This window comes from Centropristis striata, chromosome 10 (assembly GCF_030273125.1).
Source record: "Centropristis striata isolate RG_2023a ecotype Rhode Island chromosome 10, C.striata_1.0, whole genome shotgun sequence".
NCBI classification, from domain to species: Eukaryota; Metazoa; Chordata; class Actinopteri; order Perciformes; family Serranidae; genus Centropristis; species Centropristis striata.
Genome location: NC_081526.1, coordinates 30,588,912 through 30,654,198, shown reverse-complemented (window position 1 = coordinate 30,654,198; position 65,287 = coordinate 30,588,912). Strand labels below are relative to the sequence as shown.

Below are 65,287 nucleotides of genomic sequence, written 5' to 3'. Positions count from 1 at the left end.
TGCGCATACATTTTTGGGCAAGATAAATCCTCACCAGGTGGCAAATAGAGAACTGACAGCCTCTGTTGCTCATTTGCTAGACGCCAGAAGCAATATTTGAGCACAATCATTTTTCTTTGAGTCTGAAAACATGGCATAATAAATTACATTCAGCGTGTGTATGCATTCAATATGTCATTTGGTGGAAGAATATCATATATAAATGAACATCATAAACTGTATTACAGTATTGCATGGCGGAGAGATTGATTGGCATATTACCGCATGCGCACCCATCAACAAAGTCATTCACACTGATTCATTGTTAATTTGGTTCATTTTGGAGGTGAGAACAATGTCACAGAAGCACAGCAGCAAACTGGAATTACATTTTACTTGAAATGTCTGTGTTATAATAATTGGATCTGGTTTTCTTTGAAGAGCACTGTGGTATATCTGAGACAGCAACCTGCAGTTGTGCAAATTACAGCAAAGAGTAAAGAATGGACGGATGGACGGACGGACAGACAGACAGATAGATACTTTATTTATCCCAAGGGAAATTCAAGCATCCAGTAGCAGCATTCAAACATTCATTGATACATTGAACATACACTATACATACATTAACATTAAACTTAACCTACAAATAATTAACCCTTTATCGGGCAAAGAACTATATTTGGTAACTTCAGGTAACATTTTGAGAAAAAAGTTGCAAATTTACTTGATTAAAGTGGCAAATCTACAAGAAAATTTAAGAGATTTAAAGTGGCAAATCTGCACGAAAAAAGGCCACAGATTTACGAGAAAAAATTGGGAAAAAAGCAACTTTTTTCTCCCAGATTCACCACTTTAAATCTCATTAATCTGCACATTTTTTTCTCGTAGACTTGCCACTTTCATCTATACTTTTTTCTCAAAATATTATTCTCAAATGTGTTTTTTACACATTCTGTAATATCCTCCAATATTCTCTAGGCTTGAAATTTGGAATTTGCAAGTATTTCAATGAGTGCCCTATTAAGGGTTAAGCTATGATAAATCTGAATTTAAATTAAAATGTTGGCTAAAATTTTAAACATTTGCAGAGAGTTTGGACTTTAACTGGGAAATTAAACATTTCAGGGATTTCAATAATGTGCAGATAAATTAAACATTTGCAAAGATGACTAGGAAAGAATAGTGCAAAACAGGATAAAATTGTCCATTGTCTATTGTCTGTTATACAGTCTGAAGGCCAGCGGGAAGAAATAGTTTTTCAGTCTATTGGTGGAGCTGGATTGGGACAGAAGTCTACCACTGAACACTAGCTTATCATTGTTAGAAAAATGAACTGGAGTCATTAGTTCTGAAGGACACATGGAACAGAGAATCCCTTTAATCACAACGATAGTTGATAAGTCATGTTGTCTTGTGTGTTGGAGTTTGGAACAGTAAAACTTGTCACTGCCGATTGGTTCGGGGGTTCAAAAAGTTAAATAACATTGCAAACATTTCTAAAATGATAACTGACTGAGCACCAAAAACAATCAAATGGATCCCCCAGGGAGAACCAGCTACATAAGTTTGCTTCACTGGTGATTGTCAGATGTGAGGTTAGGAGCTTGCGGTCCAATGGGACATTTTCTAGATAATTGAGGTTTTCAGAATTATGTGCCTGTCTGCATTTTTCCCATTCAGTGAGAGATTTTGTTCATAATTGTCTTGTATAGCCAGACCTATCTCCACAGCTCTGCCAGTGCCAGAAAATCATCTGGCTGCATTCGTTATCATTTTGGAATAAGGGGAAAAATGCTTTGGTTTGTTTATTTCTTTAAACCAAACGTAATCGTCTTGGGCGGTGCTAAGCCAAGGACATAGTGAAGTCGATGGAATACCCTCTGAAATAGGCCAATGGCAGGCTTATCCCAACGGTTTACATTTGGCGAGACAGACTAGTTCATTAATATATACTTTAACAAGAAACAATTTTGTTGATTTAGCAGAAAAAAGTATGCAAAATTGTTTACTTCATCTATTTCACATGATCCAGCCCTGGCACCAAACCCCAAAACTGAAAAAAATGTATCTTCTTGTAGGAGACAGGTTTGTGTTTTGAATGTGTATAACATGCAGTTAATTTAATTACCTTTAACAATCATCTCTATATACAGATATCTACATATTAATGAATCTGCAGGCAACAGGACAACATTTATTTTTTTTTGGAATCGTTCTGGTTATTGTCCCAGTAATTGGTGTCAGATCAAGAGGAGCTTCCAGGTTGTTTCACCAATAACTCATCAGCAACAGATTTAATCGTGACTCAGCCGGCTCCCACACAGGTGAATCAACTTCAAAGTCGCCTCTTCCCACTCTTCTGTATTTAAAATTAGACATGAAGACATCAATGTGTTTTAATAAGCAGACCTTTAACACCTAAGCCCTGGTGAGTCCATGCAGCACACAGTCTTCTCGTCCCCACACTAAGCAGCGGCCTTTACTCACTGTCCGACTCTTGATTTCTGAATGTAGGTCGACACGTAGCTAGTTTGCTGACATGTGAATAAAGTGCCTTTTTGCAGAAGCTAGCTGCTTCCCCACACCTCCAGCTGCTTCAAATAGTCGATAAAGGTTGAGCAATTTTCTCTCTCATGGTTTTATTCTTTCTTTCTCCCAGGGACCCAATAATGTCACTATGGTGATAAGACTTTGCATCTGCATCATCAAGCAAATTATCTGGTCTCAACTTCACACATCTCACTGTAACCACGCACAAGAGCGCCATAAACTGGCTCTCCCTTTCATTGTGAAAAAGCTTGTTTGGGTGTCAAGAACTTAATTTTAAAAAGGCTCATTCTGACAGAAAAAGAAACAGGGCCTATGTGGTGTCTACATTTTACAGGTATACTAAAACAGCCATGGTTTGTCTTCCTTAGTCCCACATACTGGTAGCTACACTGCAAAAAAAGCCAACTTGTATTTTTTGGCCTAAAACAGTGATTTAAGTTGGTATAACTTGGAAATATAAATTATTGATATTTAGGGCAATAATGCAAATTAGCACAACAAAGGAAGCCAGTTGTGTGCTCAAAAACAAGTTGGTGAGTTGTTGTTGCTTATATCTTTAAGTTGGGGTTCACAACAAGGGACAATAGTTCTGCTAACTCATATTTATTTGTTGTGAAACTAACTAATGCTAGCGGCTAACTGATGCTAGCGGCTAACTGATGCTAGCGGCGCTGCTTGTTACAACTACAAGAGTAGCCATTAGCGTATCAATGCTAACTCAAAATTGTGGCAACATTAGCTGACATTTCATAGCGGCGTTACAATCGTGCCAATTCAGCACATTGCAGAAGTTAGCAGAAGTAAGGATTAAAAGTTATTACAATGTAAAATTATAAATTAGTACAACTTACAGTTGAGTTGACAAAAATTTGAATTCAGTCAATATGAATTTGAGCAAACTCAAAAACAAAACTTAGAATATATAGCTTAATTGTCCAACTTAAAATTTTATCGAAGTTTGTTGCCTTGAAATTTTGAGTTCATCCAACTTTTCTTTTTTTGCAGTGTACATCTCACCACCTCCAGCCCCTTCCCCAACCTAATTTGGCAAGGGCTGCTCATTGTTCCAACATCGTTGGTCCGATGCAAAGATATATGAGTCTGATTTCAGTCAGAAATAGGGTTTGGTTGATGGACGTGATTTAAAAGCCCCCACCTTCCAGTGGCCTGAAAATGAACAAATCTGATTTACTTAATTGTGCACATACTGACTTTTTAAAATGTAACTGCTGAATCTGAAATTGTAACACACAGCTCGTTATGGAAAGAGAAGTAATCACATTACAATAACATAGGGTTGGGCGATATGACGGTATATGTGTCCAAAGGTATTTGGCGATTCCTTTTCTAGCACATTGATTATTCTTGGGTGATCAGTTATGAAGCAATATTGTGCTCTCATGCAATCTGGTAATTCTTGTGGGGTTTTGCAATCTCGCAAATCCAGCGACTTGCAAGTAACTTGACTTGGACAAACATGATGTTAACATGATGCCTCCCACTGCTCTGTAATTACAATTTCACTCTAACACTTGAATTGATTGTTCTCATGAACCATAAAGCGTCTATTTCTATTCAGAAGGATTTTAGTCTTGCTGTTTTGAGCCTTTTGCCTTTTAACTGAAGTGTTGGCTCGTGTGAGGTAGTTGGTTTTAATTGAAGAAAAAATAAGAAAATAATCAATTTCTTTCCATTTCAACCATCTCTAACAGAACAGTTACTCTATCATGACATATACCATTACTGTGATTTAAAATCTTATAGTGATAGAAGATTTTTGACCCCTACAGTAACACTGACTGTTACAGTGAAGTACCTCCGCACACTGCAGAGTAACACTGCAGAAAGGTGCTTCTGTCCTCAGGGAGATGTTCAGTTATGCAGCAGGGATGATTTGGGACAACCAAAGCAACACGCCATGCAAACAATTAGTGCCCTTCATATTGTGAGGAGGTTTGTATAATTTCCACATACCCCTCAAGTCATCTGGGAAATGCAGAGTGCTTTCAATAAAACGGAGTAATGTCGGCACACACATGCAGATCACAGCTTCACTGACAGTGAGGGCTCTTCTGCCAATTGTATAATGTATAACAACATCAATTTTTAAGTAGTATTGCTTCTGCTTACAGGATGTTGGATGTGTAGGCCAGATGGCCAAGATCCAGGTGCTACGCTGTAATCCTGTGGTCTAAAACAGCTATGTGAGAGGAAATTTGCCACTGGGGTGTTTTTTTTCCTCGAGATAGTATTCTAACAGCACTGGCCTCTCACACCGTTCCCGAGACCACAGACAGAGACACAAATACATTACAGAGCAGACCTTTGGATTCATTAGGTCTGGTTCCTCGATCACCCTATATGGTTGTTTTGGTGTATATATACAGGATCGCCCATAAAATTGGAATCTTTTTTTTCCAGACAAAATCCTATGTTAACCTTAATGACCCATTTCTGTCTCTAACATACATTACAGTGCTTGTTCTCTGTCAATAATAAATCGCATTGTCACAATCATTTCATGGAAAAGAGGTAAAAAATATTCCAACTTAGGCCTCTGTATCATCAAACTTTATTTATATAGTGCTTTTCATACATAAAAATGCAATACAAAGTGCTTTACAAAATATATATAATAAGAATAAGAATAAGAAGAATAAAAACAAACAATAAAAATGACAAAATCCACCCCTCCCTCCCCCACATACACATCTGTAAGTATACATACACAAACATGCACTGGAGCTAAAAACTAAAAGACTAAAAGACAACAGGACAGGATAAAAGCTAAAAGACTAAAAGACAACAGGACAGGATAAAAGCTAAAAGACTAAAAGATAACAGGACAGACTAAAAGACAACAGGACAGGATAAAAACTTAAAGACTAAAGGACAACAGGACAGGATAAAAACTAAAAGACTAAAAGACAACAGGACAGGATAAAAGCTAAAAGACTAAAAGACAACAGGACAGGATAAAAACTTAAAGACTAAAGGACAACAGGACAGGATAAAACTGTATTGACAAAGATGATGTAACCATGTTTAATGTATCTACTGAAGGGATAAACTGCTTCTTTGGTCATATGAAAAGGCCAGTATAATTGGTTTATATTATTTAAACCATCTATAAATACATCTTTAAACATGTTAATTGTTCGTCACAGCTAGACAACTTGCCATGGAGAGAGATCTTAGAGTCAGCTTGTACACAGAAGCAGAAACCTGTCACACTAGTAAAAAAATAGATTTCTGTTCAGTGTTCTAGGTGCTCTTATAAAGGTTTTATGGTTTTACATGACATGTCTTCACATTGCAGTTTGCCTGATAAGATAATGTATTCTACAGATGCTTTTCATGCATATTTATAGATGTTCCAGGCTTGTTCAACTATATTTATCAGTGATACTTTAACTTTCTATATAATTATCGGTATGGTGCTTCTGTACTTCTGTACTTTTAGAAGTAAAAAAAACAAACGATATCCACCAGCTGCAAAACAACTGGTTAACTGGTTGACTGCAGTATATAATAAAAAAGATGATGAATGACCAGTTGCGTTGTAAAAGTCCATAGAAATCTGAGAATTTTATTGGGTTCTCAGTAGAGATGTTAATAATTTACTAACTAGCTAACCGACAACAAGAATTTTGACTGATTAGCAGTTAGCTTCTGAGCTAAAACAGTAAGTCTCTCACAAGCCGCGTTCCCGAGATATCCCGGTATATTATACCGTATATGACATTGTTAACTGCTTGTGTCCAGTATTGACTGTTTATCATCAGTCCAGTTCAACGCTCCCTCAGGGTTAAGAGCATCTTTATTATGTACATTAAATGTGGGAGAGGAAAGGTTGACTAGAAATGTCACAATTGCTGAGAAACAGTTAGGTTTAAGCACCAAAACCACTTTCCGTAGGTTAGAAAAGGGTTCGGCTTAAAATACACATTTGTACAAAACTACCAACAATGGGACATAAACACCAGTCTCCTGGTTGAGAGACTGTTGGTTTGGGCCGATTCCAAAAAAAGTTGGGACATTGCTTGAAACATAAATAAAACAGAATGTGATAATTTGCTACTCCTTTTGGACATTTATTAAATTAAAAACTGTTCAGTACAGTATATTGTATGTTCAAAGTAATACATTTTTTGTGTGATTAAGATCACACATTCTGTTTGTTATTTAAGAATTTCAATTTTTTTAGAAATCAGGGGTTGGACATTTCGTTAAATTCCGACAAGAATTTTGTGGGATAGCTACGAATTGCAGTACATTATTTTCCATGGAAAAAACATACAAACTGAACAGCCTGACTATTGGGATTATGGGATAAAAAAGTATATATATTTATACGTATGTAGTAGTAAAAGTAGTTACCTGTATGTCACCTGCATCAGTAAAGTTTGTTTGTGCCTCATAACGCTGATGAATACCAACTAAGTTTGGCAATCCTTCACCTTTCAGACACGGCGGTGAAGACGGGTTAGGAAAGGACTAGGGCACACTGTCTGCTGTCTGCACAGAATTAAAATGTCAGACTATGCTGCTGAGTCTGTGACCTCTTGACCGTGTATGCAAATCATGTGAGGTTGACAGTGAAGAAGGAGTAGGGCTCCTGGGAGGAAATAAAGCTGTTATTCCCCCTCAGGTGGCAAAATGCAGGATTAAGTCCTGGATGGGCTTTTCAACATGATAAGCATTTTTGACATTGGAGCAATGTAAAGGCTTGAGGCATGCATTGCACTTTATTTTATCCCTGTTACGATTAAATGTTTAATGTTTGACTTGAAGTGGGTTATGATGACTGTGTTCTGCATGCCAGTTTCCCATCTTATACAAAATTAGGTATCCATTGTGGTTAATAGTGTTGAGCTTTTTTCTTCATTTTCATGGCAACATTTTAAATGTGTTAATTTAGTGAGAAAATAATCTGTGTAAATGAACAACAGTGTAGCCTTCATACATTTTTAACCTTTTCTTATTTCTTTTGAACATTTCTAAGCATATGCTCCCTTTCAGATATGTCTTGTGACTATAATAAAGTCCTTTTGGGTTTTTATTTAGCTCAGACTCATTTGTGAAGCACTATTTGTTGCAACATGTTCATTTTCCTGAATCCAAGAGTCAAGTACACATGCATAAATGGACAACAAAACAAAATCAATGCGCTGAACAAAGTCATTGATATCCAAATAAAGACAGCCAATACTGCTTTTGATTGACATCCCAGGTTTGTTAGTGAATGCCAATGGATTTTCTTTGTCCTGCCCTTTTCTTCCCTCCTCTAAGAAGTGCCATTGACTTGATGGCTAATGAATTTGCCTTGTGTCATTTTGCACGACAGCTGTCACTCTCCAACTTGGCACCATCGTCCGCATCAGGGGAGGGAAAAACGGGAGCCAGATCGATTGACGTTAATTATGCGGATGTAACGAGGGACGCTGCACACTGGTCTGTGTCTCCTCCAAAGGAGTCGATAAAGGTCAAGCAATTAGATTTTCCCCCTACTTTTTTTTTTCTTCCAGGGTTTCTATAATGTCACTATGGTGATGGACTCTGCATCACCAGACAAATTATCTAGTTTCAGCCTCACACGTCTCACGCCAACCATACATTTGTGCTATAAATAAGCATATAAATAATAAAACTAACAAGTGCATTGTAAATTGGCAAAAGGTGGTGGCAACATGACTGTCACATGTAACGGAAAAACTGGTTAAGATGACAAGAATGTAATTATTTCCTTTATCATTTTGACAGGAACAAATTATGTTATTATGGTACTATTATGTTATTATTCTATTACATCTCACTTAAAGGTTCTGTGCACAGTATTCAGAACAACAATATAGCAGTTAACTGTTAATATATGCTGACACTGTCATGGAAAAATTATTAGACCATCGTTTTCTTCAATTTCTTGTTTATTTTAATGCCTGGTACAACTAAAGGTACATTGGTTTGGATTATGATAACAACAAAATAGCCCATGAGAGTTTAATTTAAGAGCTGTAATCTCGACATTTTCCATGGTTTTCATGATAACAATCAAAATCATTATCAAGAAAACCATGGAAAATGGCTAGATATCAGCAAACTCTTACAAGCTAATTTTGTTGTTATCATTATCTTTAAAATCTGATTACTTTAAGGAAATAATTTCTTATCCCTTTCTTATGCCTGGCTGAGCCTTGTCATTACTGTACCATTAGTCTACAGGGAAGTGATGAACAAACATGTTTTTCTGTGCTTGTTTAGAGCAAAAAACATGAGGAGGTTAGCCCTCTGTTAGTTAGTTAGTAACCTCTGTCCCACAGGTGTTGCTGCTGTCGTAGCTGAAAGTCTTCGTGTGGCTCTGGTTCATATGAGCTTCACAGTTCTGGTCTTTGAGGTGTGAGACAGAATAGTCGATGTCTTTGTCCTCCAGCAGACATCCAGCCAGAGGAAGAGAAGCAGACTGATGGCTCACCTGACCTCCCAACAGGATAAACAAGTAAAAATATCACCATTTCAATAAGGATTTATTAGCAGCTGCACTGTAAAAAAAGATAAACAATAGCTACTCAATAAAATTGAGGCAACAGATCGCACGCAGTAATTTTAATTAAATCTAACTACATTACAAGTTCAGTTAATAACAACTTAAAAGGAAGTGCCTGTCAATTAAAAATGGACTACCAGTAATCCTATTGTGTTGGATTCATTCAAAATTCTCTTGATTTAGAATTACATACACATAAAGATTATATTTAATGTGATCAAAATAAGTAGATTCCATCTCAAACATTTTTATATTAAAGTTACTTAAACAACTGCCTCAACATCAAGGACGCGTTTATATTTAATACATTTTATCAAATATATTAAGTAAAATAAAATGACTACAGAATAAATGTATTACAGTGTGGTGTTTTTCATAAGTAGTAGGTCGTTTTGCTGATATTATCGTTGTAACAAAATATAATTAATTTGATTCTGAGATAATATTAAGGCACACATGCATCCAGTTTTTAATTAAACACTAACCGGTGGAGAAAAATATGTTTTTCTGGTTAAGTGACATGAGACTGAAGAGGAACGATACAGCTGTGCCTCTGCCAGATGTTTGCATGACTGAAAATCAATTTGCATTTTAGAAGTTTATTAGTATGTGATTTTTTTAAACTTACATTTTCTTTGTTCTTTGAAAAATAAATCAAGCAGAACTGTGCAACAGATGAATAAATTCAAAGATATCACATTCAAAAGGTCATGTTATGGTTCGTTGGGAACTGGACTCAAATGCTGGACACAGAGAAGTCAGGTGCTTTCTAAAAACAATTTATTTACAAACTGAAAAATACTCCACAAAGGCAGAAACAAAAAAATGCGGTCCTGAATGGGTGAGGAAAACAAGGCAGTTAGAAACACGCATGAAAATACACTGAACTAGTCTTTTAGTGAGTGGTCGGAATTCTACTGACGTGGAACAAGTGGCGCTGGATCACAGGAGCCACAGGACTTAGGGAGAATGGCTCATGGAGGAGGAGGAGGCATGCACAAACACACTCCCACACAGACACACCCACAGACAATCATACATGAGGGAAAAGGGACTGAGGCAAAACCATAGACTGTATATAAATAATGGACATAGTCACCGTGACGTCACCCATTGGTTTTTGGACTGCCAGTTGGAAGCCTCGAGTTCAGCGTTATACTCGTCGCCATCTTGTTTCCGATACGCGGAGCAGACCATATTTGGACTGTGGAGGAGCGAGAGGGATCTGATCACTGACTACAGCCTCTCTACACCTCAACCTGACTGAGAGAAGCCGCTGCTAATTCATGTTAGCATTAACTGGAGCATTAACTGGGATGTTAGTTTTGGCTAGCAATAAAACAAAAACAAAATGTATCTTTCTTACCTCAGAAAACTGAGCAGCGACTCCTTGGAGTGTCTGTTAGTCCAACCAAACGCTGAACAAGACATTTTACTGAACAACAGTTTCAACAGTTTTCACTCATTAAGTGAAAATACAGTGTGAAAGGGTCAAAGTTATGAGACCAAATCGGTAAACGTCCTCTTTTCTATCTATATAACGTTATATATAACTTTATTGACACGTTACCGTGGATACGCATTGCTCTGCTTCTCTCCTGGTGACGGATCGCCTTGTCAGTGACCTGTCAATCAAAGCTAGAAATGCCCCAAATCATACGATTCTTTATCTTCTATTTTCTTCTAAATGGCGCCATTATTACAACTATTGACATCAAATTGTCTTGAAGATGATTTTTTACTAGCGAGTGAGACCATATTGTTGTCCTGAAAAAAATTTCTGAGGTAATAAATCAAATGAGAAGTTTTCAAATTTTGCACTGAAATGAATGGGCAGATTTTTTTGCAGCCAAACTTAGCACCCCCTACTGGAATTTTCGGTGAATTGCAGGCTTAATGCACTTCCTGGTTGGCCTCCATGCTCAGACACGGAGATTGCTGCCTGGGCAAAACAGGCGGGAGATTACCGGACAGGCTGGAATCCCAACAGGACACAGTTTCATTTGGCCTTTGATCACCAAAATCTCAGTTCATCCTTGAGTCAGACTAGATGTTTGAAGACATTTTTTTAAACACATTCCTGAGATATTGCTTTCATGTGAATAGGACAGAGGGAGCAACTGAATACAAAATTAAAATCATCTTCCTGATTTGAAACCATCAAATGTACAAAACTTCAAATAACTGTTATTCACAAATGTTGAAATGCTGTTATTCTGCAGTTTTGTACTTTTTACCTTTCTCAGAAATGCATTGAACTTGAATGCTCTGAAATCACTACCCTGTAAGCTTCACTTAAGAAAATGTTGCTTTCTGGGAATTTCTACATGCACGGCTGTAAAGATTTTGTTTGTGTGGCTCAATAAAACATTTATTATTTAAAAGTTACTCTAAAAAAATGTTGAACAGACACTGGTTACTACCCCCGCAAGTGCAGGAAATGTGCCAGATTGCAGGATGAGAGAGGGCATGTGAACACACACATCATCTTTAATTATCTCTCCATATGATAGGGCTGGTGATAAAAAATAATACATTTGACAGATAGTTCCTAATTGCTTTTCAGATAAAGTTTTTAATATAAAATTTGATCTATTAAAATATGTATTGTTTGATTAAAACTGTATATTTACACCTACACATCTCTACTGAGTGGACATCATAAAACTAATAATTAAAATAACATGATTTGATAATAACAAGGAAACATCTGGCACCAAAAAGATGCAAAATTCTAATGAGTACAACTTTGTACTTAGATTTTCATTTAATTGGTGGAAAGATTCTTACTTAATTAAATGTACTAATACCGCACCGAAAATATTGCTCAGGTGGAATATGCTACTCAAAATACTCAAAATATAAAATATTTCCATTAAATTTTCTATCAAATGACTCATTATTTTAGCTGTATTGTACTAAATTATACTATTGAGTAGTTCAATCTATATCAAACCATGTTTATTAAATACAGTATTTTCCAAGTTCTTAATGTGTTTTGTATGGTAAAAACACAAGGATGTTAATTTTTAAGTAAAGTATCATAAGCTTTTGAATAAATGTAGATGGGTAAAAAAGCACAATATTACAGATGAGGGGAAGAAAATTCTCAAGTAAGGTGACCTTGTTACATTCCAACACTGGTGAAAAAAAAAAAAGCAACTGTACACGAAAACAAAATAAAAAAATAAAAAAAACATATTTTCTTGTTTAAAGAAAATATGGCAACACACATCTTTAATACATGAACACAAAGTCACTCCTGGCATCTAATGAGTATAGGTGATTGATCAATCAAAGAGGATATACACTGTTCCTTTCAGATGGATTGTGGCAAACTCTTCCGCCTCGTTCCAGGTACATTTTTACACCTGGCCCTCTCAGTCATATAATCAAGAAGGACTAATCTTTGTGGCGTCGCTCCCAAAAAAAGTTATGAAGATATCAATCAAACAAAGGCTTCACACTCCCACACACTCCTGAGAAAAGCTCTGATCATCCAAAAACAAGTGAATTTACCTGAGTGCAGCATGGGGGTGCAGACACGTTTATATTAGGCGCAGTAAATTTATTTCAGTCTAAATGGGACAAACAAATGCCACATTTCTACAACCTTTTATACTGTTTGAGGTTTGACTGGTGCTCTTTTAATTCTGTCATCTCATTGCACCCTCTTCTCATAATAAAGACATCACAGTATTGATCTGTGTGTCACCTAGTGCAGGCCTTTGTGCGCACACACACACACACACACAATGCAGAGAACAGGGAAAGGAGAGAAAGGACAAATAACACTTGGCAGTCCGCTTACTTGTTGCTACCAATTACTTTGTATTAAAGGGAATCATAGTCTGCTCTCGGACATGGAGCTTGCGTCATCTGCACTGCAAAAAAAGAAAAGTTGGGTGAACTCAAAATTTCAAGGTAACAAACTTCGATAAAATTTTAAGTTGGACAATTAAACTAAATATTTTAAGTTTTGTTTTTGAGTTTTGCTCAACTCTGAATTCAGATTTTTGTCAACTCAACTGTAAGTTGTACTAACTTATAATTGTACATTGTAATAACTTGTAATCCTTACTTCTGCTAACTTCTGCAATGTGCTGAATTGGTACGATTGTAACGCTGCTATGAAATGTCAGCTAATGTTGCGACCACGATTTTGAGTTAGCATTGATACGCTAATGGCTACTCTTGTAGCTGTAACATGCAGCGCGGCTAGCATCAGTTATTCCACATTATATTATGTTTTTTTTTTTTTAAATGTCTTGTTACTTAAAATTTATCATGTTTTTTATTTTAACCCTAAAACAGGCAGGAGTAGAAAATAAGTTGCAAAAAATAATTTAGTGTTATCACTTATGTCTTTAGGCCCTAAGAAAAATATTTCCACATTCAATATATATATATATGCAATATTTGGATTTTATGAGTTGTATCTCCCAGGATACGTTGCCCAATAAAGGTATACACAGAGCCCAAATGATAAACATATTAATGTTTAATTTGATGAAGATCTTTTATACATTGTTTTATTCTTTGGTCATTTACATTACACACAGCACTTTTAAAGTTGATTTTATTCATTTTTACCAATCCAATTTAGTAATCTCATAAAAAAGTGACACAAAAACGGAACATTTCATAATGAACATATTGAACATTTTGTGCACTGAAGATTACATAAAAACAAAACAACACAGCAATTTCATTTTCTCAAATGATGCATACACAACTGAACACTGGAGAAAGCTTCGTGGGTCCAGGTTTTCCATAGCGGTGGGAACTCTATGAACAATACTCCTTATTTCCTGTCTATATTTCATTTTTTATGGAACACTTGGAAGCAGTTGCGTGGGTTTTTCCCGGTGACAATGCATAGACGAACACCACATTTTGTGCAGTAGATTGTTGTCTGTCCTTCTGGGCAAAGCCTGCACCTTCCCTTGTCTGTGAAGGCTGGGAAGTGATCCACTTGATCAAGGCGGACATCAGCCATGGGTCTTTGGGTTGTTGGCCTTTGTATGCATCTGGTGGGGCTGTGCACATTCTCCTCCCCTCCCTTGGAAGGCCTTCCCTTCTTCTTTCCACTGTGGATAAGGGCATCTGCAACCTCCAGCCTGAATTCCTTGAGCTTTTTGTGCTTTTGCACACCGATGCTTTTGGCATCTCGACGATACAGCAGCCATCCATTGTTGATGGCTATATCAGCCATTTGCCAAAAGAGGCCCAGGTACCACCGGTGGGACCTTGCAGGGGTGCGGTACAAGGCCACCATCATGTCAGCGAGGTCAACTCCTCCCATGTGGACATTGTACTGTGACACAATGTTTGGACAGGGAACAGCAACTCTTCTTCTCTCCTCTCTGGAGAAACGCCGGACTTCCTTGAGCGGGCTGATTGCAGCACAGGAACTAGCTAAGGTGACAGCTTTGTTGTCAGACCATTTTACAACAGCCACTTCTGCCTCATTATCCACCCTGTAGTCAAAGCTTCCCCTTCCTTGCCTCAGCAGAGCACGGTCATCCTCAAGTGTGCACCCTTTAAGCCTGTTCTTGCGTATGGTTCCCAGACTTCGCAAACCAAGGGACTCCTTCAGATGCACAATGAGTGGTAGGGAGGTAAAAAAATTGTCAAAGTAGACAACACACTCTGATTGGTTCTTAATTGTCTTGCAAAGTTGAATCACAACATTGGCTCCAACTCCAAGTTCTTTGGCTGGACCCTGGTCTGTGCCAAATGTGCTCTTTCCTGTGTATGTCAGGAAGTCATACACTATGCCAGAAACGCCTGCTCGAACAAAGATCTTGAAGCCCCAATGGTGAGGTTTGCTCGGGAGATACTGTCGGAGAGACCCAGCCTTTGTTCCTTTGTAAGGGACCATCATCTCATCTATTGAGAACTTGTTCTCACTCTCAATTTCCAGACACTTCTTTCTTACGTGCTCCAGCACTGGTGTCACTTTGCAGAGCCGATCTTGGCTTGGTTCTGATGTCTGATTGTCTTGGAAGTGGATGAATCGTGAGAGGCATTTAAACCTTTTTACTGACATCACATTGGCTATTTTGGCATAACGTGTGTCTTCTGCCCAATAATCATCCATGGATGGCATTCTCACCACTCCCATGATTAGCTTAATGCCAACAAATGACTTAATCTCATCCACAGTAGTGTTAATGCTGCCTCCAATTAATTGACAGCTATAGAGATTTGTTTGTTCAGCAATAAGTTGGAACAGATCATCATCAAAAAATTGGGCAAAGTAGCTACGTGGAGAAGACAGCTCATCAGGTGCGCTGAATACACTGGCAGCTGCTGTTGACTGGTGCTCAAACCGTTTCTTACGCCAGCTGTAAAAAACAAACAAAAATATATACAAAAATACATAACTGTGCTTTGTTATTTGTACAAAATGGTATTATTAGCAAGTATGGACTGAATTTAGCTGGTTAGTGGCATGGTACTTTCAGTAAATATCACAAGCATACCACACAGAAAGTTTGTATTTTTTCACCTTACATCAACTACAACATACATACATACATACATACATTTGTATGGATTGCACATATAAGTGTCCCTAAATAAGACTACTGTCACCTGAATCCCTTGGCTCGTTTGGACTTTGCACTGTGATCCATCTCTTCATCCTCCTGATCAGAACTTTCATCCTCATCAGAACTGCCTTCACTCACTGCGTCTAACTCATGCTGGCTGAAAATGACTTCCTGATCTTCATCACTGTCTGACTCAGAGTCAGAAGAACTTGCAGGGATCTCCTCTATCACTCTCATTCCTGTGCTTTCCTTTCTTTTCCCATAAAAGGACCTAGCCGAGATGCCCTGCTTGAAAATAAATAGATTTTTTAAAGTAAAATACACTTATACTGTTGTAATGGGCACAGTTGTGCATACTAATATCTGGTATTGCAGTCATTATTAACATGCCTTCCAGTTTGAAACAAAATTTTGAATAATGCACATTGACCAAATTTCTACCCCTAATCTGGCAACGTATCTCAGGGGATACATACATTTCAAAAGCTGCTAAGTAACACCACAAACACAGTTGAAGTATTTTTTCTTCATCAGAATGTTAAGACAAATGTCCTAATTAATTTTAGGAATTTATATTGTTGTTTTATTGAAAATAAGTATGACTAATATATGATTACTTACCCCAAAGGAAGCAGGTTCTCCACCACTGGCGGCCATGATGTTTTCTGATCAGGTTGACGAAACGATGCAAGATAGCCTGAACCAAATCATGTGATCTAGATACTAATACCAGACAAGACTTTTGATAAATGCTAACTAGATTAATGAAAACCTCCCAGCACACCCCCTACAGGATGTTAAAGAGTGTGTATCTCCTGGTGCACGATGCCTGTTTAAGGGTTAAATTCTCGACCTGAAAAGTAACTAAAGCTGTCTGCTACATGTTGTGGAGTGGAAGTATAAAGTCACATAAAATGGAAAAGCTAAAGTAAAGTACAAGTACCTCAAAATGATACTTAAGTACAGTACTTGAGTAATTGTACTTCTTTGATTTCCACCACTGCTAACCTATGAGAATGAACTACAAGTGTGAAATATTAATGAATGATCTTGGGTGTCGTGAAAAGCATGGCCTACCCAGGTGATTTAGCCTAACGTCTGCTGTAGAAATACAGAAAAAAGTTTTGTTTTGTTTGGCTCCACTTATTTGTGCAAACAGCTTCCTCTGTGCACGTCTGTACAGGAGCCATAGACGTTGCCCAGTGTGGATGTAGTGAATTTTTCATTGAGAGCAGGGTCGCACTGGATGTCAATCAGTTCTAGTTACATATCCGGGGGCGCTTTCTCGCTGTGGAACGACAGGGGAGAGGACACCAGCTACAGTTCTTGTTCATTCTTAATAAAATCAGAGAAATGCTGCTTGAACTCGGTGTGAAGGTGTATCTGTTGGCGTGGCAGGGTGGCACATCCACTGTAGCTGGTATTTTGAAATGTGTGAAGCACTTGTTGGTCATTAGTTTTATTTTTATAGATGGATTTTTTTGGGGCTTGTTTTGTTTTCTTTTGAGTCCATTGCGGTCTGAGATGGTCCACAGGCCGTAATTTGCCCATGTGTGTCTTATACTCTGGCAAAGTGCTGAAACATATCTTATATGATGGCTTTCTCTATTTCTCTATTTGGGACTTTCCTTTCACTGGAGTTTGGTCTGCTATTTGTCAATGGCATGAATATGCATGTAAAAGTTCACCAAAGTTCAGCTCATGCAAAAGCTCTGCAAAGATCAGATTTAATTCCATATTTTATTTTGCTCTTAAATGTCACTGCTATAAATGGGAATTTCACTTGGCTCATATTCAAAGCTGTGGCTGGAAAGTGATGCTTTGGAAACCATAAAGTCAGGCTTCGCTTGCTTCTGAGCTGACAATCCATACTTTGAAACCTGGCCATTGAACTAGGCTACAAGCTGAGACCTTGTCATCAGCCGCATCACTGAAATCACAACATATGTCACTCATGGCACCAGAGGGGGCAAACAAAATGACATATTTTTGTAGGCCAACCCTAAAGTAGCATCTCCATGGGGTCTATTGAGAATTCTCCAATGGGATTTTTGCATTGGGTTTTGGATAATTTCCGAAAATAATCTCTGTGGCAAACACACGTTTCTGATGCTAACATGATTTTTTCAGCAGGATAAACTTCACAAATGAACAACACTTATTATTTGAAGCATTAATGCAGCCAACGAAAGTAAAAAGCTAACGTAAGTATAGTGAACTACACCATGGTTGCATGACTTAAACGTCACAGTCGTTATCCATACGACAGACTCAGACAAGCTAAACAGTGGTTTTGACAAGCTAGCGAATCCGTAGCCTAATAAATTGTTATTTTACACAATTTACAGTCTTGCAAGAGCACTTAAAAACACATCTAGAGGCTGTGAGGCAGACTAGTGAGAGAGTTCCTGTCTGTATCCGGTGTAATGACGCTTAATGTCCCTGAAAACCACTGTAGTCTCATTTAGCCACTTGTTAGCAACCGCCTTTTTAAGGACACATAAAAACTCCAAAATTCACAAGGTGGGGAACAAATTTTATGTCGCACAAAAAAACACAAACATCTCTTCAGCTGTGTTAACCACAGACCTTATTTCAGGCATCAAACCAAAAACCCTTTCAAAATCCTCATTGAGTTTGAGAGGTTAGACCCCATGGCGCTAAAATGCTAGCTTACTTTCAGGTTTAAGAACTAATTCCTTTGTCGCCCTATTGGAGGCAGCTTCAGTTTCAACTCTTTATATGAGGTAAGGGAGGAAATTACATTTTCTTAAAATGTTATCAACTCTCTGTGTATTTGTTGCTGTGTTTCAATATATCCAACCACACGGCAGCCTGCAGGTGTTATTATGTTTCTGTTTCAGCTGTCACACAACAGCAAGTGTATAAATGAGTGAATTGATCGAGGCTTTCAATGCTCAAAACTGTACAACAATGATGTAAGCCAGTAACTGATTTGTGACAATCAATCACAAACATTTTTTTTCTTACCCCTATAGGCCTGGTTATCGGACAGCAGAAACATATAGATCTTTAACACCTGTTAACAAATATGTACACAGTATAGAGGAACAGGACCTGATGGGACCCTGATTAAGAACTCAGCCAGGATTTTACACATACATCGCTAATATGTGTGTATACAGGCAAGTAGGCCATGCCACCAATATCACCACTTTTCACTGACAGAGTAGCATAAAAGAGAGAAAGTGCTATTTGTTTAACAAGGTTTTTTTTCACGGTTTTGCACTGTAGTGGTTATAATGAGCTTTGTCAGAATGACCGATTAAAACCTTCCATCACCCCGAGACTCTTCCCTATTTCTCTTGGTCTCTTGGTCTCTTCTTTCCTCTCCCCTTCCATCTTTCTCAGTTTCCCCCTGTGCATGCTGTAAATAGAATCTGCCTCCACGATCAGCTGAGAAATTAAATGTTCCCACTCTGGCCTCAGTTTCCCTTTTGCTCTGCATAAATAATGGGCTGTGTTCTCAATGGCTGCAGAGGCATCATAAGTCCTTTATATGATGCATCATATTCCAGGTGCCATGTCATTATTTTTCTGCTCGCTGCTGCTGCTGTCTCTTTTTTTAAATTAAGATGTATAAATAGGATTTTCTGCTAATTAATTTTTACATTTCACTCTTTTTTGGGTGAGGAGGAAAGATGAGACAAATATTTTTAACTCATAGCATGCTCATGGTAATTAGCACATTTAAAAATGTGTGTTATCAGCTCTGTGTGGCTGTCGTTTGGCACAGCAGCCGGCCAAGCTAAATTTTTTACCAGCATGCTAATGTGATGATGCTTACAGTGGCCCCATCTTTGTTGAGCATGTTAACAATTGGTTGAACACATTGTGCAGCTGAACAGCATTAATTTCCGTTAAAATACGTTAATCATGAGCTTTTTTTTTCATAACTAAGTCGAGACAAGTCATTATAACTCTAGCTGTGACGACATCAACAGGCGTAATCATTGACAAGGTTACACGAGTAAAATGTTGTTTAAGAAAAAAATACTTAACCAAAATCTATCTTTACACACACACACACACACACACACACACACACACTGCCAGTGCTGTGGCACTCAGTCCATCTCAGCTTCTCTCAGTCCTCAGGCCTGACAGTTGTGCTACTGTAATGCATAAAGTTTGTGGTTTGGAAGTTTACTGTTGAGTTAGTTGAGTAACGCACATTTTTTCAGAGACTTGTCTCAACCCAAAAATGACAACATAAGGTGTTTGTACAGGCAGCAAAATTTGACTCTAAAATATTTACACTGTCATCCGCCACCATCTTGCGAACATAGAAGTTATGATGGTGCTGCAGTTTAAATCGCAGGTGTCACCCTCGGGGCAGAAGAAGGGGAGGTGGATGGGTCAAACAAATGGTGGACTTTCACCCATGAGAACGGGATTCATGTCCCATGTGAAAAAAAAAGTAAGCAGCTTTTTACACAACTTGTGTTTTTTACGTAACTTACGGTAGTCACGTCACCCTCATCTCTTATTCACATCCGTACATTTATTCACTGTTTAAACAACTTACCAGGACGTTTTTTGCCCTAAACCTAATTAATTCTGTCGTCAGCTTCCCTCTAAAGTACTGCCTCAAAACAAAGGTTTTGTTTGATGATGATAGGCCAAGTTAAACCGGAGACATATTCAAATATACTGAGATTAACAATAATATAAAACTAGATTTTATCTTCATTTTACCTCTTACATGATACATATGCTAACCAACATTTAAAATCCTTCATTGAGCAGGAAAATTGTGTTTAAAAGTAAAAAAAATAAACAAATAAAAAAACATGATTTTGATTTTATAGGTTTTTTGTGTGTTTTTGGGTTTAAATTGTTGAACCAGTAAGTCAAAGTGAAATAATAATTAGTAGGTCATATAGGTGAGGTTGAGCTGAAAAATAATAAATTTTTTCTTATTTAAAATGGCCAAAATAGCCCAAAAGTCTTGTTTTGGTTGTGTGAGTACAACTAACTGACCCACATCACTAACGAGCAAAGTCAGGAGGTAAAGCTGCGTTTAGAGGTTGTGGTTATTTCAAGTGCTCCTGTGAGATTAACTTGGGAGAAGTTATGTAGGCCTGTGGAGCAACAGGTCGTTATTTTGCATGTGTGGACTATGCAGTGTTGCATCCCTTTCCTAGCATTAGCTCCAAAAGTTGCCAGATGACATTGCATCGGCTTAGTGGTTGTTTTGGCTGCTTCTCACAAAAATAAATGCCATGAATTGTGGTTACTCTGTGCAGCATGGATGGGAATGGATTATAATAATACATTTTGCACTTCTTCATTGGTGGCCTGAATAAACCACTAAATATGTGCTTTTTAGAAATTAAGAAAAGTCTCTAAATCTGTGTTTGCAACTAGAGTGTGTCTCAGTCCCACTGAGCTCCGTCAGGTCTGCCAGCCCAATGAAGCAGAACACATGGTAAATGGTAAACGAGTGTGTCAAAATAGACAAGAGAGGAGTATTGGGAGCAGGAATGGTAGCTTATTGCCAGAGGGCTTCATTTCCTTTCAAACTGTATGAATAAGAAAAAGGTAGCGATGGCACTGAGCTTCATACTCAGCCACTTAGGTAACAAGGGAGTCTTTGCTTCTTGCCTCTTGGTAAAACACAGATTCCTTTATTCTGTCTTTTAAATTATAAATAGCAGTACAGCATTTTCTGTTTTATCGCCCTGCAGAAAGTTTCATTTGTTCAGGTTTTGAGATCTCCAGCACTGAGATGTCTGCCACCTCAATACAATGGAGGTGAATGGAATTTGGACCTGCCCATTGGTTTGATGGTCCAATCGTCCAATGGTTTCCCCCATTACACGGATGATGCTCCTTAATCATATCTACATATATAATTGGGTTAACAGATAATAAATCAGTTGTACGTCCAACTGCATTAATATATTCCTGGTGGGGGGAAAAAAACCTCCAGTGAGTGTGTGTTTTTGGACTAATTGGCTGATACCAACGTGATACTAATGGGCTTTTGATCCAGTGGTCCAATTAATCAGGATAACCCACAGACAGGGTGAAGTGATTTCATTTTTTACCTTCAGCAGGAAACAGTTTCTTAAAAAAAAGCTTCGGATCTCAGCTAATAAAACTGCTGGATGTAGTGGTGTTTGTGTGTGTGTGTGTGTGTGTGTGTGTGCGCGTGCGCGCACAATTTCGGAAAACTGAGTATTTAATTCATATTCACAGTTAAACTACTTCTTTCCTGTTTACATTCAGCTTGTTCATTTGCAATTACCAACTACCACACATTCATTGTGTTTTATTTCACTTTTTATTTGTTATATTTTCCCTAGCCTGTATTTTAACAATTTATGTCTTGAATTGCAAAATCATTTATGAGGTAATCATGAAATGGTTGTAGGGGAAAAAACACCAAATTTATTTTTCTTGGGGGGTCGTAACCCAGTGCAAAAGACATTAACGTGGTAAACTGTGGTAAAAAAACAACAAAAACAAACAAGTTCTTTGATAAAAAGTGGAAAGCCTGTACAGCAAAACTTTGGGGAAAACTTTAACTGCGACTCCCATGGTGCATTTTGGTACAACATCCAATTACCGACCGCAACGACCTAGTAAAGATTACAGTTTTGAAAACTGAAGATACAAAACATGGACAGTACCAGTGGTGGAAAAGGTATTCAGATCTCTTACTTAAGTAAAAGTACTAATACCACACTGTGAAATTACTCCACTACAAGTAAAAGTCCTGCACTCAAAACTTACTGAAGTAAAAGTACAAAAGTATCAGCATCAAAATGTACTTAAAGTATCAAAAGTAAAAGTACTTGTTATGCAGAATGGACCCACTCGGGTTGTTTTATATATTCTAAATATATTGTTGGATTGTTATTATTGATGCATTTATGTAAGTAGCATTTTAATTTTGTCAAGATAGGGCTCATTTCAACTACTTAATGTACTGCTATGAGGTTTAATTAAAAAAAAAAGTAAAATCACTTTAAATTGATCCTGTTTTTCATGTTGAATCTCGACCTCGAAAGTAACTAAAGCTGTCAGCTAAATGTAGTGGAGTTGAAGTATAATATTACAAAATACTCAAGTAAAGTACAAGTACCTCAACATAATACTTAAGAACAGTACTTGAGTAAATGTACCAGCTCTAATTAGTGGTTTCTTCTTAATCCAATGGTGACTGAGGCTCATGGGTATTGTAGTATTCAGAGCTGCCCTGCCACACCAAACTGACTACAGAAACATAACTTCTCAGAAGTTGAAATAATTAAAAGTAATATAAGCATTTTCCTGGGGAAAATAATCTTGGATATCATTAAATAAAACATATGAAAGGCAACACAGTTTTATTGAACATCTCACCTTCGACGTTACAACATTAACCTAATTCAGATGCTGCACATGAAAGGAATGACTCTATAGCAGGTATACCATTGACTCCAGACTGTTGGTGGTATTTCTGTGATCACAAACTCAGGGGGAATTCCCCTTTGATGTTTGTTTTCTTAATTGATAAACTGGGAATGGGGGGAAAGACATACATAAAATATGTCATGGACTAGATAGATTAGATATGCTCAGCCTCTCTCGCTCTCTTTAGAAGATTAAAGATAAACTTGCCTTGAAAGCTTGAATTTTACATTTGACCCAAATGTGTCCAACAGGCGGCGGTTTGTGGGAGGGCCGCAGGCATCGCTGATATCGCACGAGGAGAAGGTTACAGCAGCGTGGTGATGAAGGCACACAGGATGGTCAGGGAATACACTTTGACTTATTGTAGCACTGATGTAACTCAGCTGTTCCACTGGCAACATGGATCTATGACTTTGTTCTCATCAGTCTTCAAACAGCTTTATTCTATCTGTCATCAGAGGAGCTGATGGTTGCAAATAACTCACAGAATAGAAGAAATGCTCAAGGTGTGAGATATCGATCACACGTCTTAATTATTACCATATCAAAGCTGAATTAACAGTTGTGTCTGTCTATCACCTGCTTCACTGTATAGCACATGCAACTTTAGCAACAAGGAAGTGGAGCAGGAAGTTTCTGTTCTCAGTTTTCTCACAATTAAGTGTTAAGTTCACACTATCTAAATGTGTGATATGTATGTGATATTTACATGTGCAACTCTGTGAAGGGAGCAGTGTGCAATGCAAGACTTAACTAAAAGCTGAGTGTAATGGAGCAATGATCTGAAAACTTTTAGCCCCATTCTAAAGTCGTCATTGTTGAAATATAAATAAAACAGAGTGCGATCATTATCGTCCTTGGTGACATACATGCAATTGAAAACTGAATAGAATAGTATTCAATGTTCAAACTGAAATAATTTCACAATCTAAATTACATTTTTAAGATTAGTGTTACAGAGTTTAATGAGGCTCAGAAGCATTCATTAGGAAGAACAAAAAAATGTTAATTTATTTGGAAAGCAATGTACAACTTGAGGCAATTTTGAAGAAAAAAAAATATGGCATTGTCAATCAATTCAGATGTTTTATAAATTGCATGGTTGTCCATGTTAATTGCAAAATAATCCCTTTTTTAACCTACTCAAAATGTACCTTAAAGTGAGATGTTTTTCAAATATTTAATTATCTAATAAACATGGAAGTGGACAAAAGGTTCCTTACTGCTTTGTTTTTTGTTTTGTTTTTTAGATATTGTTTTCCATTCTTGGGCTTTTTTATTGATAGAGACAGACTATATATAATTAAATAAAGAAAAAATAAGAGAAATATTGAGTGTATCCAGACCAGTCTTGTTATGAACTACATGATATCTGGACCCAAATGCACGACTCAGAAGGCAGGTCACAGTGCAACAACGTCTTTTATTGATATTAGCGGAGGTAATGTGCTGGGGGAGGGGTGGAGTGTCTTCCCAGGATCCAACGGTGCAGGAGACAAGTGCTCAGGAGCAGGAAACAAAGTCTTTTGTTTGGCGTCCACCATGAGGTAATGGTGACGCCGCTTCAGCACTCGGAGAGAACGGATCTCGGAGTTTAACTCACATGCCTGAGGAGCACATGCTAGCAAGCGACAGGCAGACAGGCAAGGGAGCATGAGACACGATGATCTTAAGCAATTCAGAAAAACACAGCAATATTAGCACACAAGCTAACAAACACCTGGAGAAATCATACAATCTAACAAGCAAGGATGCTAGGTGACGAAACAATCATTACTGGCAACGAGTGAAGAGAAGACCGGGGTTTTATACTGTGAGGGTTGATTGCTGGATCAGGTTCACCTGGTCCTACCTGTAAACAAAGCCACGCCCATACACTCACACACACAGAAGGCAGACAGGGGAGGAGACACAGGAGGATCAGACAAACAGGGAAAGACAACAACAAACAAAAAGGGGAAGGAAGAACTGGCAGTCACAGACCCTGACAGGCCTTATCTCTGACTGGGTATCACTGAACTGAAACACAGCCGAGCGTTCAGTTCTGTGGCCGTACGTCAATAAACCAACGAGCTGAGAATTTAGTTGGATAAAGCTACAGTTTAACAATAACAATTTTAAAACACACAGAAATACAAGAGTATTAATTTGAGCAAAACTAGCCTAATGTATCAAACCTTGCTAGCATGAATGACTCTGTTTAATTTTCCAAAACTTATTTAAGCAGAAAACACACTTAAATATGCAAGATTACTGTGAAAACTAACCTCATGCCTTCAGGGGTTAAAACAAAAAACAATGAACTCCTTGATGTTATCTTTACAGTTTAATCTCACCTGAGTTAGTTTGATAATCAACAGGATCAATTGTCCTTTACCAAAACAGGCTTTTGCATAGTACTGTACATATATCTTTTATTCTGCCCATGTATGCATGCAGCGATTAATCGATTAATTGATTGTTAACGTTATAGATAATCAAGTTTGCAGGTTTCTTCTCAACGCCCAGTCATGATCAATGGCGATGGTGGACGTGTATGTATAATGACGTGTGTGATCTTGAGTATATATTGGTATATACAGTCATGGAAAAAATTATTAGACCACCCTTGTTTTCTCCATTTTCTTGTTAATTTAAATGCCTGGTACAACTATAGGTACATTTGTTAGGACAAACATAATGATAACAACAAAAATAGCTCATTAGGGTTTAATAATAACCAAAATCATTATTAAGAAAACCATGAAAAATGTCTAGATATCAGCTCTTAAATTAAACTCTTATCAGCTAGTTTTGTTGTTATCATTATATTTGTCCAAAAAAATGTACCTTTAGTTGTACCAGGTATTAAATTAAGAAAAGAAGGGTGGTCTAATATTTTTTTCCATGATTGTATGAAGTTGTTGCTGCAGCAGTGTTAGCTCTTCCCTGTACAGAAAGCTCCATATTCTATTGCACTACCTTGGTGGCTGTTGCCCTCTAATTTTATACAGTCTCTACAGAAGCCGCCTAATGTATCACCCTAGCACAAGCCAATTTATAATTTGGGGTGATTTTTCCTTTAAAGTCATTATGGCTCAGGACTATGCTGCAGGGCCGAGCTATTCCCAGACTGCCTGTGTTGGCTTTGTGTTTAATGAGGCCTAAGGGTGTTACAATAAGATTAAATGTGGCCAGTCAGGGCACATACTCATGTCACATAAAAAAGAACAAGGGCCGTGGTGCGTGACATTTATGAGATAGTTGGCCGAGCAGTGAGTGTTTGGGGATGCTGTTTGTTGTTTGCTGCAGGTGTCTGCTGCTCACAGGGAATGAAATTGATAGTTGAGCAACTGATCATAAAATGAACAGCGTTTGTTGTAAGATAATTACATACAAGAACAAGAAAGATAGCCACAAGAGCTGCACAGACAGCACGTGCATACACTCACAGGAGACATATTATGTGGTCATAGATCAGTTTTCTGTCCGTGTTCAGTAATTATACTAATTAACAGGCATGTTGTCTATTCTATGTCAAGAATTTAATCCTATACCTGAAACACACTTGAACATATCATTTGTACATAACACCTATGATTATAACATACAGTATACGTATAATAATTTTGCAGCACATGTGAGAATGATGCCAAACTGTTGGCAAGACATTCTCTGTTACCACAACATAATTATGGAAGATTGTATTTTTTTAACGACAGAATTTTAAAGGGACACATAATGGGATAAATCCTACTGTGTACATAGTGACTGCATGACCTCCAGTAGATGGTAGAAGATAAGCCGTGGACAGGGGCAGCAGCAAAAAGACAGATTTTAGCCACCTAAAAAATGCCAGGCCTAAAAAAAAAGTTGAAGTGTACGCTTTATTTAAAATATTTTCACCATTTTACCTTGCTGTCAGACAGCCTTGGTTAAGTTTATGCGGAGGTAACTTAAACTGTTATATGTATATATATAGCCACCAGACTCCATTGACAAAAGCAGTAATCTTACCTTGCAGAACACAGGAGTTGCTGGTCTACCACTGCCACCGTTTACATGCACAGCTTAATCGAGCTATGCTTAAAATTCGTTTCTGGCGTCTAATCAGACCTGTCCTGTCCTGTCCTTGCATTACATTTACATGCAACTGAGAATATCGAATTGACAGGAACGTGTTCTCCTCCTCAACACTAGGTGCCGATATACGTCATTTCAGCGGGTTAATATGGCCCCTTTCCGGTTGACCTATTACATCATAATAATAAGTGGAGCAAGGCTGGAAACCGGCGTTTTCGTACAACAAGAACAAGATGGATGGTGATTTTTAGGGGCAGACATGAACACTGGATGCTGTTGGAGGGCTGCAACAGAAAACTGTCTTCGGTTCGACACTTTGTGGCGTCGCTATTAACACGCTACTACGATTTTTTTGTTCCAGGGTCATATGCCAGCGTGCCACATGCATTGTCTTGTCATACATGCTGGCGAAAATCCTATTTCAATCGGATTATCTGGGCGTTTTTATCAAAGTTGGAGAATTCCAACATTAGTCGGACTAACACGTTTACATGGTAAAAGGTAAATGGACCTGCACTTATATAGCACTTTTCTAGTCGCTTTGTGACCACTCAAAGCACTTTACACTACAGACTGCCCTCATTCACCCGTTCACACACACATTCATACTGATGGTAGAAGCTACCCAACATGGTGCCACCTGCCACCGTATCTAGCTCAAGGATACTTCGACATGTAGGCTGCCATGGTCAGGGATCGAACCAACCCTCTGATCAGTAGGGAGACCACTCTACCAACTGAGCCACAGCCGCCCCGCCCCTTATGCACTTCAGTTGTCCAGTTATAGTCAGATTAGGGCAATAATTTGTTTTTTCAAGTGTCATGTAAACATACCCACTGTTGTTTAGTTTGTTTTATCTAAATGTGTTACTCTTGTGAATCCGAACTAACCATTTTAAAGTGACACAATAAAACAAACAATTGCCCAGCTCTGCTGTGTAAAATTACTGATTTTGTCAATGCAGTATGTTTAGATACAGACCTTTTTAAGATGGTTAAGATACATTTTTATGCTGCAAATTAAACATGAAGTTCAGTTTCTGAAGTGGGCATTTATGCAGTAGAAAGAGACTAATGAAAAATGCTTTCCAGTTGCATCATGTGTTTGACTCGTGCTAGTGACTAAATATTCAGGATATCTTGGCATCTGCTGTTTTCTCTTCATATTGTGACTTCTGTCCTGAGTTCTCCATCTGTAAAATGAATAAAACATATTGACTTTATAAAGAATCTAAATTATACATTAATGAAAGGAACAGCACTGAGTCTTTAATGTGTTTTTGCTTTGTTATATACAGTAAAGGACAGCTTAAATCAGATTTTTTCCCTATTCACATGTCTGCTTCAAAGAGTTAAAATGACACATCTTTATTGTGTAAATGCAGCCTTCAGGGCTTTTGTATTTTAAAATTACATTACGTACATTGAGCTCAGTCAGTCGCTGAAGATGTGGAATACAAGTCAAAAGCAATATGCAAACTGTGTGACTCACCCTTATTCATTCATACTCACAGTCCACACATAAGCACCAAACTTTAAGCTGCCTGCGCTCTCATGTTGCGTCACCTACGAGCTCAATTGCTACAGAACAACACAGAGCAGAGATGAGAGAAAACCAGCTGAACAACAGAGAGTTCAGTAGATCTGACAGTATTTCCATCAACTGCCAGCTCGTTTTCATCACATGATACTGTCATGTTAACTCCCCTTTGCTCTCTGCCCCTTGGCTGTCTCTCTCATTATATGTCGCAATTACCTTTTCCTGTCATGATGTTTGAAGGCATTTTATTATGGGCATAGTACAGTGTACTCTCAAGTCAGGATACAATTTAAGTACGTTAACCTGTGTGTGAAATGTGGCTTTTGGTTAAACCCTGACGCCCAAAAATGACAAAATTTTGCAAAGGTTTATTCCAAAATATGTTTTCAAGGAAGAATAAATGCTGCCTGCTGGTTTATTTCCTCTGGCTTTTTTTCAAAGTGCTTTGATCTCATACTGCACATGATGCCGGTGTGGAAAGTCCCGGGCCCAGATGTTGAAATTATGTGTACTCACAAGGACCATGCAAGAACCATTTCTCTTAAAAAAAACCTGGTGTTTATAAAAGCGGACCTCACTTCATACTCCAGACTAGGTGTTGATAGGCTTTTCTAAAGTTATCTGGAGATATAGTGAGGTGGTGACAGTTATTGGTAAGAGGCAGAAATTTAAACACAGCAGCCACATTCTGTCCTTGAGATTTAAGAGTAGCGGCCTGTCAGTCATAGCATGTCAAGAAGTAGGGTCAACTTACAAGCAGCCAGTGGAGTCGCCCCCTGTTGGCCATTAGGTAGAATGCAGGTTTAAGGTACTTCTGCATTGGCACCAGAGATTGACTCTTGGTTGTAATACATAGTCTATGAATGTTAGGCTGAAACATTCTGTATAACCTTTCCTCAGTATATTGATAGAAAGTGTAATCTGGCCCGAAATACTTATATATTTGCTGTTTAAAATTCATAGGATATCAATTTTTTTAAAACATGATTGTATTACGGGCTACATGGTGGTGTAGTGGTTAGCACTCTTGCCTCACAGCAAGATTCTACATTTATATTCAATGCAAAATGTCTTCACATTTAGAAAAATACACCTAAAACCTGTCCTGTTATGTTATGTTATGGTAAAAATGATAGCTAGTAAATGTTCTGCAGCTAAATGCACAGGATCTGTATAGTGAGGTTTCACTATCAGGCATTAACTTTACTATGTTTGGTGATTTTGGGCTGTTTCGACTCGGGCCTGCGGCTCTTCTGTCTTCTCCCACAGTCCAAAAACATGCAGCTTAGGTTTAATTGGTGACTCTAAATTGCCCATAGGAGTGAATGAGAGCGTGATTGTCTGTCTCTATGTGTCAGCCCTGTGATAGTCTAGGGACCTGTCCAAGGTGTACCCCGCCTCTCGCCCAATGACAGCTGGGATCGGCTAAGCAGTTCGGAGAAGCAGTTAAGGATATTGAATGAATGAATGACTGTATTTCATTGAGTATGTCCTATCCTCTTCACACGCCTTGCGTGAATTCACAGGTCGATAAACTCCATCCCCAATTACTACACGGACAAAGAGGCCTTACGTTGACTTCTTTAATGCAGCAACTGACAGTAGGGTAAAACTGACAGAAAGAAAAACTTACAGTAAAAACTGTTCAGATTTCCATTGTGTGTGAGATTAAACATATCACATGTTATACAAAATAATACACAAGATATCCAAATAAGACCCAAATGTACATATAAATCTATAAATGTGATATAACTGTATTCAAAGTAACTACAAATTGTATCTAAAACAAAAGACAGGCTATTGGTAAGTATATTGCTACATACAATGTGTCTGTATGCACATTGTATTAACTTAAAGCTAGCTAGCCAGAACATGTGGTTGACATGAATTTACTATCTGTACATTTATCCGTTCAAATGTCTCTGCTTTGTAAAAAAAAATATGCATATATTTGAGAAAGCTTAGTTCAAACTTATGTTTTTTCACATTTATGTAAAGGTAGCATGTGTGCACATGCTCAATATATGGCATAGGTCGAACACCCACCCAGGTGGATGATTTGTAGTGTCATGGACATGTTGTGGTGACAGTAAGGGAAGTCATCCTTCATGAAGGGAAGACCCCTAGCTTGAGTCTTGACATTTTGTCCTTCCCAGCTTGAAGAGGAAACAACAACACACAAAGAGAGCTCTGTACGGCCGACCTTTGGCACTCAAATCGCAAATCAGAGTTAAATAGAGGCAGCTTGTAGTACTTCTCCCAGTTGTCCCAATGCTGGGGGAGAGACATAAATAAGCTAACCTGCTTGTGTAAATCTTAGATTTAAGATATAGTAACTTAAATAAGATGCTTGATTTATTCTTCTTCTAGCTGACAGCTAGCATGTGAACTGAAGGTTCTTCAGAGGTTCATGAGCCTTGAGGTAACCTTGGAATTTATAACAGACCATAACTGTAGGGTGCACATTTAAGCAACAAGCATGTCAGATATCGACCGGTGTTGAAATGAAACACATTGCCACCTATCAAAGCCAACAGCCAACCTGTCCATGTAGAGAAGAATAACAATTGTATGTGTTAACTGGTGCACTTTGGCTGTGAGGGAGTGAAGATGATGCACATTGTGAAAGCCATTTTGATGTCAATGATGGTTGTGACTCCCACTAGGTTTCTGCAAACAAATTACCTTGCAGGTTAATATAGTGGATTTTTGCTGGAAAAAGCACAGCAGCCACAAACCACAGGAGGTCTGTAAAGACCAGGAACTGTAAATGGTAAATTACACTTGGAACAGAAGCTGTTTGGGTGGATGGGTACTGGTGGATGGTTGATGTTTTGTTGTTAACAGGGAGTCATTCCACACAATTTCACAGGCACCTTGGGAAGTCCACCTTCTTTCTTTTCCTTCGGTTGCTGCTTCTCCCAAACGCCGCTGCTTTTGACCCCCCTCCTTTACTTTCACCACCCCCCAGTTGGAGCCTGCATCAGCGCTTAACACAACCTTCTCCTCCACATGAACAAAATGGGCTTTTTGAGACTGACTTGGCAGCTGTGCTGACAATGCAGTAGCTCTATGTGCTCCTACAGCGTCTGCTTCTCTCCTTGTGTCTCAAACAACACAAACAGAGACACAAACATGTTTAAATTTACTCTCCTAATTTTACCTCCTACCACTGACAGGTCAGGCGCACTAGAAAGAGTGATGCCATAATGGAGCTGACAACTGCACACTGTTCCAACACCTTGCCATACATCTGTCAGCTGGTAAACACACACTCTCCAGTGACTTTCAGATAATTGCCACATTGTGACTGACTTGATTTACATAACTAGATTTAATAAATCAGACAGTTATTGTACCACCAACTGTGGGTGGCAACTTCCCTGTTACACCACTAATCAAAAGCGTGCAGAACATATGTGTGACTCAGAAAGACGTTGCATTATAGCTAATGAAGACACATTTCTCACCTTCCTACACCTGTGAAAGAGATGTTATTCCACCTATTTAGTGGAAAAAGATAACACAACAACACAATAAGAATGCAACGCCTCCTGCGCCATCTCTCACACACATTAATCGTGCCTTTTCCATAGCTACAATCCAGCACACACAGTTACTCGATAATCAATCAGCTACTGTTCATGTGCTCACTCTGGTGCACACACATCCAGATAGAAACATGCTCAACTGGAACATTGATTCTTGCCTCTTACACGGTTTCTCCTTTGATTTGATCAGGTGCTTTAGCCTACACCAGGGTCCTGTTCTTCCTACATGGATAATCAGGAGAAAATAAGGGGAAAAGGGAAGGATAATGGTTTGGTATAAGGTGATCACAGGGAGAGTTTGTATTTTTGGAGTAACGGGCCTTCAGTGCATTGAGTTTTCTTGTTGGGATGATGACTAATCCAATCCAATCCACTTTATTTGTATAGCACAACGCAACGTCTCCAAAGTGCTGTACATAGAATCAACAATAAAACAAACATTTCCATATAACAACCAGCAATAAATAATAAGTGCATAAATCTAAAATGATGCTATAAATAAAACAATAAAATCAAACAGATAAACATAGTAAAAAAAAGTAAAAGACGCAGTTAAAAGTAGTAAAATAAATTAAAGAGATAGACTGTTGGGCCGTCAGCACTTTGACATAACCCCATTTGTTCAATAGTTTTAGTTACAATTTTTTAATTGTTTTAGTTTTAATAGACATTGGGAAACATTTGCAGGCACTATGTTGAAAAAATGGAACTATTCAGACATAAAATGAGACTTATGTCTATTAATTTAATGTGCCTGCACAGGGTTACAGGTATCACATGACCACTCATCCAGTCATATGATTACAGATCATGATTTTTCTACTCATTTGCTTTAATTTCAACATAAGAGTGCACTGTTAAAATCAATCCTCAAACTGTGTTCAAAGAATCAAATTAGCTAGATGAGAAACAACAGGATTATTTTAGCCTGGCTCGCTTAAACCACTGAAGAATAGCTGCAATTATGTGTCTGGAACTTCTTCTGTTTAGTTTTGATGTCCAACAAGCAAATACTCCTGGACAGACTTACAGCTGATCACACAAGCGGTCGTGCTAAGTGGCCCTGCACAATTTGGAAAAAAATGTAATTGCAATTATTTTTGATTGATTCTGTGATTATTATGATTCACAATACTGGTTGGGATTTATCGTTATAATGTAGTAAAGTGATCCTAGTGGAAAGGCTCAATTTTTTTGTTAAGTACTCTACTCAACAAAGATGTTTTCTTGAATTTGTGGATTTTATTAGTGTTCCATATACATTTCATGTACTCCAATCAACAATAAAGTTTTAATTATATTGTCTTGTACAGTTTTCAATTAAATCACCTGTCATAAAAACAAGAAAACATAAATATTTGAGAAATTTTCCAAAAGCTTGTTTAAAACTAAAATGTTATTGTGATTTATTTGGCAGCTCACTGGGCTTCTCTGAGAAGTCAGAAATTAATCAAGCAGAACATTCAGCCACAAAAACTCATTTTTTCTGTTCAGGAATGCAAGTAAATAACTATAATCTGACATCTTAATCAATAAATAATAATGTGCTTTAATACTTTTACATTTTTTGTAAAACAATACATTTGAAAAGCCATGGGTAACAATAATAATAATCATATTTTAGTATTAAAAATATAAATTCGGTTAAAGAGCTTCTACATACTGGTGAATAAACCATTACCGAAACATAAAAAAATATTTTGGTAATTACTAATGCTGTTAATTTGGGACAGCTGTGGCACAAACCGATGGTCTAATAAATGTGTTAAGCACTGTACATCAAAAAGGATTAGCAAATGATCACACTGTTTTATTTACGTACTCTACTAGACTGCCTCCCAACTATTTTTGAATCAGGATGGTAGATAAATCAGTTGTAATTGGTCCCGTAAGAGTCAGGACACGTTGAAATCTTCTGATTGGGAGAGTGACCACATGCATCTGTCAGAGCAAATAAAACAAGACCTTGGCAAAGCTGCTAAGCTGGTTTCCTGACTGGTATCCAGGCTAGAAGAACAGAGGTCTGGTCTCTGTTTGTATTTGTCACATACTCTACCAAACACAAAAATAGCACAATAGTTTTATCAAGATGGATGGACTGGACTTGTGAAGGACAGCTGTTGCTCAAGAGGTAGAGATTGTTGGCCATGAATCATAATTATAAACTCTGTTGGCCCTGTCCTCTTGCTAATATTTCCTTGAGCAGGACTTGGAACCACAAATTGCTCCTTATATATATGTATCTGAAATATATTTTTCCCATTACTGGAGAAAACACGCTTACAACCCTTTCTGCATAGTTCCATTTGGACTCCATTATCACTGCAGCACAGTGTACCTGCATTCCTTACTGTTAACATGGGCAGATTTTAATGGAAGAAAAGCAATAAGACAGAAAAAGGAAGCAGTAATTGCACCTGTAGTTACACAAGCAGGGTCGTTACCGGGGCACTGCTGATTCATATCGTCAGGCTGGCTGGAAAATTTGGGTGGAGAATGTTAATGAGTAAACATTAGCCTTAAACAACTGTCGGCAAGGTGCTGTTGGGAAAGCCACAAATGTTCCACTTCACTAACTAATTGATGCACAGTGAAACACTGGAAGCTCTCAGGTTTGCTGCATCAGTGTAAATGTTTACTAAAAACAGCGCATTCAGCAAGCCTTCGCTGGATTAATAAAAGTTGAAGTGGCTTTGCAGCGAACATATTATTGCCATAGCTTTCGCCTGTGGGATAAAAGTTCAACTAATCTGTCCCCGGAGAAAAGACGGGAGGTTTATAAAACAGCTGCAGGGACAGTTGATGCAGTTTCCTGCTTGAACACTAGCTTTCAGTGAAGCAGTAGAACTGTAGCGCCAACAGGGGGATCAGCACCATGGACAGCTCCACAGCCAGTCACAGGCTGGGAACCTCTTCCAACCTGTCTCACTGCTGAGCTGACAAACTGAATTTTATAACGGTATGTTTTCCAGTTTTCTTCAAGATCAGTCATGCATGCCTTTTTTTCAACAATATATTTCAAAATCTAATCACAATTACTTCATTTATCCCTGAGGGGAAATTTAGTCTATGGAAGAATGAGACAGCCTGATGGCTGTAGGAGCGAAGGATCTTTTCAATCTCTCCGTCCTGCAACGGAGAGAGAGGAGCCGTCCACTGCTGATTTTTTGGTCGATAAAGGTGTTGTTTGTTTTTTTTTCCAAACAAGTTTTTATTTTATTTTTCTTGCAAAGCAGAAGCGACAGAGAGAACAGAAAACATATCACTAATAATAGTGCACAAAAATACAGACATTTGAGCCAGGCATAGTAAAAGTGAAAAAAAATAAAAAAAATAATAATAATAAAATAATATAAATGAATATAAATAAAAACAGGGGCAATCAGGGAGACCAAAGAAGACAATATAATATATACTCAAGTTTGATAGCTTATCATTCTATAACTCTACATCTTTTTCCCAGGCCAGGTCCACAAGTCCTGACCTCATCCTACGAGATGTGGTGGCACCGAGGTAGTCAAGAAATGGATCCCAGGTCCGGTAGAATACAAAGGGTTTCTGGTAACGCTTTTTAATAAGGTCCTTAATAACCATTAATTAACAAGTAATAAGGCATTGTTCTCGCTTTAGATACGGTAGTTGCAAAAAGCATAGTTAACTTATAGTTAACTTATAATAGATGAGCAATAATGTATATTTTAATATCAATAAGCAAACAAAATAATAAATAACAGTATGTTTAATATGGAAATGTTGGCACATGGAAAAATGGAAAAAATGATGTCCATCTATATGACTCAATACTAGGTTGCGGCTTTTTGACTTGAACTACTGGAAATGGACTTTTCCATCATATTCTTATGTATTGTAATGTATTCTAATGTAATGCAGATACACCTGTATAAATGGAACAATACTTCCAACTGCCGGAACGTTATACAACTATTTATTAAGTTTATTCATGACGAACAAGATTGCTTGAAGGTTGGTAGGGTTGTTGATTTAAACTCTGACATGATTTGGTTGGGAACCAGTGGCCTATATGGATGGAATAAATAGGCTTAGTAAAAAAAACAGATCTGTTGGAGATTTAAACGTTGATGGAGTGTCATAATTCAATTCAATGTTAACTGGACTGTCGATATGGCACACTGATTAAAGAAGAAATTATAATAAAATGACAGTACAGACAATGACTAAATTATACATATAATGTTAACAAATGTGAAAAATCAATCTGGGAGAATGTCAAGCAATTTCAAGTGCTGCCAAACAGATAGAGCCAGAGCCACACAACCTCTTCTCCACCATGGAGAGCTGGAAGAGGACAGGCTGCAGAAACATGAGCCAAGCTGAAGCACACCATTCACACAGGTAGGAGAAAATAGCAAACACACAGGGGGCAGAGAGAGAGAGAGCCAAGAGAAGGGGATTATAAAACTGTAAATGTAACACTATCCAGTGTAATGTTGTTTGCTTCTGAGTATAACATTTCCCAAAATGTAATGAATAGCAGGGCAGGGCAGCTAACCCTTAGTTAGCCTCTGATTCCCACACTGAGGAAATCCTACACACTGAGGGGCGAATTCATAAAAGGATTGTAAGGCTTTTGTGGCCACCAAACGTGCAAATAAGTAAAAAACAAACAAACAAAAATTCTCAAAGCACCTGCAAAGGGTGAATTGCACCACTAACGATGTTGCCAAGCAAATTGCATCTCGGTGCTCACGTACTATTTGCACATGTTTAAATGAGGAAGTATGTATACATTTGGTGCAAAATTGGCACAAAATACCATCATTATTATACCATCATACCACTACATGCAACAACTTATTTAACCCATTAACATGCTAAAATATATTTTTCTCCAACGTGCAATATCTGTAAAATGAAAACAAACAACACAATAATATATCTATTGTTAATAATAATAATGAAAAATAGCAGAAATGTAAGTTTACAATGTCTATACAATGTATGTTTGTCTTTTTTTTATATTCTTACTCTTATTCTGTTCTTATACAGTCATGGAAAACATTATGAGATCACCCTTGCTTTCTTCAATATCTTGTTCATTTTAATGCCTGGTACAACTAAAGGTACATTTGTTTGGACGAATATAACAATAACAACAAAAACAGCTCATGAGAGTTTAATTTAAGAGCTGATATCTCGCCAATTATCATGGTTTTCTTGGCAATGGCTATATATCAGCTCTTAAATTAATCTCTTTTGAGCTATTTTTTGTTGTTATCATAATATTCGTCCAAACAAATGTACCTTTAGTTGAACCAGGCATTAAAATGAACAAGAAATTGAAGAAAACAAGGGTCTTATCATTTTCTCCATGACTGTATAAGAACAGAATAAGAATAAGAATATAAAAACAATAAGACATAAACATACATTTCTGCTATTTTTCATTATTATTATTAATATATAGTATTGTGCTGTTTGTTTTTATTTATTTACACAATATATTCTTTCTGCTGTGACAACTTAATTTCCCCACTGCGGGATACATAAAGTCATGTCTTATATTATCTTACCTTAAAAAAAAGAGGGATCTGAATTTTGAGGGGTTTCAGGGGACACAAAGTTTCCAGAGTTCTGCAGAGAAATTAAAGCCCCCTCCTCAGACTGTGCCTATTACACTGGCCTCTGATTGTGGTGCATCATTCAAACTGCAAGGCTTCATCAGCCCCCTCCCGTCGAACCCTGCCACATGCTGAGGCCTGGGCTACTCTCTACTCCCTCACAATATGGCTGCCTGGTGCGCTGGGCACACACAGACATCAATTAGAGAAAGGTTACCTTGTGCTGCTGCTGGCTGCTTGTCTTCCTGGCTCCGAAAAGAGGCCAAGAGCGAAAATATGAGAGGAAGAGACGACTTCTGTGGGCAATTTAATTCCACACTCTTACCCACAATCTACCCCCGCCTCGCCCAAACGCCACCACAATCACAACCACTCTCCCTCTATTTCCCAAATCCAGCCAAGTGTTTGATTTTCGAAAAGGTCACCTTCCAGCTTATCCATTTGCTCTCAGATTCTTCCTGACCAAAAAGAGCGTAAACATAATATAGACACAAATATTTACCTGGAATCTAGGGGAGGTGTTTTTTTTTTTTTTATACCAAAATGCAAATCTAAGTCTGAGCAATGAAGCGCCTTGGGTTCCAGTGGTATTATTTAATTAGGCATGGTGGTATGGGGTTCAATATTTGTTTGGGAGAGGGGTTGTGTTTATGCCACTGGATATTTACTGGAGCAGTGGAGGTTAAAATCTTAAGCCTGTCTTCTTCTTTGTTCATCAGATTAAACTTCCGTGCCGCCACCACCACCACCATCACCACGGGCAACTGTTAAAACTGGCATCAAAGTATTAATTATGAAAAAAAAGTAGCATTCGTAGCGAGGTTGGAGGGAATGTGAATGTATGTGTGTTTGTATTACTTCCTGTGAAAGTGTGTGTGTGCTCCTGCAGGAATATAAGGGTGAACACTAACGAGACTTACTATCATCCTGTTTGTGCAATCCATTTTTAACAGCTCGAGGGTTATCAACACACATTTTGGGTAGGGATAGAGGCCATAGTCTTTAATTTCTTGAATAATGATCAGTGTACTTTAAAGTATAAGTAGGGACTTCATAGGACTGACTGAACTCATACTGTGTAGCTTTATTGCATTTGGAAAAAAGAAGTGTGATTTGCTTTCAAACTAAAATTACTTAAATTGACTACAAAGGCTCTCTTCCACTTAGTTTTCATTCTTAACTATAAGTTTTATGCTATTTTTTTGTAGATTATAGTCTTTAGCTTTTATCTGACACTACACAATTCCCTTTAAGTTAAATAAAAGAAGCACAATTTATTCATTGGTTGGACTAGTTTAGACCAGAGAACAAGTTTAAAAAGGATTTTTTCAAATAGTTTTTCCTTCAGTGTTTAGTCCGGGTTCTTTGAAAACATTCTCAGATGTTTAATTTAAACTTTCATCCAGGATTGTGCTTAATTTAAGTTGGAATACAAATAAAATGGTTCATGAGGCTTCATTTGCACATCACTACTGGTAATTATCTGGGACATGTTTTTCTCATTCATTTAAACTGCAATAGAAAGCTACCCAGTGAATTGTCAACATGCTGACCTCTGATGAAACCAACAATAAGTGGATCAAATGGAAAAAAAGGCAACAAAACAGGATTTTCCCCCCTTCAAACTGAAGTCTGGCTTTACACCCTGTTCTCCCATCAAAAACATTTATTGTCGGATGTGTGTACAGGCAGCGAAAAACGAGATATGTGTCCGTATTTCCCCGTCCGCAGCCATCTTGCTGACGTAGTATTGATTGACAAGTTTAAATGGGCGAAAAGTACACCATTTCTAACTTGAGTTTCGTTGTTTACTTAAGTTACGTGAATCACGTTTATGGACATAACTTACGTTTTTCATGTAACTTCCGGTGGTCACGTGACCCTCGCAATTACTTCACTTCTGGCATTTATGTACATTTATTTACTGTTTGAACTGTCTTTATAACACCATACCATGATTTTTTTGCCCTAAACCTAGGTCAGTGCTTTTACAACATAAAACCACAAAAACTGCAGCTTTTTTTTTTTACAACCATGGACCATACGTGTGTGCTATTTTTAGAACGTGCCAGTGTACCGCGAGCCGCAATATTATATATGTGCCGTGAAACCCGAGCCGCGATGGCTGCGACCATACCTACGTGCTGTAATTTGTGGTACTGATACACAACCTCCTGCGCCATTTATGAAGGAGAACTTGTTGGGAAAAGGTCCTTAGGTACGGAGAAAATGGATCCTGCTTTTTCTCACCAATAGCTTGTCATTATAACAATATCAGTCAATTTTGGCCACAACAAAATGGTTAAGCTATGATCTATTGATGGATAGTCATACCTATGTTTGACTAAGCTGGGTTTTGACAATTTCAGTTAAAATGTGTAAATAAGATCTCCATTTGGCCTTGGGGCGCATTTTAAATAATGATAATCACAGTACTCACATCATTTTGGCTTTTTAAAAAACTTTAATCAAGCTGAACACTAAAAAATGGAAGTCAGAGATGCAAATACACATAGAGCTCCATGTGTTACATCAGCTCTTATCCTTGACAGACAGTCACTTGAGGCTTATTGAAACCTGAACTTTTCACTGATTACAGCTTTAGATCTTGAGGGAATATGAGAAAGAGAGTTATTCCTATTATTATAATCAGACTTAGTTATAACTTTTCTTCTACACAGTTCTCAAAGGCCATTTAAGTTTAATCTAATGGCAATTTCATGAGAACTTTGATTACGTTCTATACATCCGTTAAATCCTCTTATGTTTCCGAACAAGTGCCTACCACTGACTGACAAAGGTTGCGTGCAGAGCAGATAGAGAAATGGGGGACAAATTATCCAAGAAATCATGAAGAGCAGAGATCAGGTGAGAGAAAGCAGGGAGATTTTACGGAACACTCAGAAGAATTGGGGAACAATGGGATGACAGACAATGATAGGGAGTGGGTGGGATTTGAAAAAGATTAAAAGGATTGAGACAGAGGCAGAAAAGAATAAAGCCTGAGAAGCTGACATGGCAGTAAGATTTTCATGTGAGCCAGTACAGATCAAAAGTTATTGCAAAAAGCAAGAAGAAGAAAGAACAAAAAAAAAAAAACGAGATATGAGAAGAGAAGTTAGCAGCAGGAGGAGGATGACAGCAGAGGACTTGGAGCTGAAACGGGGCAGCAACCCGCGAAGCGACATCGGGGAGACAGTAGAGGTCCACGTCACCGAATGCGGGACAGAAAAGGACGAGTGGGGACACATCTGTGTGGACGCAGCCAGCCGTGTGTGACCGATGCTCCATGAGGTCACCTGTCAGGAGCGGGGACTGCTGGGAACAGGGGCAAGGGCAGCACCACAGGAGGCTCGTACTGAGACAGTTGTAGAGGGGAAAAAAGGCAGGGGGACAAAGGGTGAGGGGAAATAAATGCAGGCAGAATGGGAAATACGTCAAACAGAAGGATTCTGGGGCAGGGAGATAATTTAGCTGACCACAATGTTGAAGGAAAACAAATTTGTCCCTTTCAGTCATTTCAGTGTGAAGTCCCTTTCATGAGCAGCTGTGTGTGCAGCTCCAAGGTGCTCACCGGTGTCTCCTCTGACTGCACCGGGACAACATATTATAGTACAATAATAGGAAATGTAACAGGTTCATTGTATTGCCCTTAGGCCGCAAACCGAACAAAATGGACAAAATTATCTGACACTACACGATTCCCTTTAAGTTGAAAAAAAGAAGCACAGTCTTTTCTTCCGTGTTTAGTCCAGGTTTTTTTTTTTTAAACACTCTCAAATGTTTAATTTAAACTTTCATCCAAGGTTGTGCTTAATTTAGGTTGGAAAACAAATAAAATGGTTCATGAAGCTTCATTTGCACATCACTACTGGTAATTAATTATCTGGGACATGTTTTTCTCATTCATTTAAACTGCAATAGAAAGCTACCCAGTGATTGACAAGTTTTAATGGCCGAATTCCCACATTTGGTTGAAGGCAGGGGTGGTGGATGAGTTTGCATCCCGTGTGAAACAAAAGTACACCATTTTTAACTTGAGTTTCGTTGTTTACTTAAGTTAGGTGCATCACATTTATGAACATAATTTACATTTTACACGTAACTTGCAGCGGTCTCCTAAATTCCCTGACTGCACCGGGACAACATATTATAGTACAATAATAGGAAATGTAACAGGTTCATTGTATTGCCCATAGACTCACACAGACCGAACAAAATGGAGACAAAAGTTATTTAGAGGCCATTGAATGGACAACAATGTGGTAAAGAACAATTTACATTTTTTTTTATCAACGCATGATGGAATGCTTAGAAACAGCAATATCACCATTTATGACCTGAATGGAACACAGTAACCCCCATCTAGGTGGTACTAATAGAAGTACTAGGTACCTTCCACAACTTTGAATTTCATGGCATTGGTGGCTACAGCTGGGTCCTGCAAACTTGGCCAAAACAATGCTACAGTCCTAGGTAGCATTAGAAAAGACTTTGAAATCTGTGTCCAAACCAACAAGATCTCCAACCTGAACACCAGAATAAAGCGTTTGTCAATACAACCCATAACACATGACACATATGAAAAAAAATGAGGATTTTGCTGCTCAGGCTACCACAGAACATTCTAAAAAGTAGCACACATGTCATTATACATACATGTAAGGTTCACGGTTACAAAACAGCTTCAGTTTTTGTGAATTTAGGCTACAAAAGCTGACCTAGGTTTAAGGGGGGAAAAAACTCCTGGTAATGTGTTATAAAAGACAGTTTTATCAGTACATAAATGCCAGCAATGAAGTAGTTACAATGGGTGATGTTGGCCACGGAAGTTACATTTAAAAAAAAATGTGATTCACAAACCTTGAGCCATGGAAGTTATGTTAACAACGTCAGTTACGTAAAAACTCCTTTACTTTTGTTTTCACATGGCACACAAACCCTGTTCTCCCAGGTGAAGTGTCGCTGTTTGTTCTGAAAAGTCACAAAATGTTCTAAACATGCCGTTGAAACTTCTAACTTATTGTTTTTACTTTTATGTTTGGGCAACTCAAAGCACTTGGTTAGGTTAGGGTTGTGGAAAAAAATGTGATCTCCTTTAAAACAGCTACAATCAATATTTTTATTGTAACAGTGTCAAAGGCAGTCAACCCATAGTGATGAAGCTACAGAGAATAATCAAGGGAGCATGCAGCTCCCCTTGGATTTACACAACTTTAAAGCCTTTAAAGAGTTTTAACTTGCTGTTCAGGTCTCCCCAACCATACTGCTTTGGTTGACTCCAACAGCTCTTAGTTTCAGTCAAAAACTTTCTGTACACTACCTGCTCAGCACTGAACAGCAGGGGAACTCAGTTAGAAACAAGCTGGTGAACATACGGAGCATTTAGCAGTTGAAGAATCACATATTTCCCTTATGACTTGGTGGAGACCCTAAAGTAGACTTCTTTTTGCCAAATTGGGACAAAATACTGTCAGCTGTCATGTGCTATCATAGCACACACCAGTCACATTTTGTCCTTCAGTGGTTTTCTTTATTTGTATTATTTTCAACATTGTACATTGATATTTAAGATAATAAAAAATGACAGAACACATGGAAATTTGTAGTAAACAAAAAAAACAGAATGTGTTTTATATTTTAAATCCTTTTAACCCTTAATAGGGCACTCATTGATATACTTGCAAATTCCAAATTTTAACCCTAGAGAACATTGGAGGATATTACATACAGCCAGAATGTGTAAAAAAAAAAAAAAAACACGGGGGAGGGGGTTAATATTTTGAGAAAAATGTTTACGGGATTAAAGTGGCAAATCTATGAGAAAAAAATTTGCAGATTTATGAGATTTAAAGTGGTGAATCTGCGAGAAAAAAGTTGCTTTTTCCCCTACTTTTTTCTCTTAAATCTGCAACTTTTTTTCTTGTAGATTTGCCACTTTAATCTAGTAAATTTGCAACTTTTTTCTCAAAATATTACTATTATTTTTATTCATACTTGGCCCTAATATGCCGTCATAGTCAAGTTCTCCTCGTACAAGTCATTGAAGAATAACTCGACTGTTTCTTGCAGATTTTTTTTCTAAATTTTTTATTTTTACATTGGAGGTCAAGGTCAATAAAGTTAATATTATTATATTATTATCATACTGATTGGTCAGATGTCATGGTGTCACTGTCTGTGACATAGTCTGATCTTTGCTGATTAGCTGGAAGAATTCCATGTGGTTCTACGACCAAACAGAGAGACATGGGGACCCCATTGATATCCACTGAAGTTACCAAATATAGTTCTTCGCCCGATAAAGGGTTAAGTATCCACCTCTTGTTTTGATGGCAGCTTTGTCATGTCACGCAAAGCTTGATAATTCTGTTCAGCACTTTCATGTCAAGTTAAAATCACTCATGTCTAGTCTTGTCGTTCACTTCCTGTTTTATTTTGTACTCATATTCCCCTCTCGTTTCAGGCACTTGACTTCCTTCCATTGTGTGATTGTCTCCCCGGACCCTTATTCCTCTCACCTGTGTTCCCCTCCCTCATGTATAAATCGTCCTTGTCTCCCTTTGTCTTGTGTCAGTTCGTCTTGTGTCCCGTGCGTTTTGCCAAGCTCCAGGAATTACCAGGTTTTGTGTCCCGATACTGACTGCATTTAGTTGTATTTTGCTACCTCCTTAGTGAGCGTCTTTTGTTATATTTTCGTATCCTCCATGAGAGGATCTTTTGTTTGATCTTTTAAAGTAAAACATTTTTGTTAACCATATTGCCGGCTTCTGAGTTTTGCTTCTGAGTCCCTGTCCCTGAGTCAAGTTCTTTACAAGCTTTGCACACTTCTGTTATTCTCTTAATCAAATTCATGAGCTGCTCACCTGGATGGTTTTCAGTTAACAGGGGCACCTTGTCAAGAGTTAATTAGTGGAATTTCTTGCCTTTTTAATGTGTTTGAGACCATCAAAGAAAAAGGTTAACAATCTAAAATCTAAAACATTCTGGTTTGTTTAACACTTTTTTGTTGACTAATAATTCCATATGTGTTCCATCATAGTTTTGATGTCTTTAATTTGAACCTACAATGTAGAAAACATAATAAAAATAAAGAAAAACCATTGAAAGAGAAGGTGTGTCCAAATTTTTGACTAGTACTGTATGTATATGGGATTTTTCTTGGAAATACTTTGCATGTAAAGTGATTTTATTGCTCAGACGAAGACATGGATATTGTAGAGTAATGTCTGAACTACAAAGAAAATAATGTGTCGTCTGTGATGAGTCATGAAAAGATGACTGCAGCATAAGAATGGACTGAGAAAAAAGCCACATGTTGCCCTTTACCTCTTGGTGCTCTATTGTGATTGTAAAATAATGACTTGTGTGTGATGCATCAGGTGTGCATGGACACTGAACAGGTATCCAAACCAGTTCTGTTATTTGAGTGGATCCATGTGGAGTGTACTCCAATCTTACCTTTGGAACAGCTGTGCCAGTCATCATGGTGAGTGATGGATGGCTGAGCCAATAGTCACAGCCCAGATCAGTGCAATAGAAATGCTGTTAATACAGGAATAGCTGATTGCTTGTGATTATATACACAATGTCAACGGGTTTGGGTGATGACTGTGGTGACATTGTGTGCCCTCCTCTCCCTTTATAATGCTTTTCCACTCAAATACTCCACAGGTCAATACACTGCTTCACTTACATTATATTCCATAATCATGTTGAAATTAATTACAGTTTGCAAATGCATCTAACTGGTTGTAAAATGTATAATTAGAGTGTTTATATACATAATTCAACATTAATTGCTGCATTTGTTATGCAGCATTAACACACTGATGGAATGTCACTATAGGTTCATTTACTCGAGTACTGTGCTTAAGTATAACTTTGACATACTTGTTCTTTACAGAGTATATGGAAATATTTGACTTTATACTTCACAACAGCTGAAGTTACTTTACAAATTAAAATATTTACATTATTCCTGATCATACTTGCATATTTTTTTTACTTTTGTGGGATTTGAAATAGAGGACCTTTACTTGTACTGGATTACTTCTTCCACAGCTGTATTACCAATCAATGGTGCAATCACGTAACTATCAAACGAGTGATCTTGTGCTGATTACACATGATGTCTTCAGATATTGGTTTGTGAGCTACAGTCAGAAGCTCCAAAGGTCACTCTGCTAGTCGGTCAGTCCCAAAAAAAATTTCACACCCGTTTGGTGATATTTGGCGTGGATGAAAAGTGTGTGTGTTTGTGCTCTTACCAATCTATCCAATAATTGACTTTGGCGTTGTTGCATATTCGCTAACAGTGGACCTCCTAGCAAACATTTAGATAGTTCTGTTGGTAATGCTTTTAATCATGTCTAAAACCTTCTGGTGAGTTTATCTGTGTGTGTGTGTGTGTGTGTGTGTGTGTGTGGTACCAGTTGTTGGCTTGAGAATTAGTAGGGTTAATTTTCCTCACCGGCCACTTTATGATATACACCTGTGCAACTGCTTGTTAATGCAAATATCTAATCAGCCAATCATATGGTAGCAACTCATTGCATTAAGTCATGTAGACATGGTGAAGACAAGCTGCTGAAGTTCAAAGCGAGCATCAGAATGGGGTAGAAAGGTGATTTAAGTGACTTTGAACGTGTCATGGTTGTTGGTCTGAGTATTTCACTTAATTGCTGATTTAACAACCATCTCTAGGGTTTACAGAGAATGGTCTGAAAAAGAGAAAATATCCAGAGAGCCTTGATGTCTTGTTGATGCCAGAGATCAGAGGAGAATGGTCAGAATGGTAGGAGATGATAGAAAAGCAACAGGAACTCAAATAACCACTCATTACAACCAAGGTCTGCAGAAGACCCTCTCTGAACACACAATACGTTGAACCACTTTATTAGGTACACCTTCATAGCTAAGCATAGTATAGTTGAGTTTGTTTTTTATTATTTTAATTATCTTGTCACATATATTGTTCCAGAGGTCAAGAAGTGTTTTGTTTTTAACAATAAAACAATCAAAGGTTGTGAAGTGGACAAAACCGGTAATGGCGAATTATGTAAATAACAGTCCAATAAAGCTCAATGCATTTTAGTTTACTTGTAGTTGATTGTGTTTCACACAGTATTACAACTTGTAATGTCAAGAGGGTAACGTGGCACATCTACCCAGTGCTGCGTTTTCACTCAGGCAGTAATGATACATCCCACTAGCACTGAGACTCCAGAGTATTGTACAGTTGCTGTTAGAGTGGTGTTCCTGATGTGATGATGCGCTTCCTTCTGTGACAGCCACTGGCAAGCCAATCTTCTCTCTTTTTTATTTAGTGAACCTCTGGACACACAGATGGAGTTGGTTAAATGGGGTATAAATGCAGTAAAAGCATGGAAGACAATATAGAATTACTACCTGAATCCAACTCATAGCCTTGCACACTGATGTACTGTCTATCTATCCATCCATCCATCCATCCATCCACTCACTCACCAATATATACACACAGTATATATTCTGTACAACAGAAAACACTAGAGAAAACCTTACCTTGAATTGGGTGTGTAGTGTGGTCATTTACATTTGATAGGGTATAAATCTAGTTCTTTAAGTACATTGTAGCATGCCATCGTCAAATTTAATTAAATAAAACTACAACAACAACAAAATTTAGGCCCGTGAAAATGCTGAGTGGCTAGTAACTTTGGAAAACCCTCCATCAACCCCAGACAAACTCATAACCAGAAATGGTTCTGTTGGCCAAAGTTAATCAAGTCCTCATCCTAAAGTCTTCCCTTCGTCATGCATCATATGTCTGTTTTGAGCACTCTAGCTAACTAGCTACCCTGCAATACAAGAATAATACTGCTTCTTTATTTCCATGGCTCATCAACAGCATGCTGGCCAGTGTTGTGCATGAATGCACTAAAAGATGTTCATTGAACATGCTCATATTTCTGGTGAACAACGAACTGAACGCATCATTTTGCAACTAATGGACTTGAGCGTCATTAACATCAGTTAGCGATGCTCATGCTGTGATTGAAGGCAACCATACCAGTGTTTAAGATTGTTCCTGTGTCAAAAAGTGTGACTCCTATAATTTCCTCCTTAAAAATTTAAAATGATGACCGGTGTTACTGTTTGATGAGTGACCACGTCAACTAGGGACTTAGTTGAATGCATCATGGCTGGTCATGGCGATAGCTGTTGAAAAGACAAACAGAACAGGTAAGGGGCCTTGAATTTTACTTAAATCTCTTTGAAATATAAACCCATTTTTGTTAATTATCAATGATAACCATTAATATCAATTATTAAAGTGACAAGTTACAGTTTTTCTCAGTCGCTTTGGTGCATTTTCTCACATCGCTCTTTACATTTGCACAACAGTTAGTTCAACCTCCACAAAATTTAGTCATTTGTGCTCATCATAGTAGCAGTTTCTCATTCCTTTCAACAAATTGCAAATGCTTTTGGACATGCATCAAGTGCTTTCATACAACTCTCTGCTGTTTTACAACTTTATTATTTGCTTATGTCATGTCAGTCAAAATCAACTTGTGAATGCTGAATTGTCATTCCTTATAAAACTAATAGTCCTCATGTCATTGCTTGAGCCATTACATACAAACATGTTGAACCAGTTGTCAAAATCTGTCAAGCAATTTTTATACATTTTTAAAAATCTTTTTTTTCTCCTGAAAATGTGTCCTAAATTGAACAGTTTCTCTTAGGTAAACCTCAGCTTTCACTGAAGAAGCATTAGTGAAGCATTAGTTGCCAATTCTACTCATAGCTAAATCCCATAAACCCCTCTTTACAGGCATATATAAACCATTTCTACAATACTGTGGCACAGAAATGGAAGGTCAGCCTTGTGGAAGAGGGGTGAGGGCGCATGGAGGAAGCGCTTTACACTACACACTACGCTCATTCACCCGTTCACACACACATTCATACTGGTGGCCGAGGCTACCAGGGCACCCTGGTGCCACCTGCCACCATTGGGAATTATTTCATACATTCATTCATACACTGATGAACACAGCATTGGTGGGCGTTTTGGGGATCAGTATCTTGCCCAAGGATACTTCGACATGTAGGCTGCCACGGTCTGGGATCCTTCCGATCAGTAGGTGGCCGCTCTACCAACTGAGCCACAGCCGCCCCATCACAGCTGAGTCCTGCAGAGGGTGGATTCGTAACTCAAGCAGATACGTTCCTCGCTGCATTGCTATGAACCTGGTCTCACAGGAATCCCTGAAATAGCCACGGGTTCGCTTCATTCAAAATCCGTGGAATAGCCACGGAATCTCTCAAATTTCCGTGAAACTGACACGGATTTCGCTACTGTGCAAGTTAATGTCATATCCCTTGGCTATTCCATGGATATTTTTTCCTATTGGTTTGTTCCAAGTCACGTGACTTTCAAGGTCCCGGCGGTCAGAACAAAAAACATGGCGGACAGTTCTCTAATTTTTTGTGAAAAAATCAATATTTTAACTTAGTGCTGCATATCACATTTCTAGCGAGAAATATGTTTTATTTTCTAAATATTCACTCAGTGAATGTAGATAATCACTTTGTATGTTGGAATAGCCACGGGATATGACTGTCATTAACTTGCGTTGTAGCGAAATCCGTGTCAGTTCACAGAAATTTGAGTGATTCAGTGGCTATTCCATGGATTTTGAGTTAAGCAAATCCGTGGCTATTTCACGGATTTCTGTGAGACCATGTTGATTGCTATAGATGATATTGACTGTGATGTGGATGAAACTATGTGGCCAGACAGAGAGGAACATCTGTATGTGCATGAATGATACTATGTATGTTGTATGTTCAATTCCAATATGTAATGCAATATTGTTTACAGTTGTGCACAGCTCTACCCAAAGGGAGTTTATGTTTGTTGTAAATAAGGGTGTAATTTTTCTTTTTCCACAATGATGTGAACAATTTAGAATGGCAAAGAGCATATGCAGTAAATATATGAAAGATACATATTCAGTGTGTTGTACTCAGTTACCTCACTAAATACAGTAATGTGTAACTTTACTGTAGTTTTCAAATGGCTGTGTAAATAGTATATTGTGCTGTCTTGACCATTTTCAGGTAGCGTCACCAAGATCTGACGTTTTTGCGCTGGAAAACATTTACAGAGTAAACTGTCATAATGAAAACATGACCAAGCCATTTGACTTTCTTGTTCATAAACATGGTGTCAGGACTTTTCATCTTGATGTCACTGACACTTTCATTGACATGAATACTTGCTTTTGAGGAATGAACTATCCATTTTGAGCAAGTGACACACTTCTGCATGTTATCAACTAGGTTTTGGAATTTGTACTAATTGTTTTGAGAAATACCTTAACTGTTGTGAAAATGTAAAGAGCAATGTGAGAAATGCACCAAAGTGACTGAGAAAAACTGTAACATGGTCACTCAATCGTACATTTTTCTGCAAATTGTACCCATTTGGTCTGAAAATTTAAAAAAAAATTGAATGCCTGCAGACTTTGAAATTAGAAAACTAAACAAAATTGAGTTTCTAATTAACCAGCTGAATAGATAGAGATAATAAAATCCACAGATGTAGGGTGTGCTTAAATAAACAGTACTGGGCTTTCCAAATGTGCTAAACCCTCAGGATATCAGTAGTGTATAGCTTCTAAGTGTTAAAAGCACAGCACACAACCGAAGCACTTCTTCACCTTTGTAGTCCATTAGCACCAGCTATACTAATTCTGCTGCTGTGTGCCAAACTTCTGAAACAACCAACTGTGCTAACCATAAACATTAAACTTTACTGCCTGCAGTGGGCTCACACATTAACATTAAACATCAGCGGCTGTGTTTGAGTCTTTTAAAAAAGACTCCCTTAAATATAGTACATTTCCCAAAAGAGAATTATAAATCCACTCTGCACATTTCACTATGTTTAGGAATACATTATCAACATCCCCTTTGCCACTGACACACATTTCAAACAGGACTTTCATCCACTATGAGTCTCACACTCTGTTTTTGATCTTTTTCTCACATGCAGATAAAGTTAGATCACATGTACTTCAAACCATTTATTTTCTTTTTTCATTTTTAAATTTTTTTAATTCAACATGTTTTTATTAAATTTTCCACTAGATAAATAACACAATGCATTACAAGAAAACATATGGACCAATCTATAAAAAGACCTACATTTCCAGGCCCTGTCATGGACCAATGTGTTTGTGCTAGGATGGTTTCTGGAAGCATTTTTCACTCCAACATGAATGAATGCTTTATTTCTGTTACAAAAATAAATAAATAAATAAAATCACGTTTTTACATAAGAATCCATCAGACAGCAACCGAAAAAGGAATGGGCTGAAGCTCCAAGGCTTATTTTTATCTCTCCTGTACCATCTACATGTATATATTATATACATTACATTAACTGAATAATTCACATTGTTACAAAGCGCATGATACCTTAAACTGTAAAATCAAATTCAATCAAATTTCATTGTAACCCTTGATCATTTTAGACTTTAAAGTCTTTATGAAAAATAACATAGAATTACACATCTTTATTTCATCATTTTAGTCCATTCCATAATTTTACACCCAAAACTGACTCACATCTGTACTTGAGATTAGTTCTGACTTTGTGAGTTAGCAACCCCCTTAAGTTATAAATCCCCTGCCTTAATTTAAACATTTTTTGAATACAAACAGGAATTGACATGTTTACCACTCGAAACATAATCTCTAATGTTTTTGAATATACAATGTCCTGAAATTTTAATGTGTGTGATCTTATAAAAAGCTGATTTGTAGAATCACGGTATCCAACTTCATTTGTCATCCTGATAGCTCTTTTCTGCAGTTTAATTATTGGATCTAGGTTTGTTTTATATGCATTTCCCCAAATTTCAACATAGTTTCCTATAAAAAATATATTCAGAAAATATAAGAAATGCAAGCAACTTTTAGAATAACTGTAGTTGTAGTTGTGTAGTTGTTGGATGGTAGGCACTCATATAGCTTTGAAAATTGTATTGTATATATATATGTTTATATTTGTATATATTTAGTAATTTACAATATACATGTATAGATTTACAATTTAATATAAATTGTTTATAGTATATATATATATATATATATATATATAATTGTTTATAATATTTGTATGTGACTACATTGATTATTGATATATATATGTATATAGATATAGAGACCTGTTAAGGGGTAGGACTCGATACGTTTTTTTTTTACTTCTTCCTACTCCCTTTCAAGCTTGCAGGAAGTGTCTGTTTTCTCAATTTTTTTTGCTTTTTTGTTTTGTTTTTTATTTATTCATCTATTAATATTTAAACTTGTTTTTTTTTATTTGCTTGCATGTTCGAAATAAAGACAATCAATCAATCAATCAATGTATATCCACCATCATCTACACAGTTAAGAGAGTACATTTTTCAATATTTTTTCTTAAATAGTCAAATAAATAAATATAGAGAAGGTAACAAAGTGACTGTCCTTCCCCCCCCCCCCCCCCCCCCCCCCAAAAAAAAAAAAACCCATGTCACTTGAACAACAGCTTATTACGATCTGTATATACATTTATTGTTCAACAGTGCCATCTAGTGGCCATATACGTAATGAGAGTAGTGAAGGGGGAAGTGAGGATTCGGCAACAAGATAAGAGCCACTTAAGGTGGTTTTCTTAGGGAATTAAACAAAATTGTTCATGGGAATATGTTGTTTGACAATTTCAACCATGTGTTTAAAATTGTAACTGTAATGTTTTGGTATGAGGAAGTGTTATTTGCTGGTAACACAGCAAACAACAAAACAAAACAAATCTTTACAAGAAAAATTGTTCCCTTTCCTTTGCGACTGTAACACCCTCATTTTTTTTTTTTTACTCTGACAAATCAAGACGTTGTTTTCCACTTACACTTTGTCATTCAGCCAGTCAGCAAAAAAAAAAAAAACTGGTCGCAGGTAAGCCGGAGCACTCAGCCCCTTTATCACCTCCGTCTTCCCCAGAGGACGTCAGCCAGGCCTGCTGGAGGATGTTTGCTCAGCCACCAACTCACCTCTGGTAGAACTAATGCCCACTGCATTCAAACTGAATTTCTCTGTGGGGCGTTATATGTGTTTGTGAAGCAAAATCAAAATTAGAAAGGAAAGATCTTCTCCTAAAGTAATACTTTATCATAATTACTAATTTTCTAACCAGATGAGCTGCAGATGAGATGCAGGCACATGAATGAGGAAAAATGGTACGGATTTATTATTCATGAGCGAGTAAAAAAAAACATGAGGGCATCAAAAACTCTCGCTTTTAAATGCCTAATAAAGCTGACCTATAGCCACACAACACTTAATTTAAATATCAATACACTAAGTGAAAATTCCCTCTCATAATGCCATTGAAGTGTCTCAGAGCAGCAGTGTTGTTTAGCTGCTGCTTAAGAATGATTTTTTTGTTTGGTTTTATGATGAACAATAAAATGATTATTAGATTAATTCATTTGCAATTCAAATACTGTAAGTGCTTCATTGAAGATTTAATATAAAAGGAAAACAATAGCCTGTGCTGGCCTCACAGGCAACACATTCCAATATTGTGGGGTATTTATCATTTGTGCCCACAGACATACAGTGTTTCCTTTGTGCTGCTCTGTTGCTTGTTTTCGCTGGATAGTACAGAGGTTTAGACCGGTTTACATCTTTCTGGATACCCGCAGTATATTCACAAAGAGAGGAAAGATCAAAACAAAAGGTATGACCCATGAATTATAACAAATGAGTCACAATGTACCGTTATTTTAATAGCAATAAATACTCAATTTGTCACTTTTTTAAAGTGCTGTTGTTAGAAACTCATTCTGCAGTCAAAGGCCTTCCTCCCTTCTTTTGCTCATGACTGTTGGCCATGAAAGCCAAATGTGTGGGCATGAAAGGAGTCATAGTGGGAGCTTGAATACCACCCAGTGACTAATACATATGACGAATCTCTTAGCTTTGAGTGCTGTGAACTACATGTGCCACCACTCAATGTTGGCTCAGTCCGCAGGATTGCCAGATCTGTGTGACAAAACAAGCCCAGTGGCCAATCAAAACCAGTCCACTGGCCAATAAAAACAGCCAAAAAACCACCCAACACCACAACTCAAAATATACCCCTGGCAGTCCGTATACACTGCTTTTAAAGTCCAAAAACATTGCTGTCATTGCCAAATGTATTTTAAAATCTACAAAGTAACACCATAAATTATTGCACCAGTATTAAAAGCAGTTTTCCCTAAATGGTTCTTTCACCTAGGTCCTAAAATGTGTAATGAGATAGAGAATTTGTGAAGGTGTTGACCAAATTCATTGATTTTACAGACAAACCTGTTGCTTTGTTTTTCACCTTCTCTTTCCTGATCCCCTTTCCTCCTTAGCCCACACAATGTGAATGTACTGTTTTTAAATTCATATGCATTTACTGTTGTTAATGCGAGTTGGGATGGAGGTCACATCATTGGTTGTGTGTGTGTGTGTGTGTGTGCATGGGCATGTGATGTGTTCTCTGCTCATGCATGTAAATGCTGGTTGTGGAGTAAGATTGATATGATTTGGGGATATATAGATTAGTTCCTTTGAAATATGGATTTTTATTTTTAAGGCACGTTTCCATTAAGGTAAAAAGTATCTGTCGCTGTGAAAGTTTCAGGCCACGCCCTCTCAAACCACCGCTCACTCAGCGTGTCTCCATCACAAAAAAAGGCCCTGGAGGGATTAACGAGGCTCCGGAGGTGACGTATGGTTTTCGATCATCGTATAATTGCTTAGCGACAGTTTCAACCGTGAGGTCACATACACGACGGATTTAACACAGGAGATGTGACAAACGTAAACAATAAGGAAGGAGACGCAGAGATGGAAGAAGCAGAGCTTGCTGTGTTTTGTCTTCATGCACGTGGCGGTGATGATTATTGTTGTGACTACTTGCTACGTCAACCAGACTTTTTTCAGGGGAGAAAATTGGCCCTGCTCTTCGACAGCGCCAAAAAACTGCCGGTCAAACAGCCGATAGGGGCGGCTCACATTCAATTTAGGGGTGTTTGGGTGAGGGAGACCCGCCTCACTCCAGGTAGTCGACTATAGTGGAAACCAAAGACAAAAAAATCTAACCTGTGTCAATTTAACCTGGAAGTAGTCCATATCAGCAGGTTAAGTAATGTGCTTAATTAAAAGGTATCCCGCAAAATTTTGTCTACTGGGTGTAATGTTAAAAGAATACGAGTATGGAGCCACCTAGTTTGAGTGAAACATTGAAAAAAGAATGCATGAAATGCGTAATGAGTATATGTGCATGGTCGCCCATAAAGTTTGAATTTTTTTTTACCTCTTTCCATGAAATGATTGTGACAATGTGACTTATTCTTGATAGATAAAGTTTATATCTTCTCAAAACTTTATTAATCAATCTCTTCCAAACATATCACAGTGAAAATGAAACCACAATTAAGGAGGATTGTGTCTGAAAACAAAATTATCCCAACTTTATGGGCAACTGTGTATTTACATAAAACAAAAGTTTGAGAGTTGAATATATTGTCTTTGTACATTATTCAATTATTTAATGTAGGTCACAAAGGAAAGTCATTGCATTCTGTTACATTAATCACAGCATCCCAACTTTTGAGGTGTAACAAGCAGTGGTGGAAAAAGTATTCAGATCCCTTACTGATGTAAAAGTACTCATCCACACTGTGAAATTACTTCACTACAAGCAAATCTGCATTCAAAACTTACTGAGAAGTACAAATGTATCAGGACCAAAAGATTGTTTTAAGGAAAAAAGATTGATCAGATTGTTTTATATTCCAAATATACTATTATTGATGCATTAACATAAGCAGCATTTAAATGTTGTCAAAGTAGGAATAAGTTCAACTATTTAATATACTGTTATGTGGTTTCATTTGTAATAATGCTTAAAATAATCATGTTCTTCATGTTAAAAGTTGACCTGAAAAGCCAAAATGAATCATAAGCCTAAATGTGTTTGTTCAAAATAATTTTCTTTTTCACAGTGCATGATTTATGAATATTATAAAACATAAAAATGATCTCTTGTTTGAGTGCAGTTAAATAAAGCACCATCTATAGTTAGCCCAAAAATTACCACATGAAATTTGAATTTGGATACAACCGTCAAGCAACACTTCGGTAGCTGATAGTTATTAGTCATTCTGTGTCTTGATGCTTTTTCAACAGGGTAGATTTACTTCACAGGTACTGTCAAAACAGCAGAATGTTTTTGTTGTTGTTGTTGTTGTTTTAAGTTTTCCTTAAAAGCTGCACATATTTTTCACTGAAATGATACTTAACGAAATATTTATACCATATATCTGTGGAACAACATGTTGCATGGATGAAGAGCATTACAGTGTAACCTTGACTACAGACACAAACTCAGATTTCAAACTTGATGTGAACAATTTATACATTTCAGCCTTCATTACCAATTGTCGTCATGCACTTTAACATTATGGGAAGAAAAGCATTTATTGAATGTATACCTATGACGTTGCCATGTAATTCAACTCTGTATAGAATCTCACAGAGGTTTTATTATAGCTCATGACTCAAGTTCTGTTCAAGTATGCATTAATATAATTTTCATTCTTTTCAGATACATAAAGCTGGTGGGCCATATGGCCAGAAAATTAAAGATGAAAAATTGATTCATACTGTGCAATAATAATATCCACCAAGCTACGCTGCATCTGTGAAGTGCTTATTTTTTCCTCATAAAGAAAGAATTGGTGGTTGTGGGAAGATGTAATGCTTCATGTCCTCGACCTGTAGAAGAGTGTGGCCTCAACAGGGTCACAGCTTTTTAGTAATAGACCCATCAAAACTGCCTTGAGGTTTGTTAGTACATTTGACTCTAACCCTTTCAATGGCAGAGTATAGAAATATAAAAAGCCTCCAATTTAGTCCAATTTAGTCTGTGCTGCACGGTTAACCTTCAAAACCTGCCAAAACCTGTCCAGTCAGCTTACTGGAAGAACTGAGTCATCATTCCTGTTGGATTTTGACATGAAAAAAAGTACTGACTCTACAAACTGACAAGTAAGACAGATATATTTTAGTGGTCCGTAAAATCAGTTTGCTTGGTGATCTACCTCAGTTAAAAGTCAGCCAGCTTTGTGATCCTGGAAAACTTTAATTGATCCCAAAGAAAACTTGCTAAAACACTAAACTTGTAAACTAAAACACTAAGCACTCCCCTACAGTGTGGAAGGGGGTAAAACATCTTTGATAATGTCAAGAAGTGAGTGTTGCCCTTTAAAATGTCAGCATTATTGTGATGCCAAAATGCCCTTAAATTATTATGCATCCATGGAGGTGAGGCACGATTTTGTTAGAGTTTACTGTCCATCCTTTGTTTCGCCTATCACATTCTTGTGAATTTGACATATTATGAATGCCTTGTGTGAATTTCTTCACTTGGACTCAAGGATGAACTGATTAGAATTTGTTGGTCAAATGCAGGCAGGAACCTCCCGGTCTGAGCAGTGAAACAAACCTGGAATTGCCTTAAGCCTGCAAAAGAACTCCGGTCCTGTCTATCTCAATAGAAAATGAGATGACTTGATTTGATTTATTACCTCAGAAAAAAAAAATCTTACAAAACATTATTGTCTCAATATGTGTCTCATAAACCAATGGGTGACGTCACCGTGACTATGTCCATTATTTATATACATTCTGTGGTCAAGTATCAAGGTCACTGTGGCCTCAGTACCATCCCATTCACGTGAACGCAATATTTCAAGAACATGTGCAGCAACTTTAATTACATCAGGCCGAATGTCTACTTGGACCCATGGATGAACTGATTCAAATTTGGAGGTCAAAGGTCAAGATTACTCTGACCTTGCAAAACACGTTTTTGGCTGCAACTCAAGTACTCATATGGTAATTATGTAAAGATTTCACACAAGTGCTTAAAAAGACAAGATGATGACATGAGGATATTTTTTAAGTGGTCAAAGGTCAAAGATCAACGTAACCCTGACATCATAATGTTCTGTTGCTTTTCTGGCCACTATTCAACACCATGACTCAGGAACAGAAGGGGTGACTCTGACCATATTTCACATTTGGTCAGTTAATGAATTGGTGACACCAGTCTTGGGTGTCTGTGATGATCTATGACAGGGATCTGTGATGTGAATTCGTTGACCTTCTGTGCTACTGATTTGAGGATATGTGTGTGTTGTGTCCATGTTTTAAAACTTGTAGCTTCTGCAGAAACAGCCATCTTTGAATCACTGTCTGCTGTCATGGCTACAACTGAGCCCTATCCTGCTCATCTGGTAGTCCAACAAACTCATTGGTTTTACTGATATTGAGCTTCAGGTGAAGTGGTTGCACCATCTGAAGAAACTCTCTGGCAGCTTTCTGTACTCCTTTTTAGAAGTTTCTAAGTGAATACAATATGTTTCTCACTGGAAATTATTCATCATTAATGTCAATATATTCACTTCAACAAACAATACAACTCTTAAGTTTTATTAAATTCTTTCGAAGTCATCAATCATGTATGATATGAGTCTGGACAGATATGGATGTAAATTGGAAAGTGATTGATCGGCTGAGGCATTCAACTGCAAGGCAGTGATTGTAGTTTTAAATGTGTTGAGAATTAATAACTGTGCTATGCTGACACTATGTTGACACCAGATTTGTTGCCCACTCTCCTAATAGTTACTATCTTCACCACTCATCATCACTCAAACCTGAAAGACACAACCACACAAAAACAGAAGAAAAAGAAACACGTAAAAGTGCCAATCTTCCACCTCAATGAAGAGGAGGCTGGGGACGGCTTCACCACAGATGAGAGTTACTGTTATAGATTGATACATGTGCAGAATCAACATGCCAGTGGGTCCCTGGTGTGCAGTGTACTGATAACATTATGGTAAAATAAATTATTTAACCAACAAAACACAGGCACACATACCGTACCACACACAAAAAAGAAGAAAATAGAAAAAATACACTGACAGCTCTTCATGTTAATAGAGGCACATGGCTATAAGAAATCCTCTTTCAGACATATATCACGCTGCAATTTTATTTCTCCTCCAGGAATGCAAATGGATTCCATTGTTATTGAAAGAATGCAATCTATTAGAAATGTGGTAATTATATTTGCATTATGTTTCATTTGGAATATTTCACCTTTTTTGTTCCCATGGGGCACAATTCAGAACCTGTCAGTGTACTGTGTGTGTGTGTGTGTGTGTGTGTGTGTGTGTGTGTTTGTGTGTCTGCAATATGTGTGAACACGTGCAAAACCATTAGAACACGTTTCACACTTCCTACAGGTTTCAAACCCCCCGCAAAGGCTGTTAGTGTCTATAATTTCATGTCAGCGACTTCATCAAAGAGGTGTGTAAGAGAAATGTGTATGTGGGGTTGGGTTTTAAAATAGCACACTCTAACCAAACTGAAACAAGACTAATACTGACTAACTTTAGCCTAAAATGGTGATATATCATTAACAAAAGCTTTTATTCTTTATTTAAAATTTCTCCAAAAAGAAATACTTTGCAAAAACAAGATCTTGTAAAACACTTTAAATTCTGCGCTCCTCAACACAACTGGGAAGCCATGAATAACTCAGCTGAGTCCAACAGTCATGTGGCAAAAAAATTCAGTGAAACTTTCTGCAGTTTACACAACGACAGGTCTAAAGTGGTTGTAAAAATTTTAATAGATAGCATGTGGAGCCTCCATTTTTATTTTTTTTTTTTTTTTACAAAATTAGTAACACTAGTGGGGCCTTGGAAAATGTTGTTTATATGGAATTAAATTAATTAAATTTTTTGTAATATTAAGTAAATACATTCAACTTTTTCTACTTAAAAAAACATTTGACAGAATTGTAACTAACTGTAATGCTGCACAAAAGTCATAAACAAATTATTCCTATTTCTAGCCATAGTCGTGCTGTTTCTGTAGTGGTGCAGCATTTATATATTGCAGTGGAAAAACAAGGCCACGGTGAGTAAAATGTAACAGAAGCAAAAAACAAACAAACAACCTGCTCAGTGTTCGGAGGGTTAAAGAAAGAAAATTACCCCATTTTCAAATGTGTGTGTTTGATCATTAGTGACAAGCGGGATGATGTGAGATGTGATTATTGTGCATTAGGGGTGTAGGTGTGTATGTGTTGTGTGTAATGTACCGTGTGTACGTGTACATGTTTATAGAGCATCAGCCAGCTGCCCCACTGCTTACAAACTGTCTGCAGTCATCATGGAGGAAGGCCCTCATTGTGTGAAGGACAAAAGCGGCGTGTGCCACCAGTGGGAGATAACAGTGATTTATGAGAGCCTGTCACAGCGGCGGCAGGTAAACATGCACTTTGGGGGTCTGTCTGCGATCTCGCTGCCATTCTGTACCCATAAGGAGAGGCTGGCAGGAATGTATAACATTTTCACCTCAATACTGGCCGGCCGACTATTGCACTGGAGCCTCAGGGGAGTGTTCAAATGATGGCAAGAATAAAACGATTGGAGGAGTTTTATTCAACGTGTGCGTGTCACCCATTGAGAGGTCTTCAGTTGCAAGTGCTGCTGGGGAATCGCTTATTAAATGACTGTCCCTGTATGATTGTTGTCTGATTTCTTATATTTTCCGCTGTTTTCATGGTAATTCAGACCCTCTGTTTATCACACAGAGCCCGGCCAACAATAAAAAACTAAGTACTTGCTTTAATTATACAAATAACAAGGAAAAACTTAAGCTTAAACTGAGAGCCCTCTTCTTGAATGTTAGTGACCCATAATATTTGGACAGTCTTTGTTTCAAAATGTTGTTTTCTGTATATATAAACATCAATTGTAATGAAATTATACATTAAATGGCAAGCAGTAGAAAAAAATGAGAGACTCTTGCCTTTCAAATGTGAACATGATAATAATCTGTTGATGTTTCGCATCTGAATGCCAGTTGTGGCTGCAAATGTATAATTAGTGGCAAGAGACTTAGGGCCCTATTTAAACAGTCTGAAGTACATGGTGCAAGTGCATTTAGTGAATGTTTAACTTCACTTTTGCTAGTTAAACGGTGCATAATCTGGCCACAAAGTAAGCCACATGGTCTGAAGGTATATTGTATTTATTCTCTTATTTACTCATAGACGTGTTTTGGGTACAACATGAATTAAACCAATCAGAGAGTCAATCCCCATTCCCTTTGAAAGCCTGTTGCGACTCCACCTGGCACATTGCTATTAAATTTGAGAAGCAAGTGGTTTTCTGCTGAGGTAACGGATCTGATAGTATGCAAAGTGAAGGCTCAGAGCATTAGTGACTTTAGACAGCAAGGGAGTGTATAAGCTGGCATTAGTGTCCGAATCATAGGGACTGGCTGGGGCCATTTGTTTTTCTTTGTAGACTGTGGCTTGGACTCAGGCTCATTTAACTGCAGTATAAAGAAAGTGTGGGTCTCCAGGAGTGACACTGTGTGCGTTTATGCACAAAGAGCATCAGTGTAACTTTAGGATGTAATGTTAATCAATGTTCTGTGTTCTTTAACACAGAAAGTCAAACACACACAGTTTATGTTCAGACAGTTAGCATGCATGTTGGATCAAATAGATTGTGCATCATAGAGTATTGGTCAGATTGATTGACGTCAGTTTATCTGAATAATGAACTTTTAAAATAGCAGGAAAATATTGTGCCATTGACTTTAGACCGGGTTATTTGTTGGTCAATGGTACAAGTGCTTTCTACTGCCTAAAGATGGAAATGTACTTATAATGCGCTTGACTACACCTCATTATGAGACCAACACATCCAGTAACAAGCAGATGGACGCAAGCTAATTGCACAGCGTGGGCAATGGGCATTAAAAAGTACTGCGACATTTAACAACAAAAAACCTGGTCTAAAGTCAATGGTGCAGTGCTTTCTGCTGCCTCAAGATAGGAATGCACCAATAATGCACTTGACTACACCTCATTTTGAGACGTCCATTAACAAGCAGAAGGACGCAAGCTACTTACACATCGTGGGCGATTGGGGTTAAAATGACTACATTGATCAGTTAGGCTATACTGTATGCCAGTCGTTAGATAGGGCCATAAGGCATTGGACTTACCCATGGCTTTTTGTTCCCTCACCTGGGGTACACCACCATGATAACCAGTACAGAACCCAGAACTCAAATCGGTGCAGTTCATAGGATTTAAATGTGTTTGTTATTTGTGCTGAAATCCTTTCCCAGTATTTGTGGCCAGTTCTGGGTATCCTTTTAATAACCCATCACTTTGTCCCAAGAGTGTGAGGTAACTTTGTGGAAAGGAAGAAAAATAATTAGTCTCAACTAAATGAAATGATTGAATAAACAACAAAAGTGCAATGGCTGTACCCTTGTGATGGGCTATAATTAAAAGAAAGTCAGGCACACTGTCAAAAAATGGGACCATTTATAGCAAATGGTTAAACAGTCAAAAAAAGGCTCTGGCCTTTGAAGAAACCCTCTGAGAATTTGAGCAGCAACAAGAATTCTGCTGAGACAATTAATCCCCCTTTAAAAACACACACATGAACAAAGATCTTGTCAAGTTAAATGAACTGTACCAACAGCCTAAGAGGAGGTTGGGATGGTAAAGGGAGCTGTACCAAGTAAAGTGAAAATTGTAAGCTTACAATGGCTGCATTGAACAACTGCACAGATGTATTGAGATGTTGCTAGTTGGCTGGTGGTCAAACAGATGGTAAATGGGCCAGTGGTGATGAAGTATGAATCAAGCAACTAATGCCAATCAGCTAATGAAAGCGTGACATTATAACCTTGCAGGGCGGTTGTACTCTGCATAACTTCTTGCTAGATCTACCTAATAAACTGGCAACCGGGGGATTACTTTATATTAATTATCTGCAAATCTAGCCATTTTCCATGATTTTCTTGACGATGATTTTAGTTATCATCAATAAAACCATGGAAAATGACTAGATATCAGCTCTTAAATTAAACTCTTATTTATTGCTATTTTTGTTTTTATCATTATACTAGGCAGGGCGGCTGTGGCTCAGTTGGTAGAGTTGGTTGGGCCCACAGTCACAGCCTACATGTCAAAGTATCCTTGAGCAAGATACTGAACCCCAAATTGCTCCCGATGCTGTGTTCATCGATGTGTGAATGAATTCCCAATGGTGGCAGGTGGGACCGTTTAGGGTAGCAACTGCCACCAGTATGAATGTGTGTGTGAAAGAGTGAATGAGCGCAGTGTAAAGCGCTTTGAGTGGTCGCAAAGCGACTAGAAAAGCGCTATATAAGTGCAGGTCCATTTACCATTAGGCCAAAATGTACCTTAAGTTGTACCAGGCATTAAAATGAACAAGAAATTGAATAAAACAATGGTCTAATAATCTTTTTTTCCATGACTGTATATACATGTTTACTCGCAGACATGATATACCAGATATATCAGGACAAATCTCAAGACATTCTACAACTACATTGTCAACCTGGCAGTCCTTTCAGTGGCTGATTTCTATCTCGCCTCCGTGGCTCATGTGAAGGAGGATTACTGACTCACTCTGACTGTCTACAGGAAGTTCAAATGACAACCTGAAAAGGACGAAGAATGAGAAGTCATTCCAAAATTTTCACATCACACGGAACCCAAAGGCCTGCAACAACAGAGTAATTACAGAGAACATCAAGTTCCTTATTTGGATGTGTTTGAATGTTTCTAGACCCATTATCATCAGTGAATAGCTATTATTATAGAATAGTCATTATTTAGGAGACAGTATGTTCAGTCTCTGAACAGCACCATGTACCACACCTGAAAAAACGACAGGGCCACATTTTTTCTTTTACTTTTTTCACTTAAGAGAAACTAACAACAAACTAGGGGTTTTGTGACTTCTGACTTTTACTAGTTGCAGATATCTTACGCTATATTTGGTTTAATCAACTGGCTTTTGCAGAAGCATGAATATTTCCAGGCGCCTAGGCATGTGTTGATAATGTTTTGATTATGTGTCGATGATGAGTTAATGATCTGTTTAAAAATGTGTTGATGATCTAGGTGACTTGTAATGTTCTCGGAGGCTCACAACTTTTTTCACCTTTGACTTTGTAGGGTTTGTACCAAGTTACAAAACAATGTTCATACATTTCAATAATTTCATACATGGACTGAAAATGTTTTATTTGAACATTTTTATTAATTTATTTATTTAATCAAGAAAATCACAAAAAACAAGAGCACAGTGGATGAAATAGCCACCACTAGAAGCCCAGCATGCTTTTCCCTTCCATTCTTGGCTAGAACAATCATCATAATCATCACAGGTTTAAAAGGAAGGGTCAGAGGAACCATTGAAGCTGAGACCACAACAGAGTCTGGTTCTCTGGTGGGTTTTGGGCCTTTTTCTTCCAGAATTAGCTTTGTATCTCCCCTGTCCTGGACATCAGTAATGCAATGAGGTTGAGTGAGGCATGTGATTAGGGCTGGACTGGAGGTTTGGCTGCTCTGTTCCAGCCAGGCTGGTGGTAATGTCAGTAATGACCAAAGGTTCAGCAGGAGGGGGCACTGAATAGATGGAGGTTCAACAGTGGGTGTCAAAGTAGATGCAACTGGTTCTCTGATTTAGGAGTTCAATCACCAGTGCAATCTAAAACCCATAAAGGAGATCTTTAGACTGAGATTATCAGTGCTTTCCTTAGATCCGTGTGGACTTGAAAGAATACACACTGCACTGTAATAAAATATTCTGTAGTTATTTAATTTTACTTAATATATTTGATAAAATGTATTAAATATAAATGCGTCCTTGATTTTGAGGCAGTTGTTTAAGTAACTTTAATATAAAAATGTTTGAGATAGAATCTACTTATTTTGATCACATTGAATATAATCTTTATGTGTATGTAATTCTAAATCAAGAGAATTTTGAATGAATACACAATAGATTTAGTCAGTTTTTAATTGAAAGGCACTTCCTGTGAAGTTGTTATTAACAACTTGTAATGTATTTGGATTTAATAAATAATATTGCGTGCAATCTGTTGCCTCAATTTTATTGAGTAGCTATTGTTTATCTTTTTTTACAGTGTAGATGGAGGTTCAACAGTGGGTGTCAAAGTAGATGCAACTGGTTCTGTGGTTTAGTTCAATCACCAGTGCAATCTAAAAACCATAAAGGAGATCTTTAGACTGAGATTATCAGTGCTTTCCTTTGATCCGTGTGGACTTGAAAGAATACAGAAAATGTATCTGAGTCTTTTAACTGCACTGTAATAAATGATTCTGTAGTCATTTCATTTTACTTAATATATTTGATAAAATGTATTAAATATAAATGCGTCCTTGATTTTAAGGCAGTTGTTTAATTAACTTTAATATCAAAATGTTTGAGATGGAATCTACTTATTTTGAT

At 37.6% G+C, this 65,287-nt stretch overlaps 1 protein-coding gene across 1 annotated transcript; it reads right to left on the bottom strand.

Annotated features, from left to right (window-relative positions):
- Positions 1 to 12,920: 12,920 nt before the first annotated feature.
- Positions 12,921 to 15,870, bottom strand: LOC131978627 (piggyBac transposable element-derived protein 3-like). Its single transcript, XM_059342337.1, has 3 exons — positions 15,677 to 15,870; positions 14,017 to 15,426; positions 12,921 to 12,960 (listed from the first exon to the last, which is right to left on the bottom strand). The coding sequence occupies exons 1-3, from the start codon at positions 15,868 to 15,870 to the stop codon at positions 12,921 to 12,923; spliced, it is 1,644 nt and encodes a 547-aa protein (XP_059198320.1).
- Between the last annotated feature and the right edge of the window lie 49,417 nt (positions 15,871 to 65,287).

Bases quoted from the DNA above. Each gene is read 5' to 3' on its own strand.
- LOC131978627 (XM_059342337.1), bottom strand. From the start codon at position 15,870: ATGAGAGTGATAGAGGAGATCCCTGCAAGTTCTTCTGACTCTGAGTCA. The intron at 15,427-15,676 runs GTGACAGTAGTC...TGTTTTTTACAG, and splicing joins AAACGAGCCAAGGGATTCAG to CTGGCGTAAGAAACGGTTTG. The intron at 12,961-14,016 runs GTGCAGGCTTTG...CTTTTTTTGCAG, and splicing joins GCCTTCACAGACAAGGGAAG to TGCAGATGACGCAAGCTCCA.